The sequence below is a fragment of the Haliotis asinina genome, chromosome 3 (genome assembly GCF_037392515.1).
Source record: "Haliotis asinina isolate JCU_RB_2024 chromosome 3, JCU_Hal_asi_v2, whole genome shotgun sequence".
Classification (NCBI taxonomy): Eukaryota; Metazoa; Mollusca; class Gastropoda; order Lepetellida; family Haliotidae; genus Haliotis; species Haliotis asinina.
Window position 1 is genome coordinate 22,299,423 of NC_090282.1, and position 72,089 is coordinate 22,371,511.

At 40.5% G+C, this 72,089-nt stretch overlaps 3 protein-coding genes across 4 annotated transcripts in view; all 3 read left to right on the forward strand.

Annotated features, from left to right (window-relative positions):
* Positions 1 to 3,880, forward strand: part of LOC137276663 (probable E3 ubiquitin-protein ligase MID2) — a 10,923-nt gene extending 7,043 nt beyond the window's left edge. The window contains exons 3-5 of the mRNA XM_067808278.1: positions 194 to 565; positions 1,398 to 1,478; positions 1,995 to 3,880. Coding sequence (XP_067664379.1) covers positions 194 to 565; positions 1,398 to 1,478; positions 1,995 to 2,000 — 459 coding nt within the window. The 3' untranslated portion in view covers positions 2,001 to 3,880. The remainder of the gene's footprint in view (positions 1 to 193; positions 566 to 1,397; positions 1,479 to 1,994) is intronic.
* A 17,536-nt stretch (positions 3,881 to 21,416) lies between these two features.
* Positions 21,417 to 46,525, forward strand: LOC137276664 (MFS-type transporter SLC18B1-like). Its single transcript, XM_067808279.1, has 15 exons — positions 21,417 to 21,613; positions 26,419 to 26,511; positions 27,368 to 27,559; positions 32,449 to 32,544; positions 32,717 to 32,790; positions 33,295 to 33,451; positions 34,787 to 34,855; positions 37,633 to 37,723; positions 38,469 to 38,644; positions 39,193 to 39,291; positions 39,798 to 39,898; positions 40,279 to 40,374; positions 42,716 to 42,790; positions 43,623 to 43,716; positions 44,047 to 46,525. The coding sequence occupies exons 2-15, from the start codon at positions 26,455 to 26,457 to the stop codon at positions 44,215 to 44,217; spliced, it is 1,548 nt and encodes a 515-aa protein (XP_067664380.1). The 5' UTR covers positions 21,417 to 21,613; positions 26,419 to 26,454; the 3' UTR covers positions 44,218 to 46,525.
* A 1,487-nt stretch (positions 46,526 to 48,012) lies between these two features.
* Positions 48,013 to 52,953, forward strand: LOC137276665 (uncharacterized). Of its 2 annotated transcripts, none has more exons than XM_067808280.1 (4): positions 48,013 to 48,262; positions 49,089 to 49,265; positions 49,695 to 49,840; positions 51,180 to 52,953. In XM_067808280.1, the coding sequence occupies exons 1-4, from the start codon at positions 48,140 to 48,142 to the stop codon at positions 51,976 to 51,978; spliced, it is 1,245 nt and encodes a 414-aa protein (XP_067664381.1). In that variant the 5' UTR covers positions 48,013 to 48,139; the 3' UTR covers positions 51,979 to 52,953. The 2 variants fall into 2 exon arrangements, with proteins under 2 accessions (XP_067664381.1, XP_067664383.1); XM_067808282.1 differs by having other exon boundaries at positions 48,024 to 48,211.
* The last annotated feature ends 19,136 nt before the right edge of the window (positions 52,954 to 72,089 follow it).

Here is a 72,089-nt window from a genome sequence, read left to right on the forward strand (position 1 = left end):
CTGGGGTCGTCACACATGGCACTATTCACCTTTTTATCTATGACATTACATGTCAATGCGTGCACAGGACCATGCAACGTAGGGGATATTTGAATGAAGTATTACATAAGGGTCTGTCTGTATTTTAAACTAACGGTATTATCCAGTCCTTTAAACACGGTGATGGTTCTCAACGTGTCTATTCTGTTCACAGACTACTAACTGCGCCATCTGCAGCTCTTCCTCAGTCACCACATGTATTGAGTGTGAGATGTCTTTCTGCATGTCATGTCTAGAGGACTACCACCCAACAACAAGTTCAGCTCCTGGCCACACCCTTCGATCAACTGATACTCAAACCACAAGCCGCCACAGTGGCAGTGTTTTTCTTACCGGAGGCCTTGAAGGACGCCAGCTGTCTCAACCATGCCCACCACAAGCACAGACACGAGATGCCATTGGGCCATCGGCTCCTCCGATGTCCTCCCTTGCACAAAGTTACCATAGTATCAGATCACGTGGGATGCAGGAAAGAGGCCAAGCGACCTTGTCTGTAGGGGCAGTTACAAATGACAGACACATTCAGGTACATATATGAAGGCATGAGCGATTTACTGACTTTTAGCATATTTTGGCATCACGTGTAATATTTTTATATACTATTCCACCCGGATTGGTAGCACTGTAGCATTGTTATATAATTAATACAACAGTATTACATATATCCCCCAAATCATTAGCACGCAGGTGAGTGTGTCACATGGAAAGGCGAATTATAGAACAGATGGGTGTTGCAAGAGAGTAACGGCGTACATGGCGAACTCACATATCGTTTCTGTAACCCTAATCATCACTCCGACGCAGTGTTGTCACGATTTACACCGAGACCGTCAGAACGTAATTGCCACAGGCCAATCTGTATACCACGTGACCGGACCTTTCTTCTGTTTGTAGACGAACGCGCATATTCGTAAATAAGAATAGACTGACATAACGCAAGACGTTCGATGGGCTTTTCATAATTTGTTACATAAATATCCTTCTATATCTGCGACAGTAAGGGTTATGACAATACATATCTATGTATCACACACGCTGCATCGGTTGTTCCCCGTCGGCTTCGATGACAGGACGTAGAGTCTTACAACCTATGTAAAAATAGGATCGCTACACAAATCGAAATGATGGTACAATGTTTTTTTTCAGTGAAACTAAACCAGTCTATCAAAGATGTTGGATTAAATGTTGGATTAACTTGTCAAAAAGAGTTAAAGTATATGTATATTACACTGACTGAACTGTGTAAGATGCGCCGAATCGTCACACATCTTTCTGGCTTGTGGCAGACGTACTATGCTGGTTGCATGGAACTCTGGGTAGTAAGAGTGCCTGATCATATCAATATATTGCTCTTCCAGGAAGAACTGCTGCAAGTACACACTTTTCAACAACGCGTTATTCTGGAACTGTTGGAGGCGTTTGAGAAGATCCGTCATGAGGTGAGAGAACAATAACGATTGCTGGTACTAACCCTCTTCCAATATGGCGGTGCAACAGGGGACGTTGATTTTTTTCCATCTAACACTGCCTGTGAAAATCCGGGTTAGACTGCAGTAACCCATGCTTGTAGTAAAGGGCGACTAACGGGATCGGGTGCTAAGGACTGCTGCCTTTTTTAACACGTGGCATCGAATCCTAATTGCGAAGACCGATGCTCATACTATTGATCACTGGATTGTCTGTTCCAGGTTCGATTATTAAACGACAGTTATCATATGCCTGGAATATTGCTTAGTGCGGCGTTAACTAATAAACAACAAACCAATTCATGCAAAACATTAAACATTTGTTTGTATTTAGAATACCGTTTATAAAATTACCTAGGTGTAAAACGAGCATGCCTTTGATGAAATCACTTACCATGATAGTATAACAAACGGCAGCGCAGCGCGTAACTGGGCGAAGCGTCATAAAATCATACTCAAGCAAACTGAAATTTGCTCCTTGAATTTCAGACTTGAAGCGAAGAACACCTTGAAAGACTGATCACATCTCAGCAGAGTTGGGATTCATTTCTTAGACAAAGATGTGACATTATATATATATATATGTCGTAACAAAACCTTAATGCAGTAACCAACACAAACGTTCAAACTGACAAACATAGCTTTTTACAGTTAATCACTGTCAGTCAGTCAAATATACATTCACCAAATAACGATGGTTTCACTATCTAGCCCTAGGCCAAAGTGTGTATTTAGTGTGACATTTCACTCCCTTCAACATTTTTGTTGACATGGAACTAGCCACAGGTTGCTATAAACAAACAAGGTCTACCCCTATGTTGAAACAGTGTGCACATGTACATAGATCATCTGTATGCGTATTAGCCACATGGTCTAATGGACATTAACACGCACTGGTGTTCACAATGGTCAGGATATACAGAATGGGTGATAAGGTCTGGTGTATAACATTGCCTGATTTTGGCGTTATCTCTGCTTTTGGCCAAGGAGTATATTTATCCAGTCGATATTTCACGTTATGTTTCTAGTAGTGATTCTTATCATATTGCACATAATCACAGTATACACAGTTGATTTACAGCAGTTTGGTTTTCGTTATGTTCCTAGTATTCACTGCTTATACAGTCGACTATAACGGAGTGAGTCTTGTAATGTTCCTAGTATTTACAGCTTATACAGTCGACTATAGCGGAGTGGGTCTTGTAATGTTCCCAGTATTCACTGCTTATACAGTCGACTATAACGGAGTGAGTCTTGTAATGTTCATAGTATTTACAGCTTATACAGTCGACTATAACGGGGTGAGTCTTGTAATGTTCCCAGTATTCACTGCTTATACAGTCGACTATAACGTAGTGGGTCTTGTAATGTTCCCAGTATTCACTGCTTATACAGTCGACTATAACGGAGTGAGTCTTGTAATGTTCCTAGTATTCACAGCTTATACAGTCGACTATAACGTAGTGGGTCTTGTAATGTTCCTAGTATTTACAGCTTATACAGTCGACTATAGCGGAGTGGGTCTTGTAATGTTCCCAGTATTCACAGCTTATACAGTCGACTATAGCGGAGTGGGTCTTGTAATGTTCCCAGTATTCACAGCTTATACAGTCGACTATAACGGGGTGAGTCTTGTAATGTTCCCAGTATTCACTGCTTATACAGTCGACTATAACGGAGTGAGTCTTGTAATGTTCCTAGTATTCACAGCTTATACAGTCGACTATAACGTAGTGGGTCTTGTAATGTTCCTAGTATTTACAGCTTATACAGTCGACTATAGCGGAGTGGGTCTTGTAATGTTCCCAGTATTCACAGCTTATACAGTCGACTATAACGGAGTGGGTCTTGTAATGTTCCTAGTATTTACAGCTTATACAGTCGACTATAACGGAGTGGGTCTTGTAATGTTCCTAGTATTTACAGCTTATACAGTCGACTATAACGGAGTGAGTCTTGTAATGTTCCTAGTATTCACAGCTTATACAGTCGACTATAACGGGGTGAGTCTTGTAATGTTCCTAGTATTCACAGCTTATACAGTCGACTATAACGGGGTGAGTCTTGTAATGTTCCTAGTATTTACAGCTTATACAGTCGACTATAACGGAGTGAGTCTTGTAATGTTCCTAGTATTTACCGTTATGCAGTCGATTATAGCGGAAGGGTTCTCGTCATGTTCCTAGTATTCACAGTTGACACAATTGATCAACTGTATGATATCGTCCGTCATATCTTTCATTGATGTAGACACATAATACTCAGCTGCTAGATGGTTCTGTTACTGACACACGTTACTTGATTCACAATGCAAGTTGATTATATTCGTTTAATTTGTGTACAAAGTGATTTGGAAATAAAATAGTATCACCATTGTCTTACGTAGTTCCTTGAAGACCATATGATGAACAAGACGTTTTATATTTTCGGTCTCTGATTACGATATATTACAGATACATATTACAACCTATATATAACTTGAAATTCCTAATATTATTTATTTCATGAACTTGGCAAATGCTTGCTTTTATTTCACTTCTTGTAGAATACGTTGTGTGTCAACTTCAGCGCATGAAGAATACACGTCTGATTATTATTCCATTATTGACATGATTAGAACATTTAGATTGAAATAGAAACATCTATCCTTTGGATATCTGTGGACTTGCAAAACTATTTCTACAATTAAGTGAGGCATCCAAAAATCTACCGTATCTCACACATTCAAGTACTAGACGACCCGTGAAGGTCCGGGGTAGAATACTCAACCCATGCTTGCCATAAAAGGTGACTATACTTGTCGCAAAAGGCGACTAACGGGATCGGGTGGTCAGGCTCGCTGACTTGGTTGACACTTTTCATCGTTTCCCAATTGCGCAGATCGCCGCTCGTGCTCTTGGTCATTGGAATGTCTGGTCCAGACTCGATTATTTACAGATTGCTGGAATACTGCTGAGTGCGGCGTAAACTAAACTCACTCACTCAAGTACTACCCGGGATGATCCGGATGAAAACTGGTCTTCGGTAACGAATACTTGTCGTATAAGGCGACTAATGGGATCGGGTGATCACGCTCACTGACTAGGTTGACACATGCCATCGTATCCCTTTTGCTTAAGATGACGCTAATGTGTTAGTCACGATCACCACTCTCTGTATTTTGTACCCACTCGCCATATGTGTACAGTTATAATCTTATTCTATATATGCAAAAAATAAAATAAAACAGACGATAATGTATTGTTAACAAGTACTGTAACTGTTTAGCAGGGAATACGTATTCTTACTTTATGACCAAGAATATTGTTCTAGAAGCGAAACCCCCAAAATGGTGAAAATGTGGTCCAGTTCTGGCGACCGCATGGGATGTGATTCTTCACAACCAGTGAAGGATTAAGCTTTGATATAAAGGCGGTTGTCATCGGCTACCGTTAGTGACTACCCGTTCAAGGTGAAACATATCGTGCCAGTTTTGATAATATTTTAACCGACAGCTGGATGTTTTAATTTAATAACTCTAACTTAGATTGGCCGAATTTCATCCAGATAGTAGGCTTGGAATGTTGGGATCATGATTTAAAATTGTAGACAATAATGTTACATATACGCTCGTGGTAAAAATATTCTGATGACATTGGGTCCAACATGGGTTGCTGAAACTCAATTTTGTGAACCTATGGGAAGAGACAGTGAACAAATGCTTACTCAGTCTCGTGATAGGGATTGCAGAACATTTGAAATGATTATATTGACAACACAATCAATGTCGCCAATATCAACTGTTCTCTGCATAATACATACCTCAGAGAGCTATTTGTCAAGTTGCTTTTAATTACTATCAGCTATTCAATACAAGCACGAGTTTGGATATACTTTGACAGACACTTTAGAATTAGATTTGCGCAGAAAACCTTGAAATCGCAAATGCATATTGACAGTATTGGGTGACCTCGTCTAAGTGGACACTGAAGACCATCATTTCCCGATTTCAGTATGTCGCATGGCTACATGGGCATTGAAGCAGAGTTAATGAATTCACATCATGACACTATCCTCGTCAGTTGATGAACAATACAAGGCCATCACCAAATATTGACAGACCTCACCTTGATGAACACTACCCAGTCGGGTGTAGTAAACTGTATAGTTTCAGGTTATATTTTGAAGCCACCAGCTGTGATCAGCAGAGCGTGTTTCAAATGAAGGGCATCTTCTGCTTACCCAGATCTATATTTATTTAGACACACATTAGAATGTATGTATATCTGTTATATACTTCCACACCTCGACTAGTGTTGCCACATATGGGACAACTGTACGAAAGAACAATTCTTTGATTCTGGAAAATTTATAATAAGACGCTATAAGAACGGTTTGTGGAGCCGTGAGAGGAACTAGTAATTAAAAACTTTACAATGAGACCGATTAGTTAAGCGAAGATTAACGAAGAAACTTACTTTGTTCTACAAAATGAATAATGACCTTATCTTAATAACCTTACTTCTTTCAAATAGACTCATATTATTTTAAATTCTTATGTATATAGTTGGTATGAACCATTTCATCTAATTTGCGCAGACTTTTTTTTCGATTATTACAGATCTCATGCCTTTGTGGAAGTAACTGTTTCTGAAATTCTTTGCTTCTGTACTGCATTAATTATTAATTGTATTCTATAATATTTAATGGGGCTGCACTTACATAACCTTTTGGTTTGTTGTGCCAATCCATATTAATGTCATGTTTACATTTCATGCATAACATTATGTTTACAAAACACAAATATATAGTATATTTTCCGAAACACGGGTGCTAATATTGCCAGGAGATTAGGTTTCTTAAATGCGTTTCCTTCCTTGTAAGAACAACATTCGCTCTCTCTATATCGCTTGGACCTTACACATGCAGGTTGTCTGTCTCAAACCGGCTCTGAATCCCCGAGCTCAATGAGGCTAATTCAGTATAATACGGAGCTATGTATTTCTATCAAAAGTTGACGCTTTCTGTAACGTGCAAGGACCCCGTAATTATGGACCAAGCATGCCGCGGATATGCTTATTATTTCTTCAATAGCATATCTATATTTCTGAATTTCTCCCACATTATACAACTGTTGTGAGATACAGTATTAACCTTGCGCGTTGTGTAGTCTTTTTGTGGCACTGGATTTTATGCGTGAGTGTGTTGAAAGATGAAATCCATCTAAGCAAGATTAATTGATTATTTTGTGACCAACACAGAGGTAGTGAATTAAGTGACATACGTATTGATTGTACCATAAGCTCCAGGTTTGTCCTCTCAGAGTGTGTGTGCGCGCGTGCGTGCGTGCGTGCGTGCGTGCGTGCGTGAATAACGGACACGAAAGGTAGGGCTAATTGTGCTAATCTTTCCCGCAAACACACTTGAAAAAACATGAAAATCTTCTTGATCTTGTTCTCGTTGGTGAAATCACACACAGTATACTTTGATCATCGGTAACTTTTCATTATATTTGCACTGTAAACTGGAAAGTGACATAACATCGCATGGTATAGATTTATAACTTTCTGAGCCTCTTCTTGTTCTGTCACCTGATGAATGGGCAGGAACTAGCCCAGGAAGGCCGTGTAGTTATGATATTGAATATCTGCTGGATTTTATGGAACATGGGGCTTGAAGTAACTCAAACGATATTGAAACATACCTCCTTCTGACATCAGCTGAATTGTTTTTTCTGCCAGAATGTCAATAAATGTGTGTAATAGTTCAACAATATCTCTCAGAGATGGTATTGTTGATACTTTGTAAAACATGGAGCAGAAATTATCTTATATACTCTTCCAAAAAAGTATGGGAACCTGAACTTTCAATTTGGACAGGAAGTGTAAACGCTGACAAACGTTTCACATACAGACAGACATCTTATGAACGCACTACCGATTCCCTCTATTACGACCCCCAAACACAACGCATGATATGCACGTGCACAACGCAGTTGCCCCATACACGTGCATGGGGTTCCATTCTTGATTTTGACGATTTTCAAGAAGGTGGAGAAATCACTTTCGAACATTAATTTTGACACTCATCTTGCATCGCACATTTGTTAGTGTTTGTATCTAGTCGTTTGTTTAAGATGAAAATCGCACATGTGCAAATTACATGCGATACACCAATCATCTTTCAAAAGCGACTACATTCCAAATAGCTATGGTTGTAAGGAAGTGCAAATGGTGATGCACTCTCAAAACATTCAATAAAATCATATCAACATTGACTGACTCTGATAAATCTCCTAAATATTTTTAATCGTAAATAAAAAAACAACAAAGTTCTCCTACTTTTTTAAAGAGTATGTATAGCTGATCAAAATACAAAGTACCAAACTGAATGTTCGTTTACTTGTAATGGTTTTTAATGCTGAATTGGAAAAGCATTATTTTGGTAAAATTACCCTAAATTTGTAAAATTGATAAAGTTGCAAAATTGTTAAGACTAAATCGTTTCCGTGGACCTTCATTAACTTCATATCGGTGCAAGTAAAAGTGGATGGGTTTCCTATTCTCGCGGTAAACACATTTTCTGCCGAGATCTCCGAAGCATGATACTTAGCGGTTGTTTACATCATTGACCAGTAACTAGGAAGTGGCCCAAGTCTGTGAATTATCAAAATTGTGCAATGTAACGAATATTCGTGAGTTTTAACCAACTTGGAAAAATCGTAACTTTCCCCCTCCCTTCCCGATAAGATTCCCCTTTCTTACACCTAATACCGTTACTTTCTCGTAGCGCGAGAATAGGAGACGCCTCGAAAAGTCAACGGCGGACTACCGTGTTTTCCTTCAAACTCAAGTGAGATAATTCACTTGATGGATCAAGCAGTTGATGAATGCAGATGTTAGAGTGGGAATCTCTTCATTTAAAAATAACAAGCATACATACGAAAAGAACTGTTTATATTATTTTTTAGCTGATATTCGTAAGCACGGCGAGAGTAGCAGACGCCAGTATACAGGAAGGTGTAGCTGTAATGTGTTGAACCCATTCTGTACCTCATTATGTGGATGTGGACTTAAAATATGTTCCCAGGACTAGTGTGTCAACTGGGAACAGACTATAAGTATTAGACATAGGAACATACATACAAATGATATCCAGGAAAAGGCGTAATGATGACATGACTCACTAATCATTTTTGATGAGCAAAGAAAGACACTTGGAATAACAGAACAATACATTTAAGAGCTTTCTGTGATGTTGTGTGACTTTAATGATAGTTCAGCTGCAGCGTCGACATATTTGGTATCTTTGATACTGTGAAAATCATGGACCTGTTACTGTTGAGCAGACATTAAAGACCCCCCCCCACCTGCCCCATAAATAAATAAATAAATAAATAAATAAATAAATAAATAAATAAATAAATAAATAAATAAATAAATAAATAAATAAATTTTTTTACAATTGACTTTTGACCTCACCAAAATATATTTGCGATGTCCACAATTTTTCAGTCACTCATGAAAAATCCCATCCCATGCGGTCGCTAGAACTGCATCACATTTTCACCATTTTAGGGTCTGGCTTCTTGACCATGTCAGTTCCTTTGGGCCAGCCAACAAACCTAATATCAGCAAGTTATGTAAGTTCACCAACCTCAACAACACCATATAGCAGTGTCCGACTCAAACCTTCAGCTGATTTTGATATTTCAGTTCTAAACGCCAGATGATGGAACTGTATTCGTTGGAGTCGCAAAGTGGAAATCGTGTCTACCCGTGAAGCTCCCGGGGTAGAATAGCCCTTCAGCAACCAGTGCTTGCCGCAGAAGGCGTCTATGTTGTAGGAGGCTACTAACGGGATCGGGTGGTCATACTCGCTGACTTGGCTGACATATGTCATCGGTTCCCATTTGGACGCTCATGCTGTTGATCACTGGATTGTCTGGTCCAATCTCGATTATTATGTACAGACCGTCGCCATATAGGTGGCGTAAAACTAATATCATTCACGGCTACGAATGTATACATACTAACCTTGCGCTGCTTTTACATCTGTTTACATTTACTTAAATCTATTTACCTAAATAATTTCAATGATCAGCACATTCTAACGGTCTCCGGACTTAAACAGTATATTCTGATCCATGTTAATATCATTATATTGCTAAAAGCGGCGTACAATCTTACTCACTCATTCATCCATGTTGATATTCCAGACCAACAGTGGTTATTATGTAAAATATCTTCGATTTCTTTTAATAAAATTTAAACCTATTCACGCATATGCCTCCATGATGATGAAGGAGCAAGCATATGCTTCGAACCCAATGATGACGGAGAAAGCACACGCTAAACCGATATGGTGAAGGAGCAAGTATACTCTCCGAAACGTCGTGAAATTCACATTTAAGAAAGTTTACATCCATAAATGGTAACTATTGATTTCAGTGGTGGGCAATGTTGAGCACTGAACCTTAAGTTTACGATATTTCGAGGACTATCTATTTTTAATAAAGTGTGTAATTTGGGGGGTCCATTCCAGTTTTCAATATACAATTGAAATTAAGAACACAAAACATCAGTTCAAAATTTCAAAAGAACGCCAATGACTTAAAAAAACGGAAGCTCCTAGAAGCCATTGCAATCAAACGGAACAGGGCCTCAATCAACAGAGACGGAGGTGTTTACTTACCCAATGCATGGAACCACCTTACCCTCAGTGACTAATCTTTATCCAAACATCGAAGCCTGCCCACCAATGAGTTGAAGCCTGTACATAAGTTGAAACCTGTATATCAATCAGTCGAAGCCTGTACATCGATTAGTAGAAACCTGTATATCTTTTTTGCCCATTGTTATCGGTCTACTGGTATGTGTATATATACTACAACCCTTTAGTTTTACCCTCACTTCACCTGAAGAAGAGACTAGGATCTGTTTCGAAACGTTGTGATCTTGTATAATAAAGAAGTTGAACCATAAAGCATTTTAGTTTGATTCCTCCAACTTCTAAATGCCTTTGAAACCACTTGTTTTATCCAGGTTTACTTGTGTCTCATTAACCGTGTTTTCTTCTGATTTTGATAACAACGTTATCCCATTCATGTCCCACAGCCATTCTGTGCACTAGATCAAATGTCACTGCTTCCTGTCTTAATGCAATCACCTAGAAAGTAGATCGCCTTTACAGAACAAAGCTCATAAACGGGGTAAATTGGAAATTTTCACCCGCGATCAGCTTATCCCTACAACAAAGTGACGTAACTCTACAGCGAGTCCCAGACCATTGGCGTTATCTGTAGAGCACGCTAATGTACTTGTGACGTAGATACAGTAGTTGTAAATAGTGATATCAGGTGTTCATATATTGACATAAAGATAAAATTTATGATGTGGTATCTTTTGATCTCTTTTTAAATGTCATATGTATGCGTGACTATATTCTGTGAGGGGCGGTGAGGTAGCCCAGAGGTAAGATCGTCCCGTCGTCGCTCCAGACAATGGATTCTGTTCCACAACTTGGTTTCAATGTGTGAATCCCACGTCAGATGTCCTCCGCCGTCATATGGCTAAACGGGACCGACTAAACCGGCGTTTCACACTGTTTGTGGAGGCTGATTGGATGGCGTCCTCTCGTTAAGCAGACTGACTCACTGAGGAAATATGGTTTTATGCCGCTATTAGCACTATTCCAGCAATACCGCGGAGGGGCGAGGACATTATAACTGGCCTTCACACATCGTACCCATGGGAATCGAACCTGGGTTTGAGTCGTTGCAAGCGAACGTTTTATCACTTGGATACCCCCACTACCCCTCGTTAAACATAGTACCCGTCTTTGTTTTATGTACAGATGAAGACAATATCACAGCAATGGTACGTTTATTGAATTCTCATTGTCAGTGAGTCGTGAAAATATGAACGCTGTATTGGTACAATTTACAACAGCCATAAAAGGCGACTATGCTTGCCATAAATGGCGACTAAAGGCATCTTACTGTACGCAAGAAATTACGGGGAAAAGAAATACCCCGAAAACATGGTTCCCCCGAAAACACTGCACGGCACGATAAGCATAATTTTAAAAACATTTCTATGTACCAAACTGATAACCCCACTAGAACATGTGTACAAACTTTAGGACCCATCCTCTACCTCACCAGAACAAAATGGGTAACCCCCACCCCTTAGAATCCACGGTATTTCAAGGATCTGATCATTTAATTTTCAGACATGATTTTTTTTATACCACAGCCGTCACTTTCTCTTTAGACATCTGGAGTGAGTTGAATTTTATGCCCCTTTTTGCAGTGTTCCCCCAATACCACAGCAGGGAAACACCAGATGTGGACATCATATATTGTGTTCATTCGGGGAATCAAACCTGTGAAGATCCGTGTTAGAAATGGTCTTGAGTAATCCATGCTTGTAAGACTAAGAGACAAGTAGCAGGATCAGCTGGTCAGGCTAACTGACTTGGTTGACACATGTCATCAGTTCCCAGTTGCGCAGATCGATACTCATGCTCTTGATCACTTGAATGTCTGGTCCAGATTCGGTTATTTACAGACCGCCGCCATATAGGTGGAATTTGCTGCGTGAAACTAAACACACTCCCTCACTCACTCAGTGGTCATCACATGCAATATACAACACGTGGAGAAAACCAGTTCGTCATAAGCTTGTTCGGTATAAACATACCCGGTAATTTCTTGTATCAGATTTTATATTTCTGAGAGGACACATTCGTCCTAATTAATTTACATTTGGTCATGCATATATATATTCTTTATTCCTCCAGAGGAGAGTTACAAGGGAAGTAAGTTATAACAGCTTTACATTATATCGGCATCTGAAATTTTAGTAACTTGTAGATTTAAAAACGGTGATTATAATACTCCTTTTCGAGGACAGTTATTTTTTTAAACTCGAGTAAGCCTTTCATTACTACTTCAGAGAATGTGTGTTCAATGTCCGGATTTGGCACAGGAGAATGGCAGGATAGTAAACAGCATACTAATTCCACATCAGGCTTCTGTTGTAGAGCTGCACTGACCTCCACAGAACACCTGTCCACTATGTTGCACCAGATGCTGTCTTTCTGTTTTTCTGTTTCATGACACATGCACACAATGTGTACCAGTAAGTCTGTGTGACTGTTCCTGCATAGCCTGCACACACCCTGGAGGTTTCCTGGCCTCCACATGGCGCACATCTGGATCACAAAGACTGCAGCTTCCTTCATACCTGGAACTCTCTTCTCCGTTACCAACGCTTTGTGGGGGGAGATAACTGGATGAATCTGTAGGAGGTGTCTCAGGTCTGGGTTGGTTTCTATTCGTTTTTTTCCATGTATCGAGCTCTCTCCCTTTAATAGCATCTTTTACAATCCTCTACCAAGTAAGTCTATTAGGGAATGTTCCATGGCTACTGAAGGCGTTAAGGAAACTTGTGAGGTTGTATTTCTCTGCAATCCGTTTGATGTCCGGGACAAGCCAAGAGGATTGTTTGAATACTTGTACTTAGACAGAACCAGTCTTGTTGACAAGATACGCCTGGGGAGGAAGTCTGTTTTGCCTTTACACAGGTTTCCAAGGAACAGCAGCTTTCGCTTGTCTATTTCAGACTCCAGTGATGTCCAGCCGAGCAGTGCGTTGCAGATATCTGTTCTCGTAGAACGAGGTAGGCCTTGTGCTATCTTGAGGGCTGCTCTCTGGGAGCGTTCCAGCGCCAACACTTGTGCTTTGCTTAAGTTGTTCCACAGTTCACACCCAAAAAGGGATCTTGGGACACAGATAGATTTAATGATTTTAGAGCTGACTAAAGGATTTAATCTTCTGACGTGTAGCCCTGTTTTTAACAGTGACATTGTTGTTGATATCATCTTCGAGCAGGCATCGATGGTTCTATTCCAGGAGTTGTATTCTGCTGAAAGAGTTATTCCAACGTGTTTTATTTCTCTGGTAATTGGGATGTTTTGACCATATAACTTAATGTCCAGGTTCGAATGGCTGACTGGTCCAAAAGTTAGAACTCTGCTTTTTGATGGAGAAAATGTAAATCGCCACTGTCTACTGTATGATTCGCACATAGATACCATGTCTTGTAGATGGGATTTGATTGGTGATATCAGGGTTATATCATCTGCCTGGGTTGGAGCTGTTACGCTGATGTCCATTATGATTGATCCTTTTCCGCTCTTGTGGAGGTTTCTCAGAAGTTCATCTATATACAGTAGATACAATTTGGCAGATAAAACGCTTCCTTGGCGGACTCCTCTATGAAGCTGAAACCAGTCAGATGTCTCGTTGTTTGCTAGGACACAACTCTTCATGTTCTGGTAGATGTGATCTAAAACTGACCATAAGTGATGAGGTACGTTCATCCGATGGAGCTTCAGCAGGAGACCAGGCTGGTACACAGTGTCAAAAGCCTTAGAACTATCCAGAAAGACTACATGTCCGAGCGCTCTGAATAGTGGTGTGCAGTTTCCTGTACTACAAACGATGTGTGAATAGATGACATGCCTTTCTGGAATCCAAACTGTTGATTGGAAAGAAAGCTGTCTGATTCAGTTATTTGTGGAAGTCTTCTAGAGATGACGAGTTCAAAAAGCTTAAGTATCGCTGGTAGCAGAGTGATACCCCTCTAAGAGTCTGGGTTCATTCTAGATTTATCTCCTCCTTTGTAAATTGGTACTATTACTCCATTCTTCCAAGCCGTCGGTATATAGCCTGTTTGCAAGAGAAGGTTAAAAAGTACCGAGAGACATTTGGATAAGTATTTACCGCCATACTTTAAGTGTTCATATGTAACTCCATCTTCTCCAGCAGCCTTGTTGTTTTTAAGGGATCGGGATAGTTGAGTTATCTCCTCTTGAGTGGTGAGAACAATGTCTGACAGATTCTTTTCTGTCTCTATTTTCTGACGTATAGCTTCGACTTCTTTTACAATGTTTAGTTTGAAGGTTTCACAGAAATGTGGTTCTGACTTGTCCATGAAGACGTTTTTAAGGTGATCTGCAAGGACGTTGCATATCTCTTTTGGATTACGAACATGCTTATCCTTGGACTTTAAACATGTTATTTGGTGTCTTGTGCTACCTCGCCGCAGCAGGGACCAGAAGAGTTTAGGGTCGACATCGCTAAGCTTGTCCAGCTTGCTGTACTCATCAGTCTCAAACTGCTGGGCCGCCGTCTTGAGAGCAGTTCTAAAAGCATCCTTGTTCCTCTTATACTGACGAAACACTTCGAGGTGCATTCCCCGAGGACGCCCACTCTTGATCCACGTGTCTCTTGCCCTCATCATAGTGCGATGATGATCTTTAACCACGCCTTTCCAATATGGCTTTAAATGTTTTGAGAAGTGGGATTGTGGGATGAATTCGTCGGACGATCTCTTTAAGCAGCTAACAATTTCAGTGTAGAACATTTCGATGTCTTCGAGTAGATTGGAACACTGCAGGTGTAGTCAGTCAGTGTGCCATCACGTATGGCCTTGTCCCAGGATGGTCTGGAGAAGTTGTACTCTGGAGGAACATCTCCATTGATGACGTTGGGTACTGAACATATAACTGGGTGGTGGTCTGATATGTTGTATGGGTTGTCGTCCTTTACCTGAATACTTTGGGTAACACTGGCTATGTCTTCTGGGACTAGAATATAGTCTAAAACTGTTCTAGGACCACCTTCATAAGCTTGGAAAGTAGATGTTGGTCCTCTGCAATTGTTCAGCATGTTAACCGGGATTAGTCTGTTCTTCTGAATGAATGCAGTGAGAGCAACTCCTCTACTGTCTAGTGTTCTGCTGTGTCTGGGTCCACAGAGACCTGTGTTGAAATCCCCAAGGAACTAAACTCGTCCTCTGAGTGAGTAGGCATCATGTGTATCTTGTAACTGTTGGAGATAATATATGAACACATCACGTGATCGGTTGGACGGAGGTAAGTAAACACAAATGAAGTATGTATAAGTGTTGTCTTGATTGTCGATTTCTATTACTGATATACGGCCACTTTCACAGTCCAGTTTTAAATCAGAGACATACCGCTGCAGCTTTCTGTGGATCAGTAATGCTGTCCCTCCACTTGCACATGCACTAAGTATGTTGTGAGCTGGTTCTGGGGCAGGGCTAGCAGTGGCGTGGTAGTTTTCATTCAGGACATCAATAAAAGTCAGGTTATACCCTCTGAGTTGGTGATCTGCTCTAGCGCATATGTCAATGCAGTGTTCTTCTAAGCACCTGTTCAGGTATGGTGCACTAGACATGATGCCTCTTGCATTCCAACACATCAGATTTAACATGTTACTTTTGTTCATGAGCAGAGTTTGGTGATGTCTTTCCTCTACTGTGGATCTTCTGCCAGAACTGATCTCTGGACAGCCAGTTCGTCATAAGCTTGTTCGGTATAAACATACCCGGTAATTACTTGTATCAGATTTTACATTTCTGAGAGGGCACATTCGTCCTAATTAATTTACATTTGGTCATGCATAGTTCAACCTCGATATATTTGCATTACCTACTTTGAGCAGGATACCCTGAGACTATCTCCCATCCCAGACTTATAAATATACTCCTCCTTGGGCTTAAATAAACAACACCAGTCACGGGATAGTCAACTTAACTATATCAGTCTGAAATAAGCCCATTGAGGATTACCTAATCTTAAACCAGTAGATCGTATACCCCGCGTCCCAGATTTTAACCTCTTCCTCTCACAACCACGCGCTCTGGTATCGTTTACCGTTTGTACAAGGCGATTGGGGTATTTGTATTGCCCATTGTGCGGGTTTCCTTTAACTTGTCATGTGCCCCAACTATGGCCAAGCCGCTTTATCAGCAAGTACTACAGTCCGACCGACAAACACATGGAACAGCAGTGAGGGTTGTTTTGAGTAGGGTCAATTCATACGGAACGTAGGTACGTCGCGTGTATGGAATACACCCGGTTGTGTTTTAGCAAATGTTTTAGTCGTGACTGCAAAACCACTCGTAAACTCGCGCGTTGAGGACCAGGTTTCTTGCCGGTTGTTCGGAGTTAAATGCGAAGTAAACATATTTAGTACGATGTGTACAAAATCTAAACAAACAATCCAATGTTTGTATGAGGGAGAGAAAATTCAAAACCACAATCACCGGTGTGAAACAAATAGTGAATGAGGTTTATTTTAAGCCGCACTCAGCAATTGTGAAAGAAATATAAACATAATCAGAACGAATAAAGAAATTGAAAGAAAAGGTTCCTTTCAGGATTAAGGGGCGCAACACTTCACTGGAAATTGCCGAGATTTTCCCCCGAAGATTTCTGTTGTCGATGCACAATGTGGTTTGAAATTGCCATATGTCACACAGGTGCTGGGACCATTTGCTTTGAACGTGTCTTATGTCACATAAACACCTGCACCATTCAGTTTGGAGCTGTCATATATATCGCATTGACCGGTACCACTTCGTGAAAAGATGTAACATATACACCGCCACCAACTGGTAGAACTGCCCCATCGTCCAATAATATTGGCATCAGCTGGTATGACCTATATAGTGTAATCATACCGGCACTTATTGGTATCACATCAACAAATATCCATTTAGTGGGAAATAATCAAACAACGTGTGTTATAAGATATCACTCGATATAATACAAGATGAGAGTGCGGCATGAAGTCTTCAGAAATGAACAGTCTAATATTTATAAAAGAAAACTTAATTTAATAAGGAACTGTTCCAAATTGTTTTAGATCATTGGTCAGTGACACGTCTTTGGTCATGGTCGCCCAAATACAGCCGGAGTTATTTACGCCTGGCTTCCCATACCTGTGTACATATGACAGATTGTGACAGCCTTAACCCGGAGGTCGGCCCGTTTACTCCAGCATGTAAGTCCACACTGGACGCACACTTGGACCTTGACCACTAAGGCAACATACTGACCACGATGATTCAGATGACTAGGCAAGTACCGTTTAGTGTTCTTTGTACTCAATGTAGCAAGTTCATAATATTTTTTGGCTAATCGATCACGCGAACGCTTGAAATGAATGAAGACATATCCAGTTGTACATGTGTCATAGCAGTAAACGTCCAACTGATCGGTTAAACCCGGTTTGCATGTCTCATGCACGCTCAAGCAGTGGACAGCTGTTTGTATATTTTCCACCATCTGATGTAGATGTTTAGTAAAAGGAACCGCAGACAACCACTGTTATGTTGATACTGTAACTGATATGAGCATCTGGTTTATTGCATCACCACCTCCCATCGCCTTCTAGGATTGTATAATTTTCTGTACTCTTGATTCAGTTGAAACGTCAATTAAAATCAGCAAGTTTGAATGACGAGTCCGGCGATTGCTATTTGTATAATGAATTCTTTATAACTGAAGATGCCAGTATGGCCGAGGTAGGGTTAGCACGGAAATGCTTCCAACCGAACTAAAGGCTACCGATTTTTTCAAGTTTCAATGATGTGTGGTGCTGTGCATAGAGCCCAGGTCACAAAATCAGTTAAGGAACGTTGAGAGTCATTGAATGGTTGACCGTGTTCTGCAGCTCAGCTCCCGAGAGTTTCCAACACTTCAGTCCTGCCCCCACCAACAACGAAGTACACGTGATACATAAGGTTTCAAATTTCGGAGAAAAATTGGTACCCTGTGGCGCAGGTTATGTGACTTTTTCCTTTTAGTGCCTCACAAGCAGTTTGGGTTGTCCGGGGCAATAATAATGGGCGTTTTGAGCACTTCAGGCGTTTTGGAGAAGTGTGCATAATAAATGGACTGCTATTATTATTATTAATTGACGTGGAAGATTTAGATGAAGACGGAGATTCAATGAAAAGTAAGTTAAGTTTAATTACTGAGTGAGAAACTGTGTAGCATTACATCAGATAATGACAAATCAGGCAAAGTCTGCTGCCCAGATGACGCAATTACATGTACACGATAAATGCTGAGTCAAGAAGTACCGGGGCTGCTGCTGGTTATGGAGAGTTACGTCCCTCATGGACTTAACAAGTGTAAGCGGTGTGCTAAACCAGCCTGGTAACCCTGTTAGCGAGTAATGCCTTGTCATTGTGGGTGATCAGCTACAAGTGTGGATACTGGGGTATGTGCGAGTGATGACAAGCATGTTCCTGTGTATACGAGTCCAAATGTACCGGGGTTTCGCTTTAAATTTGTGCGTGTGCGTGTTTTTTTAAAATTAGGTATGGATGTTTTGTGTGTGCGTGCGCGTGCGTGGGCGGGTGCGTTATAGCATCATCGCTTTAGGGCAGGAGGACATGGTTGGAAGGCTTACCAGAGGCCGCAGTCCATTACCAAGCTAAATCATATACATTCTGTACTTTAAAGTGAGTAAAAGATCAATGTGAATTTGATATACTTATATATAAGACCTGTAGAACCTAACTACACATTTCTTGAAGGTTACACAGTACTACCAAAGCACTGGTGCGGCTTAAAACAACATATATTCATTCTGTTACCTTTCCTTTTCGCAATAAATACAGGCAGAAGCTTATCAGCGAAAACAGTGGTTTGCACTGGTACGTATTCCAGCACCGTTATTGAATATATATGTTCAGATATATAGTATGGCCCAGTTGAACCTGAGCTGGCCTTCCCAGTGAATGCGTCTACATTTACAGTTGTCCGGGTAAACAAGGATACGATGTAATGTAAATGCGAATTATAACTGCATTTCAACGATTCACTCAAGTGGTTTCCAAAGCTGTGTGGACTTTTATGCCAAATGGAATGTTTCGCAAGGAAACTGAGACTAGCCTAGAAGTTTCATATTTCACTGTATAATCCGCCCGTCAGGCACGAGTGACCTTCGCCAGGTATATAGTTTGCTTAAAAGAGCACATGTAGTGGAGACAGACAGAGAGTGACAGGCGGGTAATCCGTGTGTAATCTGAGTTACGTAATCCTGCGCAGCCTGATATTGTGTTGAGTGACGTGCTGTGTGTTCTCTCTCAAGGGATGCTTCCCACGGTGTCTGCCCGCCCGCACAATAATAGTTGGTGAAGTCCATCGTGTCGACACTGATTTGGGGTGATACATCTTTGTTAGTCGACTTGCCGGGCTATAGAAAGCACGGCTGTAGTTGTGTAATGGCAACCTACCTTTGGTGTCACTCACCTCAGTAGAGCGCCCTCTGCCCTGTCCACTGTTTGATGTGAACAGCATACACCTGCAACAAGAGTCGTCCCCCCTCCCCACCCTCGAAAATACGATAAACCAAGCAGATTGCTCGTATGACGTCAAGTGATTTAGTCGCATAATGTAATAATGTTTGATTTTATGTCCGCATGTTTTTATAATACACTCTGGATTCAGTCAACTGTTTCTAATGATGCTGTATATCAACTTACGTATGATTTGTTTTAAGCAGCATTTACGTAGTGTATGATATCTATAAATGTACGTGAACAATTCATTGCGCACAAGTTGATAATGGTTTTAACTACAACAGCGCTGAGACTGAACCAAGTCGCAGGGCAAAGAGCGCCTGAGTGAGTGAATGTGGTTTTACGCCGCTTTTAGCAATATTCCAGCAATATCGCGGCGGGGGACACCAGAAATAGGCTTCACGCGTTGTACCCATGGGGGCTCGGCAAAAAGTTCTCGGAAAAATACCGGTAAGAAGTACTAAGTTTGACTAGGAAAAAACTCCTATTTTACAATTTACTCGTGTGGGCTATCGAACCCGTCCCTTCTGCGAAACGAACGAACGCTTTAACCACTAGGCTACCCCACAACCCCTGCATGACAACGGTGGGACGCGAGTCTGTGTTCGGCTTGTCCCTGTTGAGTTGGTCACCAATGACAACTGCAGCCAGCAGTGTTGATCGAACGCAGTCGATCCAATCCAATCCAATCTTAGGACTGTTTACGGAATTCACAACAGAAGATGAAGTGAAACAAATGTCGAAATTATTGAATTCCATCTCTGCTTTTGTTATGATGCCAACTACTGTTATCATTTATGATACAGATGCGAGAGCTAATGCACACATGTAAATCGCGACATTTAAATCATGGTGGTTAGTAGCACCAAAAATTTTTATTTTAATTAGGTGGTAAATGTCTGAGATCTACATACCTTCCCTGCCTCATTAAGCTGCTACATCGTGATTAACAGGAGTGTTCCTCAAACGTCGTCAAGCTTCCTATGGTGTACCAATTCTACTCCGGATCTTCACGGCTTGTCACAGTATGAAGCACAAGGATGTTTCAAACGTGCTGCTATGGAACCAGATCTATACTTATGTCAGGACAGGAACAGTCCTGGCAGCTTAACTGTGGATACGAGAGACATTGTTTGGAGTTTATTTCACAGAACACTGCGTAGCAACGTTCGTTTGATGGCACATTACATCAGACAGATATCAGTCGGGTCGTTGTTGTCACTTCAGGACTAGATTCAATGGAAATGTTGATCATGGAACTAAATGCAACAGTGCCTTGACTTCGTGCTGTGACGTCACTGACGGTGTTCCTGAGTGTGGAGGTCCAGCCTTGACTCCTCACCATTCTGCTGATAATGGTATCCCAGTTGCTTTTTTTAAAAAAAAAACACACGAACATCGTTATTGTAAACATTGGACCTTAGCGGGTGAGATCTGATATTGATCAGGGGCATTGGCCAGGTTGACCTACCTCGACACTTGTATTGTTGTCCTAACAAATTGCTGTTCTAACAAATTACAAACGTCTTTTCTGTAACTGCACTCTGTATTTTTCTGTATCATAATTCCCTTAAACCTATCTCCTTTCAGTCGGTACAGGTACGTTGTGTCATGTTTGTGGAAGTGTCATTACTATTAAACGTCCACTCACATCGCTAGTCCCATTTGCCACGATATCATTACTGACACGTGCAACAGGTCATCCGTTGATATACCCTCAGAGTCACTCTCCCCAAAACGGTCTCATTGGGAGCCACGAGTAGCGTCTGAACCTGTTGGAAGTGATTGTGTTATCAGCTATCACGCCAGCTCGCTTGTATAACACGTGTGCGTGACGCATTGTTATTTAACATAGGAGGTCAACTTCTCTCAACTTGAAGCGTACAACCAATGGTATATCTGACATGAGACACATACAACTCAAGAGTTAGCGAACTGGTGAGTACTTCCCATGACGGTTGATCCGTCATATTAACAAAATAACGTTACTATATTCATGTGAAATGGGACGTGCCTTAATTCATTCCAAGCAGTATATAGCCGATCTAGTTTCACTATTCCAGTATACATGTGCTGGCAGTCATATGAAGCGAGTTGGGGCCTCGGCCCCCATTCACAAAACGTTTGCAGTATTACGATAATCGTAAGCCTACGATAGACCATAGAGTTACGATAGACTATAGAGTTACGATAGACTATGGAGTTACGATAGACTTTAGATTTACGATAGACTATAGAGTTACGATAGACCGTAACGTTACGAACGCTTTGCTAATCGGGAAACTGTCAAAGTAACTCGGTATACACAGTCATGATATCCAGAAGCCTCAACTAAACCTTAAAAATATAACTAACTGCCCGACTTGTATAATGGATAAATGCCCAGAATGCTGCACAGACGTGAGACACAGGTGCTGGTACTACGTTAGAGATACAAGAAGCACATATGTAATGGTTATAGATTTGATGAAGGTCTCTAGACCAGGCATAGGGAACGTGAGATTTTTTTCACACGAGAAGCCAGATGGTCCCGCAAACCTGCAGGAAAGTAGACAAATGACCTCTGCCCAAACCTTGTTAGTTCTGATGATGATGTTTCTCAGAAATAAGACGGCTAAATGGCGGACAGGTATTAGCAGTGGTAGGTTAAAGCCAGTATCGTGCACTGAATCGATCCTGTATATTCTAGTGAATGATTTATATACTAGCCACCAAAAGAACCTGTATATTGTTAGCATTCATTATTAAATTTGGAAGTATGGCAACAGTGAAAAGTTTCCATGTTACCATATCCTGAAGGGCCAAGGTGAGCAGTGAGCAGAATAGTGTATCGTCAACACATAGTCACTCAAATGATCGTGGAAGTATTATCGAATTCTTTGCCACATTCTCTCCAATATCTGACGGATTGAGCACATGGGGTAGACGTCACTAGATGTCATCCCAGAAATGCTCTTTAGGGGAGAGATACGGGTAAGACCAGACAGAGGCTGTACTTGAATATTGTGCTGTTGAAGAAAAACCACAAGCACCTAAGTTGTCTGAGGCATTGTGTTAGAATTCCGAAAGTGCGACAATCCGATGCCATAGCCCACACTTGTCATATTGCTCTGTACAACAATTTCAGAAGTTCCCTGACGGGTACCATTCTCTTCCCACAGAGGTTACTTGTCATATCTTCGGTCAAACCTCTGTTCTAATACGGCCGTATGTGCTGGTTCTCATAAAATCCCCTAGCGGCAAATAATCGCAACTCGAAGTATCCCTGTTCTTTCTATCCAATCAGAATGCGTGATACATCGACTTACATCCAGCTTGACTAACCTAAGCAAGTTGGAGACTTGTGTTGATGTGACACACACGTTTAATAGCTAGCTTGTCTGTTGTCGACGAGGGCGATGGACACACCATTGAATCGCAATTTCATGGATCTGCTCTGTCTGGAAGAAACGTTTGCGCCTCGTGTTGGGAAAGATGTTCTAGTTTTCCCGATGCTTAAGGGAATTACGGAGGCCTTACGAATGATTACTTTTGAAAGAAAGCCACTGATTGCACAACTAATCCAGATGGCAGCCAATAACGAATCTTAAACACTCGCGCCATGAGAGAACCGTATTAGAACAGAGGTTCGTAGAAAGAAATGACAAGTAACCTCTGTGGAAAGAGAATTGACGGATACGTGTCCCATCCCAAATCATCACCGTACCACCAAGTACGTACTCTCCGCAGACATGAACATAGCGCTTCTAATGTAGAAAAATCAACTGGATTCTTCTGTGTAACCAACTTTCCTCCCTCACAAACGCGTTTGATGGACATGGTTTCGGCAACGTCTTTGACGTTTTTTGTTCGATGACGTCGTGCCAGAATAGGCCTTACTGTAGGACGATATAATCGTATCCCGCACTGGCGCAAGCGGCTCCTAGTCTTGGAACCACCTTTAGCAGTGGTCAGTACAAGACCCCCACCCCATCCACACCCAACTGACTACCTCATTATTCTTATGACGTTGTCAGTTCATCAGCCGTTTTAACTTTTGAACCATCAAAGGTCAAACAATTAGCTTCCCAGTTCGACAGTAGTTGTTGACATTCATGCGTTCCATGCAGTTCATCAAAATTCGCGCGCATAACGTGTTGTATGAACCAGGCCGGAACCACTTCAGTCCACGTGCGTGCATATATTTTCAATTCGGTTTACATCTTAATTTGTGTACGCCTATAGTCCAGATGTATGGTCTTTATTATTTCCTATGTGTACAGTTTCCTTTTCTGATCAGTATACATTTGATAAATCAGGTAGCTACTTGAGGAATGTTATCTGGTACCAGTATAACAATAGCCTACATAAGATTATACCGACAGGTAAATAACACGGCTATGTTATCAGGGGCTATCACGTGACCACAGGGCGACTTATGCATCTTCAAGGTGGTGCTCGCTTGACATTTTTCTAAACATCATGATGTGTGAGTATGCTTGATCTTGTCAATTTTAGCAATACAACTTGTCATTTGTCGTCGTAGTACTAGCGTCCTCGACCTGAAACATGACGTAGACGAACGTAGATTTGCTCTGACGATTCAAACGTCGTGTTTGTATCGTAGTTAATGGGGTATACATTCAGATATATTTCCTGTAATTTAAGTTATGCACTCCAAGGTAAGATCTACAGTAAACTATCAACGACCAATTGACACTGTATGCATGAGATTGTCATAGATCATTTAACAATGAAAGCACAAAAATATCAAAGATAAAAATATCAAAGATAAAAAAAACAAATGTGCGACATTGTCGTGGATCATTTGACAATGTATGCTCGAAATTGTCATAGATCATTTAGTAAATATATGGACAGAAATGTCAAGATCATTTCACGATGTATGCACGACACTGGCAAAGATCTCTCAACAATGTAAATATATGCACAAAAATGTTATCGATCATTTAACAATGTATACGCAAATATCTCATAGATAATGATAATGATAATAGCTTTGTATAAAGCGCCTGTTTCCACGCACTTGTGGACGCTCAAAGCGCTAACGCATCATTTAACATGTATGCACGAAAACGCCATGGACTATTTAGCAATATATGCACGAATTGTCGTAGAATGGAATTCAAAAGCAGACTGCTCGCAAATGTTGTGACAACAATCTGTAATCACAGTGACTAGAAAAGGTGGCGAGCGTCAGCTCACATTTTTTTTAATGTCAGTCCATTTTGAGTCCGAGTCTGCACCATACATCGTTTGTAGGATCAGTCCAACCCAAGATCGTCCGAGAAGTGATTAACCAAGAGTCATTGCCCATGCACAAATTGTCACGTCCAGGTCTTTCATCGACATGCAACTGCCACCGTGACTTCAGGCTACTGATTTGAGAAGGGTACCAAGAGTCACCATATTTCGTTTGTGGTATCTGTATACCAGCCTCAATCCAAGCCAAGGTCGACTGAGAAGTGACAAACCATGGACACCATATCTCGTTTGTGGGATTTGCATAGCAACCTAAATCCATGCCAAGGTAGTCTGAGAAGTGATAGACCAAGTCCCCAATATCTCAAACGTCAAAGCTTAACCATGGACTTCCTGACTTGAACCCGTTAGATCATCTTTTGGGATGAAGTCGAGAGACGAGTACATCAACTGCAACATGCTCCAAAAACACAATTGACAGACGCGTTGCCGAAAGACATAGACGAGAATTCCACAGGATGGCACCTGTAAACTGGAGACTCTTCAGACTGTGCATATGGCCTCACCATGTGCTGATCGGATTCCACCAGATACCACCCGTAAACTGTAGATCTTTTTTGCCTGAGGTACTGGTACTGGTCGGATTCCACAGAATGGCATCTGCAAACTGCAGACTTTTCAGACTGTATATATGGTCTCAAAATGTGCTGATCGGACTGCACACGATGGCACCGGTAGACTGTAGACTTTTAAGCCTCTGCATGTGGTTTCAACGGATACTGATCGGATTCCACAGGATGGCATCTGTAGACTGTAGATTTTTAAGAATGTGCATGTGGTCTCACCATGTACTGATCGGATTCCACAGGATGACACTCAGCTATATGTCGGCGGTGTGTAAATAATCGAGTCTGGAACAGAACATCCAGTGATTATCAGCATGAACACCGATCTACGCAATTAGGATAGGATTACATACATCAACCAAGACAGCAACCTTGACCTCCTAATTCCGTTAGTCGCCTTTAACGACAAGCATGGATTAGTGATGATCAATTCTAACCCGGATCTTCACCGATACCATTGCAGAATTAAAACATTAAAACGACGTTCATGGCATGACAACTATAATATTTGGTTTCCGTGTAACTTCTCTTTTTCCGCTATGGCTGTATACATGATGGTAACAAGTACGAAACACCGCTGTGTGTGTGTGTGTGTGTGTGTGTGTGTGTGTGTGTGTGTGTGTGTGTGTGTGTGTGTGTGTGTGTGTGTGTGTGTGTGTGTGTGTGTGTGTGTGTGTGTGTGTGTGTGTGTGTGTGTGTGTGTGTGTGTGTGTGTGTGTGTGTGTGTGTGTGTGTGTGTGTGTGTAACGCGTGTGTCAGGGTTGATTAACACCTCATATTCCATGAATATTACAGCGTGTCTGATAAATATCATTGTAGCACGACCCTGGCTATGAACGCTGTTTTATTGATGAGTACTTGTACGAGATATATGTTCTGAAAGAAACTACTATTCACAGAAATGCTTTCTTCCAGGAGGAAGTGATGTGATACCCAAATGGCTGCTCGGAAATGGAGACCAAACAAGAGGCCGCTTCCCGTCAGAACAGTTATGGCGGCAGTAGTGAGGTACGTACATGCTGGAGGATGGTGTGGAGGCTGTTTACTGTTTACTGTTTACTGATGATTCTATGTGAACTGGTCATGTGGAATACATGCATGTTTTGTAATCGCGCAAACAGCGTGCATGTGGTGTATGTATAACGGAGTGCAAACTGCGTACGTAGGTAGTACAAATTAGACGGTAATCACACTGTATGTAATGAGAACAAACGATGAGCACATTGTGTACGTACGTATTTCGGAGTACATACCATCTACATGAAGAGTACAAAACGGTGAGCACATTGTGTACGTGTTACGGAGTACAAACCAGGAGGTATACATCTGTAATATCCTTGAGGACAACGAGTCCTGGTGTCGATTTCTCGAAACAAACATACGTCTGAGTTTTGACTTAAGTTCGAGCTTTGGCCCAAATTTGAGAAAATGCAAAAAAATTCATTTCACACAGTGAACTGAATTATTTAACTGAAACTGCAGCAGACAATTTGACATTGGTGGATAGATTAGAAAGTTGTTTGAGCGTTCATCTTTTTTTTTGAAAAAAAGACAGTTGAGTTAAAATTCGGCTGTTTCGAATTGTGAAACTCAGTTTGAGATTTGAGTAAAGATTTAATTGTTTTCTAGAAATCGGGGCCTGTACATGTAGCTGTACTATGTATTCACCTTGCACTGAGGGGCGGTGGGGTAGACTAGCGGTTAAAGCGTTTGCTCGTCACGCCGAAACCCCGGGTTCGATTCCCTACAAGTGCACAGTGTGTGAAGCCTGTTTCTGTTGTCCCCCCGTGCTATTGCTGGAATATTGCTAAAAGTGACGTAAAGCCATACACACTCAGCGTGCACTGTACACTTTTTCCAACAGATCATGTCGTGCAGTGAAAGTTTGGACACCGATGAAACCGATGAACATTCCTCGGAGGAGGTCGAAAATGAGGGCAGCTTTTCTTTTCGACGGTTGTCAAGGCACCAAAAGTGCGTCCTCGTCAGCATCTGCTCCACGAGCTTCATCATCATGATGAGCGAGTCCATTATGAGTCCCCTCTACCCCGAGGAGGTAGGAGTCCATACTCTTATAAACAAACCATGGATACTGGTTCAGAAGCAGTTCTGGCGACCGAATGTGATGTATGATGTCACACCTAGGAAGGATTTAGCATTTTTACGGACAGCTCAAAGATATTGTGTATGAAAACATTTTACTTCTAGGTAGCACAGTATGGTGATCTACCTTCACATGTACATACATATGTATGTATGTGTGTGCGCGTGTGCGTGTGCGTGCGTGTGTGTGAGCGTGCGTGAGTGCGTGCTTGTGTGTAACCGCTTTCCTTTGCTGACATTTTATACAATGAAATATATAGCATAAACTACTTTAGGCACGGTCTGGTTGAAATATTGCCAAAGAGACTTTAAATTCTAACTGACTGACTCACTCATTCATTTCGCTTCTACTATGACCTTAATAAAAATGTGCAGGCCTTTGTTAGGTTTAGTAATATCAAGTGACACACACACATAACATGGTCGTGACACTAGGAGCATTGATTTTCGCAAGTGTGATACGACGGCAAACTAGTACATGAGAACGAGCCCCCGATCACACTAGTTCCCTCTTACCACACTTTGAAGATCAATTTTGACTCAGATTGTTTTACAGATCAAACATATTTGAGAAGAATAGTTAATGAATATATGCTTTGTCAGTCACATGAATCATATTGGATGCTATACCAAATGCTATGATATACAACACAGTGTATCAACTGGTCTCTGCCATACCTCACAGAGGGAATTGTCAAGTTATATTTAATCACTATCAGCCATTCAATACACTCACAGAAGATGGTATAAACATTTGCAAACAAGTTAAAAGCTTCAAAATTAGATTTCTCTGAAAACGTGGAAATCGTATATACATATTGAGAGTAGTGGGTGACCTCGCCTTTTAGGGTACTAAAAGACCATCTGTCGTATATTTTCCTATTACATTTTGTCGCATGGCTAAGTTGTCAGCCAAGCAGGGAGTTTATCAACTGACAATAGCGTGCGCATAATGATATTTGCTCATCTTAATCACTATCTCCATCAGCTAATTAACGTCAGCAATACTACGTCAGTCCTAAGATATTGGCATACCTCAGCGACATGGACACTACCAAGTCACTGTAGTCAGCTACGTGGTCCCAGCATTGTGAAGCCAACAGCTCTGGTCAGCAGAGCATGTTTTAAATGAAGGAAATCTCCTGATTTCATAAATCAAAATGTATTTTCGGAAAAAAACCGAACGCTAATATTACTAGGAGATAAGGGTTTTCAAAATGCTTTTCACTCCTTGTAAGAACCACATTCGCTCTGTATCTCTGTGTGTTCTTTGTTTGTTTGTTTGTTGTATATCTATGGTCTGGGGCTATTCAAGAAGAAATCCGTCTAAGCAGAATAACGTTTCTCACGAACTCAGACGTTGCAAATGAAGTGACCTATTTTCTGTTTGTACCACAATCTCATAATTTGTTTCTGGTGGCATGATTGTGCGTGGTGTTTGTAGCGGGTACTAAATGTGCTAACGTTTTACGCAAACTCATTTTGAATGAGGATGGGTGTCTTCTTGATATCTCTCCATATTGATGAAATGGTACACAACTGCATTCTAATCACCACATTTAATCATAGTTAAATTTTTATGTCGGCACTGTCGACTGATCAACATGTATTTATGATATTAAATATTTGCTTTGTTCTATGGAATATGAAAGGCGCATCCAAGTACTGTGTATGTATCATGTTCTTTCTCTGTTTGTTAATTAGCATGGTTATATCCTCCAAGAACTTTGAAAAGTCTCAAACACACGCGAGTAAAGCAGCTATAAGCAGATTTTCGTCACAAGTATTTTCACAGATATTTTGTTATTGATTGAATGCAGGAATCATGAAAGAAGAATTTCATTGTATAATGCACGGATGCGAAACCGATTAACCAGAGGAAAGTAATTACATAGTGCAAATTCTAAACAACTGAATGACAACTTATCTCTACCTCAATCGGAATGACAATATATACATATGGAAATTAATTAAGCAACACCAAATTCAAAGACACATAAAAACTTAACAAAGTTTAACGAAGTAATTTTGATGATTGATTATTCAATTTTGATGTATTGACATACAGCATGAGCTTTTCATGGGTTGATATGACGCGCGTGAAGCTTGCACAGCGCACGTGCATTGCTTTAACCTCCACTTTCGAAAAATGCACTTTTTCCCTGGGGTGTTTACAAGCGCAGGTTGTCGATTGCATTCGGTTTTTCATTCATTTCAATGTCATGGCACGTAGGAAATTATCAGAGGCCACTCGTTGGCAAATAATCGGCATGAGGAATGCTGGTATGTCTCTAAGACAAATCGGGACTCAAATCGGACGACATCATTCCATAATTTCAAAACTTTTGAAAAAATACCGGGCCACTAATGAAGTTAAAGACCTGCCTAGACCAGGAAGACCCAGGAAGACCCAGGAAGACCACAGTCCGGGAGGACAGAGCTTTACTGAGACTTGTACGGCGCAGGTCCTTCGACTCGAGCTCTCGGTTGAGACAGGAGTGGCTTCCAGGGAGACCCATCTCGAACAGGACTGTTCGGAATCGTCTGAAAGCTGCAGGATACCGGGCAAGGAGGCCAATCAAGCGACCCAGACTGTCTCCAGCCCATAAGGCAGCCCGACTGGCCTGGTGTAATGACCGTTTGCACTGGAACATTGCCTCTTGGAGGAAGGTCCATTTCTCAGATGAGAGCCGGTTCTTGCTGCACATGGTGGACGGTCGTACTCGGGTCTGGAGGCAGAGGAACACAGCAATGGCTCCACGGAACATCCAGGAGACTGTGGCCTTTGGGGGAGGTTCCGTTATGGTATGGGGGTGCATTTCCATGAACTGCAAGTTGGATATCATTACCATCCGTGGCAACCTTAACGGTGTTCGTTACCAACAGGAGGTTCTTGACAGGGCTGTGGTACCTCATTTTGAGAACCATCCTCTGGCAACGAGACCCATATTTATGGACGACAATGCTAGACCTCACAGGGCGCATGCTGTAAATGATTTTTTGCGGCAAAATGCAATTGACAGAATTCCATGGCCTGCCATGAGCCCTGACCTCAACCCCATTGAACATTTGTGGGACTTTATTGGCCGTCGTGTGAGGCAGAGAGACCCACCAGTCCATAATCTCAACGAATTGACGGCTGCCCTGCATGAGGAGTGGAACAGGATCCCCCAGAATCAGATCCGGAGACTCATCCAAGGAATGAGGAGGCGTCTGGAATCGGTGGTGCGTGCGCAGGGAGGACACACTAGATATTGATGAAAGTCGGTGTGCAGACTCTCAGATGACTGTTCTTTCTTTCCATGTGACATTTGTGTTAATACACCTGACAACAACGTCTGTGGATGAATAGTAAATTGTGTCCATTTTTTCATGAATTTAAGACAGTTTTAAGAATTTGGATTTCGTTGCAATAAAGCAAAGTCTTGATACTTTTTCCCTTTAAGTTGTTTGTCAGAGATCGTCTGTTGAATAAAAAAGTGTCAAACTATATCAACCCGGCATATTTTGATTGTCAGAACACTTCAAAGTTGCTCCAATAGAAAAAATTGGGGTGTTGCTTGATTAATTTCCAGGTGTATATAAGGTTTTAACAGCTGTATCCCTATTCTCCCACTCACATTTGCCAAAAGAACTGGCAATTGGTTGAAGCGAAGTGACTGGTGATCTGATGGAAACATTTCCGCTTGCAAAACAAAGGTTTGCACAGCCAGGCCATCATCGGTTGGAGCCTTGATTTTAAAGGCTTCGGCAAATGTAAATAAGGGAACATATAAAAGCACAAATGTTTCATTATCTATTTACAAGCCTTCCAATTTTTTCATCAGCTTTAAGGGTTTTACACCATGTCGGTGTAGTGCAGTGCACATTTAAGAGCTATCTGTTATGTTGTGTGATATACACAATATGTGTGATATCTAAATACCAAGTACTAACTTTTGTTTACTTGTAATGTTATTTTATTTCAATGCCAACCAAATGTATGTGCGATTTTCAAATGATATAGCTGAATTAGAAAAACATATTTTTGGTTAAACTATCTTTAATTTGTAAAGTTTAACTCATGTTTTTCTCATCAGATACACCTTCTTTTAAAATGGAATTGATTGTTGACATTACTAAAGTATCTTGGGGATGAACATTTTATGGAATTATTATATCTTTGACTTAGTTGCAGATCCTGACCTGAGCACTCCTAAACCACTAATTTGCTGAAAATCGGTCCGTCCAAAACAGAGTTATTAAATTAAACCATCCAGTTATCGGTTAACATATTATTATTATAACCCGAAATGATATGTTTCACTTTATAGGATTTGATGACGATAGTCACGCACGGTATCTGATGACAACCGTGTTTAAATCAAAGTTAAATCATTCCTGATTGTGAAAAATCATGTCCCACTGCGTCGCCAGAACTGCCCCGCATTTTCGCCATTTTGGGGGTCTGTGTCATACAGGTAGTATACTCCCCCAAAATACAACAACCAGCTGATTAACAACTCGTGATGAATTTGAGTCAAATAAAGAAACTGAACGGAAATAAATGTGAATATCGAACTGATATGACTTTTCCTTGAATTCTCGAGGAGTGGGGAGCCAAGACGTTAGAGCGCCGATTCCCCACATAGGTGCATTGTGTCTGATGCGCATTTCTGGTGTCCGCCTCCTTGAAGTTGAATATTGCTAAAAACGGCGTAAAAGCATTACTCACTACACGTTGTAATTATTCTTCTTAAACACGTGATTTATAAGTTTACGTACTTCCCTGAAGCAAGACTGCATCCTGTGTTCCGTTCCTATGGTAGTTACACGCTACATGTTACATGTTACATGTTACAGACTGAGGTACGTGGAATCAGTTCCTTGGTGTCGGGGTGGGTGTTTGCGGCTTACGCTCTTGGACAGGTTGTCTTCTCTCCACTTATTGGTAAATATGTAAGTACTGGTGATTTGTTAGTTTGTCTGTCTGTGTGCAGGTGAATGTATCATTGTATTAACAAGAGTAACCTTCAGTTTGTATCTCTGTTCCAGTAGATTATTTGAAGCTTTTACTTTGCTATATTTGTATTATCTATATTCTTTTTCTTTTTCTAACGGTTTACCACAGATCCCAACTATTGGATCCAGATTCGTTTACCTGTCCGGAGTATTTTTCGCTGGCGGGTGTACGTTACTCTTTGGGTAAGTTCACAAACATATCTGTCTGTATACAAGAAACACGGTTGTATGGTGTTTGGTGTAAACACATGGCTCCAACCTATGCTTACTGCGAAATAGCCAATCGCCCGCTAGTCCCTGGCTAGTAAAAATCCAGTCGGGCCAGTAAATCTCCAGTTATTGGCCTGATTGGCCAGTGAATGTTCATGGGGTGATTTTTTAAATATATCACTCTCTCCGACTCGTTAAGTTATAATACATTTATAAAACTTGCAAGGATAAGGCCTGATCATCATATTAGCAGCTTAATAATGAAATATGTTTCAGGCATAGCTAACCCGGCTGGCTTTCACACTTTTCGTACACTGATTGTTTCGAACCTCGGTTAATTCGAGTGTAGGAATGCGTTAAGTTATAAGACGCTCTCAGCAACATTCCACCTATATGGCCGTGGTCTAAATAATCGAGTCTAGTTAAATCAATCCGTATTTTAATGTTCACTGTTTTGCCTTTAATCCTGTATTACAGTATACTGGAGTACATCCCAGTAGCTGACGGTCAGACAGTGTTCGTCGTCTACTGCTTCCTAATGCAGATCGTCCTGTCTTTAGGCGTCACTGCTCAACAAACTGCCACATTCACTATGGCCTCAAAAACATTTGGGTCTCACTTCACAACCGTGTTTGTAAGTATGTCATCATATGCCGTTGAACGTTAATACATATTCAGCCGTTGTACTCTCTTGCATGACGTTCCTTATTATCTAATGAGCATTATTTAAGCACCCCCCGAATCCCGAGGCATTAATTTTGGTCCATTCAGGCGAATATACCCTAGCGTACAGGAATGTACATACAAAATGCCCCATGCGATAGCAATGGATATTTGGGACCCGAAACTCCAACATACAAAGGAGGCTGTGGGCAGCTGGATTGGATGTCGTCCGATACCCTCTTCCTTGCAAATGGCACCGACAGGAGCGTCTTGCGTGGAGCAAGCTCCGAGAAATCCCCTATTTGACGACAAGGTGTTTATTGGTCTGATGGTGGAAGTCACTTTCACTCTACACATTACCGACGGCGGTTGTGGGTGTGGAGGCGTTTTAACGAGGTTGGCTTAAAAAAACAATCTTAGCGCTACAACAGCCAGTTATAGGAGTTGGATCAATTTACCCCTAAGGTAGCTTTGTACAACTGCACCCAAGCGATGGTCCATGCAGCTCAACCCTGTAGTGGTGGGTCAGTGGTGGTGACTGCATGTAGATCTCATTAGAGTGCCTTGGACACGCAATGGGCAACGTGATCCACAGGAAGTATTGGATGCTGAGTCGTCCGATATCCATGACAAAGCTAGATCTAACCGTTTTCGAGCCGCCATCGCATATTGCAGTATACCGCATCTGAAGCGTGTCCGTGGCCAGCAATGAGCCCTGAGCCCTAACATCGACGCCATCGAACATCTGTGGCACTATTCGGGAGGGAGACCCCCTGTTCAAAAGCCGTTGACATTGGCGATTCTTAGAATTCTGCTCTTGATTGCCAATCATGTACAACACAGGGTACTCGTGGGTCGCCAGTGGCGATTCATACAATCCCAGCTAGCATTACTTGAGAACAGTCAGATTGACGGTGTACTCTTGGTGATCAGACATTGTTAACACATGGTTTGTTTTCTTTTCGGTTTGCAAGTAAATTATCAAATTTCAATAAGTGTAAGTTCTAATGCCAAGTGTGTTACAGCTACGGTTTTAATATGCGGAATTTGAATTTCAAATTAAACACAACAATGTGTGTTTTCTTACTTGTGAAAGGTGTGTGTTGTTTGATTAATGGTCATATGAGAACACTTTCCGTGTGTTTTGCATAGTGTGTTCTACTTTATATATATTTGTCCTGTAAATCTCAAATTATGTGCACAGCGGCCAAGGTGGAGTTCATAGGCCAGACTTCACCTGAAACAAACATATGTCTGCGTATCATTTATACATGTTACTTCGCTAACACTCCAGTCAATGTTGCAGGGATTGACAGAGGTGTTTGTAGGGCTAGGGATGACGGTTGGACCTGCAATAGGCGGATTTCTGTACACGGTGAGGATTTTATGGAGTTATGGGTGTCTACCCTCTTTTAACCCTTTAAATTATACTTTCTCAGTCCTAACCCTCCGACTCTCTCTTAGCCCTTACCTCCTCTTAATTCCGACCCTGCCAGCCCCACCCCTTTTTTAACCCCGACCGTCTCTTAACCCTTACCTTCAGTCCAAACCCTCCGTTAACCCCGCCCCTGTCTTAACCCTTACCCTATCTTAGTCTCAGTCCTAACCCTCTGTTAATCCCGATCCTCTCTTAAACCTGACCCTCCATCAACCATGATCCCCTCTGAATCCTGTCATTTTAATTTGACACATATCTTAGATCGACTTGAGATCTGACAGGTTTACGCTGAGGTGTAACATCTTTACGTCAGATACTCTCCAGCTGTGACTTGTGACGATTTGCTTATCCCATATTCACTTAGAACACGAATATCGACATATTATGCTTTCAAGTATGAATATATATTTTCCACTGCCTTTAAACGGTACCGTCTTACTTTCCAGTTCACCATGTGAGTGTGTCTTACGTGTGAGTTTAATTTTACACCGCTTTTAGCAACATTTCAGCAATATCACTGAGGGGGACACCAGAAATGGGTTTCACACATTGTACCCATGTGGGGAATCGACCCCGGGTCTTCGGCGTGACGATCGAACGCTTTGACTACTTGGCTACTACTTGTATGTCATAAGGACTCATAGTGTTTCATCATATCAGTCGATACGGTGTGTACAATGTAGCCCTGTCTGGTAGCAGTGACTATATACGTCATTGATGTCGGATGTATTGTACAAATATGCGATAGTGCTTCTACGTCATGTGCAGGGTCACGTGGAGGCGTTATCGGGTTGTTATCATAAGATACAAGTGACCTGTAACAGTCGTGCCTGTATTGTCCGATTACAAAATGATACCTTACTACCTGAAATCGCTTCCGACTGCGAGGTGGCCCTGGCGAAATACTGCTCCCGGGAAAATAATGGCCAGGCGTCTAAGGCACCGCAAGAAGCTGTGCAGAGTTGCATCCCCTGGGCATAATGCAACTACCAAAACAACAACAACAACAAAAACCACACACACACAGTAAAAAACAACAACCCCCCCCCCAAACAAACAAACAAAAAACAAACAACCCCCCCCCCCAAAAAAAAACCCCAAACAAAACAAAAACTACAACAACAACAAAAACAGACTGTAGAACTGTGTGTTCGAATTCCGAGATTATGTTTCTTTTTTGACTGCACCTTACCAGGGTTCGTTGGTTTCATAGCGGTAGACGTCAGAGACCCGCATCGCCTTTTTCGCATATCAAACAAACTGATAGTTATGGTGGAATTGGGTGTTTCTCAAAGATGTCTTACACCAAATTCACGTTGATTAAATTATTGAACTTAGAATAGACGTATATGAGATTCAATTTAAACACCATCGGGGCTCTCTGGACTGTAGTACTGTCTCTGAATCATACTAACCCTTCCGCCCAGCTCATACTCTAACGCTGTAGCTCTGAAAGGAGCCGTAATTCCCACACCTTAATTGAGCTCCTCTTTACAGTAAATGTTTAGTACTATCAAAATGTTACATTTTCAGAGAATAATCGTTAGGCTCACGTGTCGTAACAAATATGTTCTAGGTGTGTTATTAGAGTGAAAAATAAGGTATCTTGCAATTTATCATATGTTGAAGGTTTCTGCTCTCATCCATGTGTTGAGTGGTAACTGCACTGCTGGGTTCAAATTATTTCGGAGAGCAGTTCACCTTGAGATCAATGCCGACTGTTGTCAAACAAAGTCATATACACGAAAAGAAGTCGTTATCCATGAAGAATGTATATAGAGATGTTGGGTTAGGAAAATACATGTTCTCTGAATTTGCGCCCGATCCAATAAAAAATCATGTCAGTAGAGATGGTAAACTACTGCGTGGTTGGAATCTGTCATTCGTCCAAGTACAAAGCAGGACTTGAAACTGATAAGAGTTTGCACAAGTTTCCGTCAGATCCAGTCATCCGAAAAAAATGAATGTAGTTTGTTTGCAACCCACAGACATAAAAACATGTCATGTGTATCACACGTGCCTAGTTACATAATGTGGCAGACACGGGACTCGGGTGCACGAGTCATAAATCAACTTATTTTCTTTATGTCGTATAGTCTGAAAGGTGTTAGGTTCAAATTGCACGTGGTCAATGATTGAAGCTGTGTATTGCATGTTGTCTTTAGCAGACAGGCAGACAGACATATAGGTGTGAATAAACCCAGACACTGAGCTTTCTCTGTGACAGAGACAGTCACTGCTTACCACAATCAACAAGTTATTTTACGTAACGAGTAGATTATTTACTTGATTGTGTACACAACCGAGATTAGACTACTGCTCACGACCTCAGACTCCGAGCATGCATACTGTTTCAAGCTCTGCGAACCTATTCACTGCGCATGCGTTATGAACGCAGCACAGCTGTTGAAACCAGTTTTTCCCCCAGCGCTGGGGGGAATTTAGTGAAACGTTTGAACTCCGATTTCACGGGCTTTTTTTTCATCGCGTTTTTTTTCAACTTTATAGGTTGAATTGGCATTGTTTATGATTTGTTTCGGTAAGTGCATACCGAAAGGTACCAGAATCTGCAAAGTTGTGTTTTACGTTGCATGTGACCTTTAACTGTAGCATTTTACATATATACGCATGCACGTCTTCATATGAGCAGAACATCCTATTGCACCCCACCTCTATTCAGTTCAGAACGGTGACCAGTATGTTCTCTGCTGCAGTTGGGTGGCTTTCACCTGCCGTTCGTGGTTGTCGGGTGTCTCATTGTCCTTAGTCTTCCCTTCAACTACTTCCTCATTCCAGCTGTGCGAGGTACGATCTCTGTTGATTAGTTAATCACCACTGTATGTTGGATATATACTGAACAATAAAAGGAACGCTTTTTTTGCTTTTGTCAAGTTTTTCAAATAGAAGACATAAACATGAACACTTCCTTTATGAGATTTCACTGTTTCGAAACTTGTGATTCTTTTGCAGTTCAGTATTAGTGTCATTATATTGAGTTAATTGCTTTGTTGTCTGAACGCGTGGTCAAACAATCAATAAATTTATGACCGTGAATAGGCCTTCCAAACCATGCTTCCCATAAAAGGCAACTATCCTTGCCTTAAGAGACTTCAAATGGGATCGGATGCTCAGGCTCGCTGACCTGAGTGCCACATATCATCAGTTCATTCTTGTGCAAATGCTCATGCTGTTGATCACCAGAATGTCTGGTCCAGATTTGATTATTTACAGACCGCCGCCATATAGCTGGAATATTGCTGAATGGGGCGTAAAACTAAACTCACTTACTCACTCTATAGACTTATATTACTGTGATATTATATCAGAACCTTATTCACATTTGTATACATATATTATAATTATTTTCATAATTTTCTTAAATATATATTTGTAGCATTCCCGAATATTTTATTTGGGAAGGAAACTTAACGTAGGAAGGTTTCCAGAATTAACAAGTATTATCATGATTTGACAAAGTTTCTCAGGCGGTGCGATTGCAGAATACCCTCTTCTTTTGTGAACATTTTTTATGATGCATGATACTTTGTAGATACCCCGCGCTTTGTGTCCACCAATGACGACCGGGAACTTTCAAAACCAAAAGGAATCTCTGCCACCCGAACAATACTGAAGGACCCAACGTCTCTGGTCACTCTACTGTCAGTGATGCTGGGGGCAGGGGTATGGGCGGTGCTGGACCCCATACTCGAACCACGGCTCACAGACGTAAGTTGGCCTGAAGTGATCGTATAGGCACTGATACGTAAGTGATAATTAATAACCGCCATAAGTTCTGCTTCATTGATGTTAAAACGAGATGTTCTACAGCTATTTTGGTGGCCTTAACCAAGGTCTTATAGAGATTGAAGTGTTGGCTCATTGAAGACTGGGTTTGTTTTTCTTCGTAGTTGCAATTTGTAAGAAACGCGGTTGTATTTCTGGATACAGTGAAACGTAGCGTATAATTCAATCCATATAAAAACCGTACCACAAAACAACTCTTTGTTAACATATAAACAGCTTTAATGTGTCACTGGGTGAATGGATGAGGTATTACGCCGCCCCCTGCAATACTGCAGATTCTACGGACACCAAACATGAGTTTCCTTATACCCATGTGAGGAACGACACTTAGGCGTGACAGGCAAATGGCTTGACCACCAGGCCACCCTACAATCCCCCACCTTGTGTATTTCAGTACGTGTATGAATCAACAATAATGTGTTAAGACGTGTTTCAAGTTATTAAGGTTGACACCATGTTTTCACTTTCAGTTCGGCTTAACTCCTGAAATGAGTGGAGTTGTCTTCCTCATACTCTCTGCATCCTATGCCCTGGGTTCTCCCATCAGCAGCTGGGTTGCAGACAGACTGGTCAGTTCTAGTCCCACCATGAGGACAATATCAGGAGTACAAAGTGAACTTCAGCCGGGACAGACGTTTTGTTCCAATCCAAAGTAGCATTAATGAGAAACTAGCAATGGGTTGTGTACCTCCTTATGTCATGCTAAATACTTAATTGCTTGCAAACCGACATTTTATGATTCCAAGAGATATGTTGCTTAAATATGGCGAGTTGAAGACGCGGGGATATATAAATAACAGTGTGAAACCTCTTTGAAGTTGCGGAGAAACAGTTTGTGTTACTCTGCTACCGGAATGTGTAGTTATGTAATAATATGCATGTATCTTCACGGTCAAGTCTGTCCTCTTTGTTATTGCTGATGACCAGGGGCTTCTTTCACGAAGCAACCTTGACTAAGGTTAACTATAACTCCCCTTATAAAATACTGCTCTGAAGTTATCTTAGTGACTTACGATCACATTAGTGCTTTCTAAAATGAGACCCAGTACTGACCGGAGACTGTGTATACTTGCAGCCAGACAACCGTATTCTGATGATTCCTGGTTTCTTGGTATGTGCAATATCTCACTTACTGCTCGGCGGTTCTCCGCTGCTTGGCTTTGATCCAGATTACAGGTAGGTGATCAAGCGAGCGTGCGTGCGTGCGTGCGTGCGTGCGTGCGTGTTTGCGAGTGTGTGTACGCGCTTGCATGAGTGAGTGGGACATTATTTTAAGCAAACCCATAACCAAGGTTATGGCGCTCACAGACCTTGTAAAAGAAGCTCATAATAGGCTCAGAATCCTCAACCACAATAAAAAAAGTGATATAACCGAAATACGTCGCTTTGCGCTGTGTCAGGTTTGCCCCGGTAGAGTAAAAATCCATCAACAAACCAATATATGCATAGAAATCTATAAGACCATGATGAGACCTTTAAACGTCAGCCAGAAGTTTGCTTTAACCCATGGTTGTGGGTATAATTTATTACCTGTATTGATTGTGATTTATCAACAGGGAAATCTGGTTGACGATCTTGTCGTTGATAACACTGGGATTTGCCATCAGCATGGCCGTCATTCCCTCCTACCAGATAGTGTTGGACGTCGCAACGTAAGTCATGTTTACTCTCGTGTGCACTATCTACAGGGGTTCGAATCTCTCTTTGGACAATAATTTCAAAAATATAAATCTAGACTTTTGCAGTTGTTGTAATGAGTGTAGCGGTAGAATTTCCTAGAAAATTCATTTCTTCACCGATTTCGTTAAAATGTGAAATGTATGTAAATTATAGCATCTACAAACATTATACGATTGCAAAAGTCTAGATTTATACTTTTGAAAATTATTGTCCAAACAGAGATTCGAACCCCTGTGGTAGTATCTGTACATGTTGTACACGGATACAAGTATCACACAACGTATTTAAACAACAACCTGTGTCATGTCACGCAAAACTATACGACTTATAAATTTCTCGATTTATGTCGAATATGCTTGCTGTCGTCGACATGAAAAGAATAATATAACAGTTGTTAGTATAATTATGTCAGTCAGTACATAAACCTGTCTTTGTCGGATTCTTGGGATGTAGCCTTGTGGTTAAAGCATTCACTCTTCAAACTTAATCCCATTACTGGTGTCTCCACCTGTGGTGTCTTCCGCCCATTTACAGGGCAGTTCTGTTGCCCAGTGGGTAAGGCGTTCGCTGGTGCATACGAACCGGGTTCGATTCCCCACATGAGTGCAATGTGTGAAGACCAATTAAGGTGTACTCTGTAGTGATATTGCTGGAATGTTGCTAAAGGCGGCTTAAAACTAAACTCACTCACTCACAGTGTTTCATCACGTGCAACTGTGTAAATAATATGTTGTAAAGGGGCGTTGCTACCATTACTAAAAAGACACGGACTTAATTACTCATTACTTTTGCTAAGGGCATTTTTTGTTCTACTTTTTTGCCTACAAATACATTATCAGTGCAATCTAAAATGTGGAGAACCCTCGTTGAACCATATTGACTACAATATTCTTTGTTAACAAAGAATTACCAATACAGTCACCATGCATAGTATACAATCGTCATGTTATTCTCCATATTCTAAATTTGAACGATGTCTTTCTTTCAGTAATGATTGTTTTTCTACCGATACGAATGTGAATGTTTTGTTACATTCATGATTTTTTGTGAATCATAACTGAAATGCAGGTATTTATAATGATCCTTTTTTTGTTTATTCTTCATGATCGTTTGTTTATCATTTGATTTTAAAGAAAACCCTAATACTCGGTGCATGACATTGTATTAATGGAGTAAACATACGTTAAACACAAGTAACATTTTAATCAAATGATCATTCTGTCTGAATTAATGGTAGGCTACACTACGTTCTGCTTATGATTTCAAATGTTGCTGAGAAAACAACATTTTGAAGTTACTGAAATCATAAAACGTGAAACTTCAGGTCTCAGAAAAAATGAAAGTTGGGCAAACCCAGAATACTACCAAAATATAAAGCTTTGAAACCGATCGGGCTTACACGAAACAACTGACATGCTACGCGCATGCTGTATAATATGCTTTTATACCACATAGATATACTTTCACGCTTGAATATACGATGTTCTGGCCTCACCAGTGCCCGACAAAACAATCCAGAGGTGTATCCAACAAGTGAGTGAGTGAGTGAGTTTTACGCAGCACTCAGCAATATTCCAGCTATATGGCTGAGGTTTGGATGAAATCGAGCCATGAAAAAACAGTAATCAACACTCATACTCATATACATGTTCTGGCCTCACCAGTGAACGACAAAACATTCCAGAGGTGTATCCAACAAGTGAGTGAGTGAGTGAGTGAGTTTTACGCAGCACTCAGCAATATTCCAGCTATATGGCTGAGGTTTGGATAAAATCGAGCCATAAAAAAACAGTAATCAACACTCATACTCATATACATGTTCTGGCCTCACCAGTGCCCGACAAAACAATCCAGAGGTGTATCCAACAAGTGAGTGAGTGAGTGAGTTTTACGCAGCACTCAACAATATTCCAGCTATATGGCTGAGGTTTGGATGAAATCGAGCCATGAAAAAGCAGTAATCAACACTCATACTCATATACATGTTCTGGCCTCACCAGTGCCCGACAAAACAATCCAGAGGTGTATCCAACAGGTGAGTGAGTGAGTGAGTTTTACGCAGCACTCAGCAATATTCCAGCTATATGGCTGAGGTTTGGATAAAATCGAGCCATGAAAAAAACAGTAATCAACACTCATACTCATACGCGATACTCATTATCGATCTGCGCAATTGGAAACCGATCACATGTGTCAACCAAGTCAGCGAGTCTGACCACCCGATCCCGTTAGTCGCCTCTTACGACAAGCATTGGTTACTGAAGATCAATATTCTACCCCGGATCTTCACGGGTCTGCGCTTCTGTGTTTCAGGGACAGCGGTCTGGATGACAACATGGAGACAAACGGGGCTGTTGCCGGCATCTGGTGCTCTATGTATGCTATGGGGTACGTCTTTCCAGGATTTCTAATGCAATCATGTTCAATTGTCAGTACACCAAGGGAAATTGCATCGACTGACTGAAGATGCAGGGCCGTAGTTAATGTCTTTTTACGTAAAGGGACCATCCACGTTAGAACAGTGTTATACCAATGGTTTGATATACAAATTAAACTGCAAAAGGATTCTAGGGAGGGGTGCTGCCCCCTGTCCCCTAGGCTCCTTACGGACCTGGGGCCCCTTTCACGAAGCTCTCGTAAGCCTAAGATCTCGTAACTTTTCTCGTAGCATTCGTACCTGCTATACTGTAACATAGGAAGTAGGAATGCTACGAGAAAAGTTACGAGACCTTAGGCTTACGAGAGTTTTGTGAAAGGGGCTCCTGGGGTGTCTATATTAACTTGATGATTGGAATGACTAAACTTGTAAGGCTGGTCACCGCTTACTACTCCGTTGAATAGCGTAGACTTAAACAACATAAGGGTTGTTTTTTTTTTTAAAAAATCAGCGTTTCAGTCAAAATTAGAGGGCAACTGAATTACATCCTCCCACTAAAGAATAAGACAAGATAAAGAGGAACTGATATATGAATTGCATAAAAAAATCATTTTTAAATGAAGCGGAATAATTAGTTTCTTCTACTCATACTCGTGTCTCGCATTCACGAAGGACTGTACACGGTGACACCCCAGGGGCGAATCCCGGATTTGGGTGGGAGAAGGGGGTGGGAATGGGTATAAGGTTTTGGATCTAGGGTGCACCTCAGGGAAAGTTCCTCATCGGTTACGGTTCGTTTTACGGAAAATTAAATTATCTATACGAATGTTTTCTTCAATTCAGAGACTTCATAGGTCCCATCTTTGGCGGCTGGATGGTTGGTGTTGGTGGTTTTGGATGGACCGTCACGTATACGGGACTGGCGTGTGTTTTAGTCGTGAGTACTTGAACACAGTTCTATAACCTCTGATGTCACGGTCCCCATGCACATTTGTAAACACGCAATCAGAATTACTCCCGTGTTGTAACGTCACATACGCTTATTTACTGATCTGGCAGGCATATGGCGACGGTATGTGAATACTCGATTCTGGACCACATAATCCAGTGATCAACATCATGGGCATCCATGATGATGGGGCACAAGGACGTGTGTTAAGCAAGCCAGCAAGCCTGACCACCCGATAGTTTAGTGGCGTCTTAATTACGACAAGCATGGAATACTTAAGGCCAAATCTATTCCTAATTCTTTGTGTTTGTCTTTCAGAGTATTTTGCTGGTAGTTTCAGCTGTCTATGACAAGCAGTGCCGAACACCCAGTAAAAGACTCCCAGACGATGAACAATCGGCTTGGTTACTTAAGTATTCTCCCGAGGATTACCTGACTTTTACAGATGTGTATATGAAGATGCTACTACCTCCTTACCAACTGCCGTAAAGTGGTTGGCTGTGTGTGATAGATGAAATGTGGTTCATGAATCAGTCACGCTACATGACGATCTCAACCGACGGTCTTCACGAGTGAATTATTGTAAGTCTGAGCTGGACAGTGATTGACTGGTGACGAAACAGACTGTCACACGAAATATACATTTTTACTAAATATATCATCCTCACATCTGTCATATCATGTGTACATACTACATTATCACCGACCCTGTGGCTGTTCCAGAGAAGGGAGAAATGGTGTGATTATCATGCTTTGGGAGCATTGGTTAGATTTACTGTTAAGTGCAGTAAATGTCAAAGGATTACCTGTGGATTACCTGTGGTTTACCTGTGGTGAACTTTACTCATCATTAACCTGGAAAGTGCTTTGTTTATCTGTATGTGTGTGGTTTCCTGTGGATTCAGAGTTTGCGAGATGAAGACAGCGGACATCAGAAATATCTCCGCGTGGCTGCGAATTGTTTGCAAGAGATAATAAGGGACATATGCGTTGTACTACTACTATGGTTACTTCCCGCCGGTTGGTTCAGATATCACCAGTCTTCATTTAGAACGACGAATACATGTTTAGATTGTGTCGATAATCAGTGCTGCTGCTACAATGCCATCTTGCTTCTGTAGTTCAGGCAATCTGTGAAGCCCATTTCTTATGTCCCTAGCCGTGATATTGCTGGAATATTCCTAAAAGCGGCGTAAAAACATACTCACTCACTGTCTTTCAGGACTCTTAAGATCCGGGCTGGAAGTGATCTTCAGTACCCCATGCTTGTCGTTAGAGGCGACTAACGGGATCAGGTGGAATCAGAGATCGCCAGTCTTACTGTAACATCTTCGTTCAGCCCTACGAATACATGTTGACATTGTTTAAGTGATCAGTGCTTTTGCTACAATGCCATCTTGCGACTGTATTTTAGGCCTGTGAAAATCCGGGTGGGAATTGATCTTGAGCAGCCCATGCTTGTCGTAAGAGGCGTCTAAAGCGACCAGCTTGTCAAGCTCGCTGAGTGGGTTGACATATCATCGAGTCCCATTTGTGTAGATTGATGGCCCTGCTTTTGATGCCTTGATTGTCTGGTCCAGATTCGATTATTTAAAGACAATATAGATGGAATATTGCTGAGTGCGGCGTAAAACGTAACTCACTCACTCACTCCTGTGTTTTAGGAATATGATACTGAGAATTAGCAGCCTTGGGTAATTCTGGTCAGCTTATAAGACAAGCGTCTATTAATACAGATAACGAATACAAATCGAAAGAAGATTAAGAACACCGAGTCGTTCAAATTACTATACCTTCTCTGTTGGACCATGACAAAGTCACGATAGTATTATCCAAGTAGGCTTTTTCTAAAATTTCTTTTGAGAAGTATAATTGTATTGACAATAACACTGTTTACTTCTATAGCGGTAAATCCATATACCCAGTGCATGCTCGAAGCGCATACAAACAATTCAGTATTACCCCGGACAACCCAAGCTGCCTGTATTGAGATGGAAGGTTATTGTCATTTGCTTATCCCACCGGGTACCCATTTTCTGCTGAGTGACGCATAGATATAACATTCATCATTCCTCTGTAGGGAGGCAGTCTCTTCGTCATTTACCTAAGTGGGGCAGATGCCGTGCACGACAATGAGACGTTATAAATCTAGAGTTAGCATGTGTTTCTTGATCTACATAATGAGCAAAGCATTGGTGGTATGATCTAGTCGTAACTGTTGCAAATTCATCCGCGTACACTTTCATTTAATCACATATAATTTCATGTTTATCCTTTTCGTATCAAAGCTTGTTAACATTACAGTGAAATAAGGGGAGACTAAAACATCTGATTGCGGGGACCATTAGTGCTGAAGTTTATCTAAAATAGAAATCGTGCAAATATAGTGAAGATAATTAAGTTTGGATTCTGTCTTGTTCATTCCGTAAAAGATGAAGAAGACGGTCATAGAGGATAGGGGTGGGGGAGGGGGTGGGGAAGACAGAATAATGGCATTGTTTCCAAATGACACAGCCCATTACACGAGCTCGTCATGATAACGCCCCATTCTCTGACTCCGTAAAAGGTGAAGAAGACGGTCATAGAGGATAGGGGTGGGGGAGGGGGTGGGGAAGACAGAATGATGGCATTGTTTCCAAATGACACAGCCCATTACACGAGCTCGTCATGATAACGCCCCATTCTCTGACTCGTGTAGTTATTAAAGATGTGTGTAGTGGAAGAATCGACCTGACTCTCATCGATCTTTCTTTTATGAACACCCAATGTCTGTGATTGTTCTGAAGTAAAAATGTAACAAGACGTTTGTTTTTGTCGTATGTCATTGTACAGATACTTCGAGGTCGGTGGCGTTTTCATATGGCTATAAAACATAAACATACTCCACCTACCAAAACAACATTCGTCCGTCTGTGCATTTTATCCGTGATAGCCTCTTCAGCAAAAGGATACTTTACTGCGCTTTGGCAGACAGAAGCTCACGATTCAGCCAGCCATTGTTTGTTCGGTCAGTTTAACATATCTTTGAATGATGTCTCATTGGTCACCCAAGATAGCACACCTGGCATCTAATTGCATAATGTGCGTCATTCTTTTAAAAAAGTAATTAGTTAGCCAATAGTCAATCAATGTATTGGCGGTTAATCCTTTGAAAGAAGGGTGTTGTTTTTACACAGACACAGATACAGTGGAGTGTATTCAGTATAGATTAGTAAATGTACATACATAAACACTACCTTTTGACAATTCCCCCATTTAAATCCGCATAAAACGAATTAATCAATCAGCGGGTTATCGGTTAATCCTTTGATCGATCCAGACACAAGAAATGCCAAATGGGGACCTTTGTCGGGTAATCTAAGTGGCGTTACCACTAATTACCACCTGTTATAAATTCATTAACTGAGCATCAAGTGAATGATGACAAATAGCATGTAGGTTTATACCACCTAACACGGATTACAACCTAGCGACACCAAGTGATTTTGACAGAATCGTCTATGAAAACAAGAGTTGTAACTCGAAAACTAGGCAAAGCAGGAGACAAAACTAAGTCATAGTAGATTTTTTACAACAGCTTTCGCGATTTCAGGTTTGCACAAACCTGTAAACGAAATAATTTACTTCCTGAAATGTAGATGAATTCTGCACAGACCCTCATTTCACGGAGACGCGCCGCTCAGATTGGTTGAAATTTCGTTTGCGGCTGAGAAATGTGCACTGTTGTCAAAAAAGGTCGATTTAAGGTAATTAAAGATCGAAATGATCAGTTTTGATGACGGGTTTTCATTTATAATGATGTCAGCAAGTGATTTTGCGTTTGTGCCCTATTAGAGTATATGTGACCTTTAACTGCAACACCTTTTAAAGCGTATTGAACATTTATACATTTTGGAGGAACACGTGAAATTGCAAACGCATTACCCAAATTAATCATTCTGTGGTACATTCTAACAACAAATTATTCAATCACCACAGTTAACATGCTGTCCATGCCAAACCTCTCAGAAATTTACAATGTTATATTTCAGTATAATTTCTTGTTAATGTTTGAAATCGGTATAAAATATTTTAGCAATTATTCTAATATAAGATGGTACCAGAAACCATACATATTGTACACATTCGGAATGTACAGCTTGACTTTTAAAGTTTTAAATTACATACATTTTAAGAAAAGAAAGTAGAAAGTTATACATGACTAATAAAAATAATTCCTAGAATTATGGCCTCGATCCTGTAATGTTAGAATCAATGGAGGTCGAATTTTCAAGAAACATTGTGACATTAGAGTTACGCCCCCTTCACTGGACGCGCCATATTCAATTGGCTACAGGCTTCGGAAGGTCTGATCATTTGGCAACGTACTGCACAGCATCCTTGTAAATACTGGCTATTCTCAAGTGTGACGATGCCAGGCCAGGTGTTTCAGGTGGTCCAATGCTACAGCTGCCACACCTTCCAAGTGCAACAGAGGAAGAAGGTGAACAAGTGGGTTTGCAAGATGTGCGGAGAGAAACAGTCTATCAAAAAAGTAATTTCTGAAACTATCATAAACAATCTGTTTCACCGTACGAAGGAGTTTTGAACCTTAAAACAAACGTTACTTTGGTTTATTTGAACCTGTTCCCAAAGCTGTTTCTGTTTATATTTAGTGTAAAAAGCTCGGTTGGGACATTAACGGGATCATTTGGTGGGATGATGCATACAAAGGATAATCATGTAGAATGTGAAAGACATAGATGTTCAGCATCAACCTACATGTACCATGGTAAAAGTTACTATGTTGTATTTTGGGCTCGCGTGAGTTTGGTCATCTCATGGCATGTTTGTTGCCTGTCATAGGTATATTTAAAATTGTACGGATGTGGCTTGTATTAAGGGTACTGTAGATGACAGCTCATAGATACATCATTTTTAGAGTGGCTTTCATACCAGGCAATAACTGTCCTACAGTCCTGTGCTCTGTATAAAGTATATACTGTTAATAACAAAAATGTGTTAAATTGATGGATGTTCTCAAACTGTGTTAAATGATATTTTTAAACTGACAAGCCACCAATTTAACTATCTTCTCAGAGGGCAATATTCATGTCACAACTGTGTAGCAATGTAAGATAAATTTCCAAAGCTGAAATATATATTTTCCCAAGCCACTATTTACAATAATAACCAATGTTATTGCTTTGAAGAGATAACTGATACATAACAGGAAATAAAGAAGGAAAGAGAAGGATTTTGAGGTTTTACAATTGTGCACGTACGTTTTGGATTAAATGTACCCATCAGTGTCTGGAAATATGGACTAGGAAACCATTTGAAGAGACTTTGTGTTGTACAATGATATTCCTGTGCTGTAGGTGTATGGAGAAGGCAGTGGTGCTGACTGCAGAGTTCACGTACAGAAACTGAACACCTTTAGAGGGGAGTTGGACCACAGTCAGCAGTTGGTCATGCATTACACTTCCCAAAGGGAGCATGAACTGGGTCACCTTGACCTAGGTCACCCTGACCCGCAGCCCAGGGAAGAAAACCGGGTTTGTTGTACTCAAAAATTGTGACCAGACTGCAAGTTGCCAAGTTCATATACTGAGATTGAAGCTCTCAATATGCCTCAGTTACTTTATCTGTTTGAGTGTATGCTTGTATTATCAAATTTATTGACTTTTTACGAAAGTTCAAGAGTACCTGTTTGCAATAGACTTGATAGGAATTTAGTTTCCAAGTAAATATTTGTGTGATTTACTCATTCAGGCAGGTTATTTTTACCTGTGTTATAATCTACTTTTAGCCTCATACAAGCTTTTATGATAGTACAAACAGACTGTCAGGTGTGATAATTTGTTTGCTCATGTACGTAAATTTAGTGAACGGTTGTGAATGAAATTAAGTTCACTGGTGACTCTGTAGGTCATACTTATAATGAAGAAAGCACTCATTATATGTTCTGTGCATTATCTGTTCAGCTGACATCAAGGTGGGGTCAGTTCATTGATGATAATGATCCACACACTGAGGACGGGGGTGATGATGATGATGATAACAATGATCATCGCTGGACAACAGACTCAAAGATGTACAGAGAATCAATGAAGAGAAGCATGAAGAGGAAGTAAGTCAACAGCATGTATCAATAAAATGCAGCTCATCTTATTTGAGCTTTATTACTGTCTTCCATCCCAGTCAGATTTACTTTCAAACATGATTTCTGTTGCTTGCTAAAATCCTTCATACTCACACAATCACTTTCCATGCTAGGCTATGAAAATTGTTGCACATTGTTATTTTATCCTATATATGCATCTAGTTATCTCTCGATCACATCAATTTTGTAATTACAGGGTTCTTTCAAGCTCTAATGAATAAACATTCAGTTAACACTGAAGTGAGGTAAAGTCCTCTCACTATTCATGGAATAACTAAGTTAAAGGTCACATGCAACGTAAAACACAACTTTGCAGATTCTGATACCTTTCGATATGCTCTTACCGAAACAAATAATTAAAAATGCCAATTCAACCTATAAATTTGAAAAAAAAAAACGCGCTGAAAAAAGAGCCCACGAAATCGGAGTTAAAACGATTCACTAAATTTCTGCCAGCGCTAGGGGGAAAAGTGGTTTCAACAGCGGTGCTGCGCTGCGCCCATAACGTATGCGGAGTGAATAGGTTCACGGAGCTTGAACCAGTATGCATACCCGGAGTATTAGGTCGTGAGCAGTAGTCTAATCTTGGTTGTATACACAAGTAAATAATCTACTCGTTACATAAAAAAACCCCAACTTGTTGATTGTGGTAAGCAACCTCTGTCACAGAAAAAGTTGAATGTCTGATTTATTGACACCTATATGTCTTCCTGCCTGTCTGCTAAAGGCAGTATGCAATACACAACTTCAGTCATTGACCACATGCAATTTGAACTTGACACCTATCAGGCCATACGCCATAAACTAAATACATTGATTTATGACTCGTGCACAGAATCCTGTCTCTGCAATTAGGCAGGCGTGATACTTATATGCATGACATGTTTTTATGTCTGTGGTTTGCAAACAAACAACATCCATTTTTCTCGGATGACTGGATCTGACGGAAACTGGTGCAAACTCTTGTCAGTTTCAAGTCCTGCTTTGTACTTGGACGAATGACAGTTTAGAGGTCACTCAGTAGTTCACCTTCTCTACTGAGATGATTTTTGATTGGATTGAATGCAAATTCAGAGAACATGTGTGGACAAAACCCAACATCTCTATGTACAGTCTTTATGGATAACAGCTTCTTCTAGTGTATATGATTTTGTTTGACAATGGTATATGAATCCATACTGAAACGACTCATCAAGTATAATAAAAAAAGTTTTTCATAAAGAATCTTACTTTATTGTTAGGCGATTTTGCATTTGTAGCACGTTACACGTGAGCATCTACTTAACATTTTGTTTTTTTATTTTAGAAAACAACAGACTGGTACCTTCAGCAGTCAGCACAGTTTAAAGGGAGATAATCCATTCCCTTCTACCTACACAAACCACAGCTGGGATGCCTACAACTCGCATATGGAGCACAGAGAGAGAGAAAATGTCACAGGTGATGAACTGTATCACAAGTTCAAGTCACCTGATGGCAACAACTGTCAGAGACTTCAGAACAGCAGCTGTAAAACTGCTCGATTATGTTCTGAATCAGTTAAAGTGGTGATGCCTTCCGTTTCAAAAAAACAAAAAACATCAGATCAAGCTGATGCAGTAAATAGCAAATGGTCATGTTTTATTGACAATGAAGAAAGTGAAGATTCTGATTCCTCAGAAAGTACAATGAGGTTAGAAAAGTCAGATTTAAATACTGAATATGACAGTTTAAGTTCACTGGCAGATGGTCAGGGAGCATCAGTGTTTTTGGATGGTCTTCCTGCAGAGCCATCCTCATCACAAGAGGACTCCTGTAATACAGAGGCTTCTAATTCAACATTAAGAAGTTATGGTAACGTTACTGGTGCCAGTATGACCTGTTACCATGGTGATGATGTGATTGGTCAGTCACGCCACAGGAAGTTGTCACCAGGAGACAGTAATGGACAACGATTAGCAAAATCCTGGGACAACAACCAATCAGGCCCAGAACATCAAAGGGCAAACACTGACAGACGTGGCCATGTACATGTTGAAGGAAAGCAAAACCAACCCCACAAACAAACTTCTTCAATATTTTCGGTAGGAGATGTGGATGATGCTGATTTAGAATTAGACTTTTGACGATTTAAAGATTTAAAATATGATCCTGACAGGTATATGAAAATGTAGTGATATTGAATGTGAATAATTCATGTTTAGGTACAAGGATACCTGAATTGCAAAGCAATTGCATTACATACTTCCTTTCAAAAGTTCAGACTTACTAAGGTAAATACAGCCACTTCCTTCAGACAACTGTTCTAAACTAAATTTAAAAACCCATTCCATTCTTTATAAAGGTACTGTTTGCACATGAACTGATCTGTTGTAAAACAAATTCGTAATGTTGAAAACATTGTCATGAATTCAATACCAGGGATTGGGAAAGAGAACTTTGACAATGGGACATTTTGAGGATTACTGGCCAATATCTGAATTAGAATGGGCCATGGCCCTAGCATCAATAGTAAACTTCAAAATTTTAATGGGCCATTTTTTTATTCTAATGTGCAAAATGGCCCATGGCCCCTGCCTTTCCCAATCCCTGCAATGCATGGTAAATATCAGGGGATATTTGTCAACTCTTTGCAAAACTTTACACCAAAATGCAGCTCTTCACGTGCACCAGATTTGCTCTTGCTTCTCAGCAATGTGAATCATGTGATGCATGATCCTCGTACATTCATCTGCATAAGGTGGCTGTTAGCTTCCTCCAAATCGTGGAGAAATTAATCTTCTAGGTAACCCTACCTACATCCATAACATACAGTGAGCGTTTAAGTGATCCTAAACTATTGAAAGGAAGTACGTTTTGTTGTGCTTCATTATTGTCACAGTATTTAATCCCTTCATTGATTAGGGTAGAAGAAGGATCAGGTGATTGCAGTCACCGTGACATATTGTCTCCTCAACCCATGTAATTTATAAATTATATAGATGTTTGTACGAGCAAGCAATGTTTTGCCTGGTGTGATGCAGAATGTGTAGACATTCCCGTTACTGTTACGTTTGTTGGAATGTTTTTGTAACTTAAAAATTAAAGTGACTCAGTTCTCAGATTTATTGTTGTTATTTTGCTTGTTTGGGAATACGTTTGTGTTTGTCCTTTACCCACATATGGTCAGTAATAAATGATGCAGATAGGTCAATAAAACTCAATATCAGTATCACTACTTGGTAGAGTTTAATCGTTTGATGACGCTATTGATACACTCATTAGCAAAGAACACTTCTCGTGATTCACTTCGTATCCAGTGCACATTTTGAATGTTCCACCATGTTTTCAATCTGTACACAGGATCAGATGTATACAATGTACAGTCGTGTAAAACAGGCCACTAGAGTTGACTGGCATTTGGCTGACAAACGTTTGTAGTCAAGGCTAATGTTTATGGTTGATAAAAACAGGTGAGATCTTCTGATTGTGTATGTAGAATCTTTTTGTAGTTTTATCTCACAGAACATTATGCCTGATATCTGTCGAGAATCAAACTACTAGTTTTCTACCCAAAGAATAATACAAGCACGCAAAATATAATGCGTGTTTTGGACGCATTGATTCTGATCTACTTAGTTGTAAAAATACCTTAAATCAGCAGCATTAAAAACAAGAAATTTGAAAATTATTCTGGATTGTGATTAAAATAATACGCGCTAAAGATCAGGACTTCATAGATGTATTTATAATTATATTTCTGCACGCACTCTCACAAAACTTACCGCGAACACTGTTACTGGGGATCCTCTAGTGATTTCTGCTTTTGGCATACATTCCGTAAGATTATAATATGTAGGACATGGAAAGGGTTTTGTTGCTTTTATTTATATAGAATACATAATAAACTGAAATTAAAACCTAGTGATGCCAAAGGATGGTGAAGCCGTGTCATCGTGTCCCATCATATACACTATTTGCTAAAAAACACTATTCCTTTAGCTTAGAACTTAAGTGTTCCACTTGAAGACACAACAGGTACTTTAAACTGCTTGATCATGGTAAATCGCAAAATGACGACCATTTCCAGGAGTTACAAATTCCCATTAAATGATCGAATAAGTGCACATATACTTAGATGAAGTATTATCATCATTAAAGAAATACCAGCAAAAAAATACACGAATCCATTTGGTCCAGCAGCATCCATTATCGAGCCACATACAAACTGAGCCATTAATCCACAAGATATGGCCACCACAAAAAAGGATGTGATTTTTGGTGTAATTGCAATGACTTGACCTGACCACGCAAGCCCAGCAGACACCACAGGGCCAGTGAAGAAACCAAACAACGCGCACGCCGTCCAAAGAGCGGCTGTTCCTAACCACTCAGCCATCGCCAGAGTAAGTATTCCGAAGAGATTACCCACGAGGCAGGTGCATAGTATGTACAACTGTCTTGTTCCTCTTGGGAGTAGTACTGTTAACATACGACCAATGAAATGAATAAACCAAAAGAAAGATGTCATCACTGACATTGTGCCAAGGCTGATGTTGAGGGAACTAATCACACCAAATGTTGTGAGGAGAGACGAAAATGCAACAGAAATGCCTTGGCTGCAGAGAAGGAAAAGGAACACCAATACGAAGTACAAATTTCCAGGCTTTGTAATTCTAGTGTTTGAATCTGCAACAGTCTCGTAGGATGTGCTTGGGCAGTGTGTTAATGGTCTGATATAGAAATATAGCCCCAGGATGATCGCCGGTACGCCTATTACCCCCATGATAAAGTATGGATATTTTATAAGTGTCCTGAAGTCCGAGCATGACATGGAACTAACATTCCCATTGAGTGAATTGTCAGCAGATACATTCAAAGAGTGAGAGGTGTTCTCGGGCAGAATTTCCGGAAGGTCCATGTTGTATTTGTCGATTGCTGTTACTTGATCTGTGTCAGACAGGTTTTGATATGTATGAAATATATCCCCGAGAGTTGTGTTGTGATTTTGAAAGTATGCCATTGTGAGGACACCGTCGTGAAGAAAAGGGTTCAGCAGTAGAGGCCCCAACACTGCCCCTGAAGCACTTACAGTCATCACCAGGTGAACTATTCTTTCGTTCCCCTCCCATACCAGGTCCGAAAGATGCAACAAACCTGAAAGAAATGAACACGTTTTAGATACATTGGTATTCTTCAATAGATCAGAATAATTCTATTATCTTTTTATCGTTATCACTGTCTTGTGGGTGGGTGGATAATCTGATATAGCCGTCCCGCAAAATTTCTCTCAGATTTTCAAAGAAAAAAACGTCTTTTTTATTAAATGTGTGGATTTAGAAAATGTTTCAGTAATACCGTGTCTTCGTGTACTGCAGAAACATCTGTCTCCGACAAAACGTCCAGGAACGCTACCCTTGAAAGTCCGGGCTAGAGGCCGACTAACGGGATCGGGTGGCCAGACTCGCTGTCATCAGTCCCGGGTTGTGGAGACCGATGCTCACGCTGATGATCACTGGATTGTTTGGTCCAGATTATTTACCATATAGCTGGATTATTGCTGAGTGTGGTGTGAAACTAAACTCTGAAGTTCATAGGTATGGCCTATACATGACTATGAATCATCAGGTGGGGGTCTTTGAGAACTATCAATGAGATAAATTATACAAAAACTACTCACTGCATAACCCAACCTCCGTCGTGGCTCCCATCACAAACATGGCGGCTGCAGCAATGTAGAAGTTTCCACTGACTGGGAGAATGAAGAAGCTCAGACAATCAAAGATCAGGCAGCAGCAGATGACCAAATATGGAGATATATGTGTGAAGAAAAGCGACGACATAAACTGACAAGTACAACATCCGACACCTTGAGAAAGCAAGAGAAAATTCGGAACTCTCGGATCTGTTCCCAGCAAACACTGCAAGTCCGGGAGGCTCGGTCCGATCACTCCCATCGGGAGGCCCTGAATCAAGAACGACTTTCATTAAGATATTAAGATCATATATCATTACAGCGGCACATATCGTCACGAAACATAATTCTTCAGGAAAATATTCAGCTAGAACAAATCTTATTCAAAAGAAACCTCAACAATTAGCCATTTACGAATCTGTGTACGTCATAGGTTGATGTGTATGTGAATGACTCGGTACCAGATAGTGATGACACCAGGTATTTCTCGAAACAAACTTAAGTCTGTTTTCAGACTTAAGTCTGAGTTTTTACTCAATTTTGAGAAAACTCAGCTGAGTAAAAATCTCAAACTCAGTTTGAAATTTTTAGTAAAAACCTAAGTTTGTTTCGAGAAAGAAACACAAGAATATAGTAACAGTCAACATCGGAGTTTTTGTCAATGCCGTCAAATTTGGAAGTGCCTCCATAACGCTGTGGTAAACAATAAGCTCTACCGATGTCTAATCCAGGGAGGAGAAAGAATGTTATTGATGTCTAATCCATAGTGCTTCAGAGTGAAGAAGAATATTGTCGATGTCTAATACATTGTGCTTCAGAGTGGAGAAGAATATTGTGTAGGTCTAATCCATTGCGCTTCAGAGTGGAGAAGAATATAAATCGATGTCTAATCCATTATGTTTAAGAGTGAAGAAAGAATATTGTCGATGTCTAAACCATTGTGTTTCAGAGTGAGGAACGAATATTGTCTATGTCTAACCCATTGTGTTTCAGAGTGAGGAACGAATATTGTCTATGTCTTATTCATTGTGTAGAGTGAGGAACGAATATTGTCTATGTCTAATTCATTGTACAGAATGGGGAGCGAATATTGCCTATGTCTAAACCATTATGTTTCAGAGTGAGGAGTGAATATTGCCTATGTCTAAACCATTATGTTTCAGAGTGAGGAGTGAATATTGCCTATGTCTAAACCATTGTGTTTCAGAGTGAGGAGTGAATATTGCCTATGTCTAAACCATTATGTTTCAGAGTGAGGAGTGAATATTGCCTATGTCTAAACCATTATGTTTCAGAGTGAGGAGTGAATATTGCCTATGTCTAAACCATTGTGTATCAGAGTGAGGAGCGAATATTGCCTATGTCTAAACCATTATGTTTCAGAGTGAGGAGTGAATATTGTCTATGTCTAAACCATTATGTTTCAGAGTGAGGAGTGAATATTGTCGATGTCTAATCCATTGTGTATCAGAGTGAGGAGCGAATATTGCCTATGTCTAAACCATTGTGTTTCAGAGTGAGGAGTGAATATTGTCGATGTCTAATCCATTGTGTTTCAGAGTGAGGAACGAATATTGTCGATGTCTAATCCATTGTGTATCAGAGTGAGGAGCGAATATTGTCTATGTCTAAACCATTGTGTTTCAGAGTGAGGAGTGAATATTGTCGATGTCTAATCCATTGTGTTTCAGAGTGAGGAACGAATATTGTCGATGTCTAATCCATTGTGTATCAGAGTGAGGAACGAATATTGTCGATGTCTAATCCAAAGGCTTCGTATCCGAAATTTTGTCAGAGTGAGGAAGGAACAATGAATCGACTGTTGTTATAGCTGCTTTAAAAATATATACAATGTATAAGGTAATTAAGCAGTAATATCGCCTTCCCCACATACTCAAACCAGGTTGAAGTCATAATCACTTTCACTCTTCTTTCCTCCATCAATATTAACCAGTGTTGAAACTATGAAGTGAAGTATAACTGCTACAGGTTCCAAGTTGGGGTACACACAGAGCTATTTTTGACACTTGCATTTACTTTATTTGTACTTCAACCGTCGAGCTAATGTTTAACCCATGCCGTCATGCAAGAGTGCGGAGATCGCCCTGTAGCTATGCAAATGGGATCGTTTAGTTGATCGTGAAACTAGTTTTAACGGTGTGAGCAACACCCCATACTGTTATGGCAAAATATAGCTTAACAAATACATCCGATGCTGAATAGGTGGCCCTAAATATATATCGGGATCAGACAAAGTGGCGGTTGACGTGACAGGCAACGTGCCATGCTGTCGTAGAACGGTGACTCCAATCAACCAAGTTACCTAGCTTCACCCAAAACATTCTTACGAATTTCATAGATTGGTTTCTGTCTGTTCTAGCCTGGAATCCCACAGAATGAAGGGGTAATGCCAGACAGAGATGATATGTTCATGATCTATGTTCCAATTCCAGCACATTGCGCTGAAATGGCATTGTGACCGTTCTACATCACACTGGAAAGCAGTCTATTCTAAATATGTACTTACAATTACAAATCCGTGGAAGAGAATAATTGCATAATGCATATACATCCATAGTTCCATTGATAATTATGTTCTGCACAGTGAAGGAAATGATCCTGTTTATTCTACGACACTCCTGTTCCAAACCACGGTACCAGTACCATCTACTATTTACGAGCTGAACAACGTCGATTCGTTCTCTATTAGTTACCAGAAGATTAATACAATGTTTTTAAAGAGACCACGCAACAGCTGATGTATGATTATTTGAATGCATAAACTAACCATATTTAGAACACAATCTTCTGGTAACTGAGAAGTCCATTCACCGATTGATGGTAATCAATTCAGTACAAAACGTCGTTGTCATTAGTTTTAGGATAGTATTCATATCACGGTGGTATACTTACTTTGGTCCGATCGATGTGGTTTTAGACATCCCGGCTTCGTATGTTGTTCCGCCTGCAAGACTCAGCAGACAGATGCTGCATTGTTCCAACCTCAGCTCACGCATACAAAGGATGTCGGTTGTGGTTGTCACAATACATGTGCAATAATCTTGAAATGTATTCTCATCCATGTTAGCAATCTTCTCACGCTTGTTTCCGATGTTCTCATCCATGTTTCCAGTGTTCTCACGCTTGTTTCCGATCTTCTCGTCCATGTTTCCAGTGTTCTCACATTTGTTTCCTTTGTTCTCACGCTTGTTCCAATGTTCTCGCGCTTGTTTCCAATGTTCTCACCCATGTCTGCAATGTTCTCACGCTTGTTTCCAATGTTCTCATCCATGTTTCCAATGTTTTTACGCTTATTTCCAATGTTCTCACGCTTGTTCCAGAGTTCTCATCCATGTTTCCAATGTTTTTACGCTTATTTCCAATGTTCTCACGCTTGTTCCAGAGTTCTCATCCATGTTTCCAATGTTTTTACGCTTGTTTCCAATGTTCTCACGCTTGTTCCAGAGTTCTCATCCATGTTTCCAATGTTCTCACGTTTGTTTCCAATATTCTCATCAATGTCTCCAATGTTCTCATCCATGTTTGCAATGTTCTCACGTTTGTTTCTAATGTTTTCACGCTTGTTTCCAATGTTCTCACGTTTCTTTGAGATGTTTTTGGGCTTGGTTGCAGTACATTCTCATGTATGGAGAGTGTTGTCGTGTAATCATCGTAATCATCTTACCAAAACGTGGAAATGGAGCCAACTGAATTTCAAACTTAACTTTATTTCATGAACCTAGTACAGAATATAGTATGTTATGTTATTGTGGGCACCGCGATAACAACGTTCAGAAAAAATCTACTGTTTACTACTTCAGACACGTCCTGCCATGAGAGGGATGTTTAAGTTAATATTTTCCACCCATTTAATATGATTTAAACTTATGTATCTATTAATATTTATATAATTTCTGTGTTTGTATGTTTAGTTTGACGCTTTGGGCGTACCATACGTTGACTTTAGATAAGCTTCGATCAAGGCGAGTAGCAAGTGCGAAAAGTGTAAACCTTATCAAGACAGTTACGTTTCAATAAACTATTATTACAGATGGATAAATCAACTGATTGTGTTATTCGTTAGTAATTGTTTGGGCATCCTCAACCGACACGTACTAAATGATAACACGCTATTAACATGTGGAATGATGGCATGTCACTGGGAGCAGCTGCGAAATATTTTGGTTGTCATCCATTGACTTTCATTCAACTGGCCAGAACACTCCAACGGACTAACGTCGTTAAGGACCGACAGCGTTGGAGTCATCTACGAGTGACCAGTCGTATGAAAGATAGAACCCTTCTCAGATTAACAACAGTTAATCCGTTCATGTCATCATGAAGTGACGTGTTCGAATGCCTACACATCGTCATTTGTCCAACAGAACACCGCAAATTGTCCGTGTATAGAGCCAGACGACCTGTCTAAGAACAGGGCTTAAGACAAACCTGACGTTTATGAAATTTGACGTTATAATGAAGGGTTAAATGGTCGGAAGAAAGTCGGTTTCGTTTGTTTATGACAGATGGCTGAGTATCGTGCGCAAGCCGTTTGCCATAATTTCTTACGTCAAGAGGCAGGAGCAACTGTACCTTGGCCCACCAGAAGGCCAGATCGCTTTCCTATGGAACGTGTTTGGGACATGACGCCAGGGAGATCATCCAGTACAAAGTCTTTGGTGTATTGGAGCAAGCATGCCATAACGAACAGAAGGCAATACCTCAACCCGTGACACAGTCAGTGAGGGTCAGGGATGTTGTTGCAGTTGTCGGATGTTATACCTGAAAATGAGCGCGGTTATTGATACCTATGTGATTTCTTGAGGACTGGATGCCAGACACTTGAAAACGACTACACTTGAGATTAATTAACACACGACCATAGTTTTCGGCACAGCATAGGCAATTTCAACCATGTTTACTTCTACAGTTTTTCGTCATTTTTCCGTTTGCCATTAAATATTCCTTGGTAGGCAATTTATCAGGAGGGAAGGTTAAACTGAGGTTTGGATAAGTATCTATGGATAAAGGTAAACATACGGGGTGTTCCGATTTCATGGAGGTACATGCCAATCATACTCACCCTGCCCAACAAAGAATCTGCCTGTGTTTCTATAACCTGGAATGCACGTTAGTTATGATAAGGAGAGGCATTCCCATTCTGTATTGACTTAGTTTAAATTTGTAAGCACACTTTAACAACAATCACTCCACTTTCTGTTAACAATGAATGTATATGAATTTATAAATTGAAGCAATATTGAATGTGTGCATTGGGGCAATAACATGGTTACTGAAAATTGATACAACAATACCAGTATATCAGTGAATACTTATGTGCCCATATAAAGGTAGTGGTACTGGTAGTGGTAGTAGAAATTGTCAACAGTATCTTGTATTCATCTGTGATTGAAGTGTCTTTGAAGGGTATATTCACATAACAATGTAAGGTTTCAATTCAGATTATAGTGATTGTAATACTGAATGGTGTTGCTATTTGGTCTCTTCCAAAGACACGTTAACAACCATGTACATAACGCCTCGCATAGCATAACCTTATACGCCCCACCCACGAGCCTCCTAGTCGGGCAAGCTCCGCTGATCAAACATTCAACCTCGAAATTCCTCTCTGATTATATATAATATTTTCGTCAGTATGATATTTGTGGGTTTGAGTGAAAGCTGCGGCCACGCTCAACCTTTCGGATTTTTTAACTCGTTGATCTTATATGGAAACTATTTAACGTGTGAGACAGTCTGATTGATCGTTGCCAGGGGAGACAATGGTATGTAAAGGGTGGTTCCAACCGATGTTGTTGTAGAGTTGTGATCACTTTTATCGCTCCCATATGTAGCGTCCCACAACTTACACATTTGTGAAAACGTGTATTTGGTGCATAGAACCAGGTTATTGCAAAGTGAAATTCAAGCTTCATTTTGCGTTGAACATACATTATATACGCTTTAGTAGTGATAATAAATACGATAGCACGATTACATATGGATATGAATAAAATTGTATGGAATGTTTGCATATGTACTGGATACGTGTCGAGGAGAGTTTCGAGAGCAAACTATATACAGTTAAAACAGGCGTTTTAGTCTGTGAAAGGTAGTCTCAGGGCCCTAATATCAAATCAAGGTGGTTTTACCTTATGGAAAGTAGTCTTAATGCCCTAATATCAATTCAAAACGTTTTGCCCCGTGAGTGAAAAATACTGGAAACATAGTCGAATTATGAAGGACAAACCTTTCTCTGATATTCCTGTTGGACACTAAAAGAAGAATTAGAATAATTATTATTAAATCTTTAATACACTAGTCTGTCTTTGAAACAGCTGCAGAGTACATTCCGCGTCGTACATCAAACATGATTGTACACAAAGCATTACATGCATAGTCAGGGGCTAATTATTAGGAGAGGACTGGAAGTAAAACAATATCGCTTTGTAATATCCAGCTGTCGCTAGGTTAGGCAATGACTAAACCACATGGTATGGTGGCATTTATCGATTGTGAGAGTGTGTGCGATAGTGAGTGTATGTAAGTATATACCTTACGCTTCACATTTGATGCAACCTATTATCATGACTATTGTTCTGACAAAACATGAACAAAGCGAATCGGGATCACCAGGTACTCAACGAATTGTAGTGCAACATGTTATATTTGGGGTTGCACTTTCTTAGTAAGCACAGATTCCACTTGTGGAAGTCGCAGTGGCTGAACGGGCGAGGTTGCTGACTTTGTCTGCTGGCGATTAGGTGCATGACGGTGTGGGTTCGAATCCCGAGTGGGGCAAAACCCAACATAAGTACTAGAATCTGTGCCTTTTAAGAAAGTGTGCCCCCAAACATAACATAAGCCACCTTTGACAACTTTCTAAATGACATTGGGTAATCAGAATTGGAGTGCCAATCAGTGAATTCCAGAGCCTCGCACCTGGATGAATAATTACTGATGGGAAACATAAGCACTGTTGATCGTTAAACATGCTTTTTCGTTTGATGAATTGATGAAATACAGGAATACGCATTGTTAGCTTATATTTATATGTGCTATACCTATTTTAGTCCCTAGAGTACCAGACAGCTGGCAATACATATCTCCAGCAGCAGCCACAATATAGTTATCGGTCGTCTCTACACGGAAGTGATGTGTTCATGTATTTGCCCTGTCATGACCATTGGATTTTATTATAAATGAACCCTTTTGGCTGTGATTTGCCAACTGATTATATACTTAACAAAGGGCACATCTGATGACGATGAATATATCTGAGCTGATGATTCTAAGTTCGAAACTGATAAGTTCGATTACGCTTTCATTTCAAACTATTTCTGTGTAGGGGTATTGCAGATGTGTTGTTTGAATGTTCCTATGAGTTCTGAACTAAGCTGTGTATACGTGCAAACGCATCAGTGCTAGTCTGTCCACAGCCACCGTACCTTTAAGTCTGCAGCCTTCACTAGACTGTGAGTTTTTGTGCAACTATAGGCCAGTGTCCTACTTTTGTCCTCCCATTTATGTTCAGTCGACTTGACAAAGTAGTGAAGAAACAAATTGTGGCCCATCTGAAGCAATTCCAGTTGCTGCATGATTATCAGTCAACGTATGGGCCAGCATACAGTAGGGAGGGAAAATGCCTTGACCTCTGTAATGAAGAGTATCATATGTGCTGTGGATAAAGGTGACTTCGCCTTGTTGGTGCTCCTAGATCATACAATATTAACTGATCCTATTATATTAGAGTTTAGATGGTACTGTTCTTCAGTGGGGTGACTCTTACCTATGTGATAGATTTCGAGCGGTGAAAATTCGGTTTCTCAGAAGGCACCTTTGTCTTGTGGTGTCCCTCAGGGGTCTGTTTTGGGCCTCTTCCTTTCACCATGTATACAAAGATTGATATCTGACCATCAACTCACAGATGGCGCTCAACCCACTAAAACTTCTATAATTTGTATTTTTCTGAGAACGTGTAATCACAGATATATCATGCGTTATATCTGACCACTTTCTCAATGGTTTTGTGCATTCAGAGCACTCGGTCGTGGGAGCCGTGCCATTTTACGCTTGGGAAACGGGAACCCAGAATCTGTACCTTACAGAGAAAATATAACATCCATTACATTGAGAATATGTATGCATTTCGCAAACAATTATATTTTTATATACAGGTGCACAAATACATAAATGAAGCAATTACAAACGGAAAATGCAATGAAAAAATATATGAAAGAATAAGGTCCAAATGTGTCCATGAGAAATCCGCAGATGTATGGCATCATTAATCCACTAGACATTGACACCATGTAAGACGCCTCGATGTTTGGTGTGACTTGGATGACATACCTTGACCAGCCTATACCTGCAGGTAATATCGGTGCGGAACACAATCCATAAATAACACAGGTACTCCACAGCGATATTCTACCCCAGTAAAAGCTTCCGCACAGCACTACTGTGCCAGTGACGTTTCCTATCATGCACACATTGAGAATATTTGTCTGTGTTATTCTTCCCGAAACGAATGCTGACAGAAAGCGGCCTGCGGTGAATACCAGCCAGAAGAATGAGGTCATTAGAGACACTTCGCTTAGACTTAGATGTGAACTTTGGACACCAAAAGTTGATAAAAGTGCAGAAAACCCCGAAGGGAATCCTTGACTTTGAAGGAAGAATAGGAACATAAGAACTAAATATGGTGCTTTTTGTTTATTTAGATTTGTTGTCTCATTATTGATAGTAGAGTATTCACCAACAACCTCTTCCACCTCTAGTCTCATGAAGAACGTAAGCTGACCAATGATGGAAGGAGCTCCAAATAAACCAAGCAGCAAATATGCGAACTGTATCATTGTGAAGAAACCGTGACAGCTTGTACGTCCACAGATGCTTCCATCTAGATAGGTTTGGTTATCCATGTCGAGACAAGAGTTGACGTGTGGTAGCGAATGACCGATGTTGGTATGATTCTTCCAGTCGAAGTATGAGGTGATTGTGCCATCGCTGAGGAAAGGGTTTAACAGGAGGGGTCCAAGCACGCACCCTGCAGAAGAAACGCTGAACAGAAGATGGATGATGCGAACATTGCCAGGCCACACGAGGTTCGTCATGTGTAAGATAACTGCAACAGATGGACACGGATCAGACGATCGCAATATTCTGTCATTGTTAGAAACTAAAGATCACGCGATCGCATATGTATACACATCTATTTTATATTTAATATTTACACACATACGAATTATATACTCATTGAAATGACTAAGGAAACAAGTATAAGTGTTCCTTGGCTCTTTTCCAGGTTTCTTCACAAGGTATGAATTGTACTGTGAGTGGAAGTCTGGAAATAGATAAGGAACACAATTGTACATTCATGCGTTCCCTTATTCATTTCCACGAGTATATCTCCGTACAGCGGCTGCTAATATTTGTGTAAATGTAGATAATAAATGTTCTTTCGTATTTTCTGTTACAGTTTGAGTAAGGCATAACATGTTTATCTGAGATATGAAACGTACTTAGAAATATGCTTTAGACAAACAACCATCAGCACAATTATTTTAAACACATGGTTGAGTGCACTTTGTGATCGTGGAACAGCGGGATTACAGGCACCAGTGTAGTAGTTTGGGGTTTAGGATATCTTTTAAAAGGCGTTGCGAAATCCAGCAAAACTTGGATATTTTTTGTAATCGATCGATTTTGGCACACCACGGTGACCCCGGTACACCCCCAAATGACGGTCAACGTCTCACCACACATGCCCAGTCCAGAAAATATTCCAATCATAGTTACAACCGCAATTGCTGCATAGACGTCCGGGGATAGAGGCAGCAGTATGTAACTTCCACTTTGTAGAATAACGGCAATAAGCATGAGCAGATAGGGGGAGCACATCTTGATCAGACATCCAGAGATACTTTGTCCAAAGACTAAACCGAGAGACAGTAAGACAAACAGAAGACTCAAGGTTTTGAGACTTGTAGAGAACAAACACTGCAGGTCAGGCAGGCTCGGACCGAATACGCTGAATAAAAATCCCTGAAATGAAAAGGAAATCGATTAGATAACGTTGGTGAGTGGGTGAAGTACAATTCTTCATTGAGTAAGCAGTATCTAGGTGACATTACGGAAATAATTAACATTTTATTCATTGAAAGTTGACAATCTAATCAGCGTAATGGGAAAATATCACACATTAGGTAGAAATACGTAACGGCATGCACATTTCGTGAAAGGAAGGTACGGATGTCATAATGTTTGGAAAGTGCCTCCTAGAATTCTGACGTAGTTTCCAGAAACTTTCCACACACTGGTCTTATGTGGGGAATCGAATCCGGGTCTTCGGCGTGACGAGCCTTACCCACTGGGCACCCCACCGCCGCCCAAATGATTCAAATGTCTTCTTGAAATGTTGAGGTTCACAGATACGGTCACAGTTACACACATATATTTTCTTTAAAGCACTACGTTGTTGTAGGGATTTTCTCTCTCTAATATCTCTTGAAAAAAGTAAATGTACTTACAACGGATGCTGCCTGCAAGCTGAATATAATACCTTGGATGAGACTCCGTGAAGGCATAGCGGTAAAGCACAGTTGTCGCTGGAATGTAAACTAATGCCTGTTTTTAAGTTTGAATTGCCTGGCACAGACGCTATCGGAACACAAACACGTGTCTTTGCATAAATTAACTCTGGTTGGTCAACTTTATGTAAATCGGTTTCACTTTGCAGTTTTGGAAACACAATGAACGGAACATGAATTATGCACGTAATATATAACATCTTCTCCTTTGAATAAACACATAGTCGTTGAAGGGTAAACAATGACTCCACTCCAGTCTCCGCTTCGTTATAATATTCATACATGCTGATTCATTTAGCATGATAAATTAAGAGACCCGAGCTCTATTCACTCAATTACCATTCATATACAATATGTAATAAGCTGAAGCATGTGGCAGAAGTATTTATTGAGAAAGAGTGAAGAAGTGAGTGAGTGTGTATGGTTTTACGCCCTTTTTAGTAATATCCCAGCACTCCAGGACGGGAGACAACAGAAACGAGCTTCACACATTGTACTCCTTTGGGAAATGAATGAATGAATGAATGAATGAATGAATGAGACATATTCCTTTGCACTAATGTTTGCTGATGATATGTTTACTATTTCTGACACTTGTAATTAACTACTAACGAGGCTGGACCTCCTGGTAAACTTCTATAATGAATATAAATTCAAATAAAACAAAACAAAAATCTTTTTATAAATGGTGCCCCTGGAACTAATTTCTAAACTATAGATGTACCTGCTACTAGGACATGTGTAGGGCAAGTCCACAAGTCCACGCACGCCAAGCACCCGAGGCGAATGAAGCTATTGTATCTCTGTATGATTTTCAAAACTATATTTGTAACATCACATGATCTGATTTATTGAAAATACATTAGACGATACTGCCTCTACTCTGCTGTGGTTTCGAAATATTGAAAAGTATGGCCGTCCATCTTAAAGGTAAGAGAGCAGCATGTATCGTTGTTGGTGTGTATGGCAGGCACTGCCTAGCATATGTTTATATGCCACAGGTAACTGTATAGTGGTATGAACATACGGACGTTCAAACAGTTTTCCGCACAAGTATTACTTAATGTTAAAATCTTTGGTGACATACATGTCTATGTTTATACGATAGATGTCAAAAGTTAGGCAGATACTCTGTACGTATGGTTTTGGTTCTGTTTGCTAAGTCAATCAATTGGGAATGTAAAATATATTCAAGGAGAATTCAGGTCACAGTTCATCCAAGGAGTTCACCAGTTAATGAATCTCAAGGAAGTGTATTATTTAAAGAATATGAGACTACGTGAAATGCTGAAAGATATTCCGACACACTAAAGTATTGCTATGTCTAAGTTCAGATGTGCTAATAATAACACTGCTTTTGAAATCATACATACTGAAATTGAAAAAATAAGGTTATTTCCATATTGCAAATCAAGGCGCCATTCCTATTCCTATTCATGAGTTAATTGTTTGCGGTATTTATAACAAAAATAGAAGAACTACTACAGCTGTATTGCTAAATATATTCATTAATCTTACCAAGTCTAAAAAGGAAAACACTGATGCCAGCTACTACACTGGTTTATTTCTGTACTATCTGTATAAAGTTGACAATGTTTGAAATTAATAAAACTTTCATCTGAGATCGGGCTGCATAAAACCTGCGAAAATATGTACGCATAAATATTAGATTTGTCTCTATTTAGGATCTAATGCCTTACACAGAATAATCATTTCTGACAGGAAACAGTAGGCTTTGGCTACACTGTTGACTAAGGATAATGAGGATTTCATAGATCGTTGTAGGTAGAGTGTGGACCAGACTAGGAAATATATTTCCGAATATGACCCTTATGGAAGAGGTTCAATCATGATTGAAAGAGCATGGTTTTACGCTACGTTTGGCAATATTCCAGCAACATCAGGGCGGGGACATCGAAAATGACCTGCATACATAGTACCCGTGTAGGGAATCGAACCCAGGTCTTCGGCGTGATGAGCGAAGTCAACTACACCAACCTGGCTCAGTCATGATCTGGGGCTGAAGCACTTCTATCCCTGCCTTACAGAACGATAGCAAGCTTGCACTGAAGGAGTGGCGCTCTAGATGACTGTATGCTGGTGGAGAGGCGCTCTAGATATATGCATGCTAGTACAAATGGACCGAATTTCCTGCTCATGGAAGACATCGTACGTCGTCAAGTTAACACCAATTGCAACTCCCCGCATGCAATGGGCATCTCAGTCAAGAAGACTTGAATACTATCGAATGCACCCCGTTCCTTCGCAGGATTTTGTTCGATCCTTGTATAACGCCGCACTCAGGAATATTCCAGTAAAATGGCAGCGGGCTGTAAATTCTTGAGTCTGGACCAGACAGCCCCGTAATCAACAATATCAGCATCGATCTACACAATTAGGATACCATGACATTTGTCAAGCATGACAGCGACCGTGATAACTCGACCCAGTCGGTTGCCTTTATCACAAGCATGGGTAACTGAAGACCATTTCTAACTTGGATATTCACGGGTCTCTCTGCAGGAAGTAGTTATGGCTTTATGGCTCTAGTCAGACTGTTTTTCTGAAGCTTCATGGGTTGTGTACCAGATTACGACTCACGTATATGGTTGTGATCCATTAGGCTTTGCCTGTTAGCTGTCCAAGGTCAGAATGAGTCTGTTCCAATTCCACTTTGTAACTGTTTGCTATAAATGGCACAAAGAGATGTGAATCGTTTGTATTAAAAAGGATAATGATAAATGTGTGTTTTTATTATATGAGTACAAAAGTTGTTTTCTATTTTGTAGCAAGCAGACCAATGCATATTGCAGTACAGTGGTTTTGAAGACGCCTAACCATGCATTGACGTCCTTTGGCAGATGCCAAGAGGCAAATGTATACAATACCATTAAAACACCTTTCATAAACACACATGTACAGCTATGTAAATCTCATATTCTGAATAACGCACAGAAGAGAATTTATTATAAATGAATAATATCTTCAACACATAAATACGTAATACAATTAATTTCTTTATTCCCAAATACAGCGTATTGTTACACAGTCACACACCGACACACACGCACACTCACACACAAACACGCACGTACACAAACATAACTATTGTATAACATGTCTATCATCTGTTGATGATTTGAGACGTGAACTTACGACACTGAGAAATGTCTTCAGGTCAAACATTAACAATAACGTAAAAAGAAATACACTGGAAAATTTGTCAAATTTAAACAATACTAAATGTGATCAAAATATTCCAATAAGGGAAGGACACCTTGTGTAGAATCGAATGCTAACTTCATGCCTAAAACTCTTATCTCCAACTTTCACATATTTGTATCAGGCAGAAAGTTTTAAGACATAATTATATCTCTATCCTTTAAATACAGCATGGAAACCTCAAATAGTCAACTTCTGAAACCATATAGATATATCATAAGTTCATCATTTCGTATATTGTGTACACAGCAAATGCTTGTTCTGCTTACCTCTAAATGGGAAGTAAGCTGAAATTAAGAACACCTGTTTTCAAATATATTTGGATAAAATAATTAGTGATGCTAATACAATGATGTTTAAGGCAACTACACCAACAAGAAAATACACAAACGCATTTGGACCATATTCTCCCATTAGGTAACCACACACAGGAGTTAGAACAAAGCCTGCCAAAGTAAATGCAATATATGCTGTAATTATGTTTGGTGACATGGCAACAGTTTCTCTTGACCACATTAATCCCGCTGATAATGAAGGACCGGTGCTTGAACCAAACGTTTGTTTGTGCAAAGAAAAGACATACATGGCCAGTAAACATAACAACATACACTGCGATGATGAAATGTACATGTTTGAAGCTGTTTGGCAGGAGACTAGGAGAAACCCGACCGGCTGTAAAACTGAACCAAAATGTTGACGTCATCAATGTCATCTGGTTCAAAGACAGCTGTAAAGAGCCATCGAGGCCAAATGTTGTCAGGAGTGAACTGTAAGTGCCCATAATGCCTTGTCCTAGGATGAAATATGGACACATCAAAGCTATGTAGAACCACTCTGTTATTGCTCGTCGTCTGACGTCCTGATTCCGCATGATTTCGTACTCTGGCAACTGTCGTTCTTTGTAGTGGAAAAATATATGCCCAGCCATTGCAGGGAGTCCCATAAAAGCGAACATGAGATACGGGTACTGTATGAGAGTAACAGCATCATGACACGGGTCTGTTGTGTTGATATGTTTTTCTGGCGTGGGTTCATATGATGCCATAACAGCCCACGTAGATGTTTTCATGTAGTCATCAGAAGTATTAAACTTCAAGTGTTCTAAACCTTCGGACTTCTTCACGTCAAACGTTTTTCTAAATGACATGGCGACAGCACCACTACTGAGAAATGGTCCTAAAATCAAAGGCCCAAACGCTGGTCCTAGGGCAGCGGTAGCAAAGAGTAGGTGAACAATCTTTGCATTCTCTGGCCATACCACATTCATCTGGTGGACCAAAACTGCAATGAGAAGTATATAGGATATAACACAAAACCCTACAGTGAGGACGTTCTGTACAGACTTTAACCCTGTTCATGTAATGGAAATAGTTGTGATATTCTGTCCTAAACATTAATCAAAGGAAATGAATGATAACGGCTTACCATATACGTGCCCCGTCAATGAAAGAAAGGTATGAAAATGGTTAGAGATGTTCTTACCAGTTCCTTAGTGAATGTACAGACAGTTGTTGGCTAATGCCCGAAATAACTAAGCTCTGTGATCATAATTGTTTGGAATGTCCTCCAGAACCAGTGGTTCCGTGAAGGCCAGAGGAATATTTCAGGACATACAACTATACCGACCTATGCACTCTTAAAAAAGTAGGGGGACCTGAACTTTGAAGTCTGGTAGAAAGAAAACCCTTTAGGGACTGTTATAATGACATTTATCGTGTGTATGCAGCATAATTTTACTTTATCACCACACGCAAACACAATGCATGGGAAACACGCGCACAACGTAGGAGCCTCCTACATGTGCATGGGGTGTCATTATGAATCTTGACGTTTACCAGGCAGGTCGATAAATCACTGTAGACCATTTTTTCCGATAATTGTCTTGCATCTGTGCATGGTCAGGGTTTTCAGAGTCAAATCACACACTACTGACTGAAAACTGTAAACCTGAAATTTTCATGTCGTGCTCCAGTTACCTACAAGGGGGATAACCGAATGAACAGCTTTGCTTTGAATAAAAAAACATCCAATATTATTGCATTAACACTGATTCAATCCCATAAATCTCACAATTTCGACAATCGTACATTGAAAGTACGGTTCCCTCCTTTTCAAAGAGTATTGTTGTTGGGGTAATCAATAAAACATTGTCTGAAAAGCTCTCTTTGAAGATTTAGGTGTTTATTTTAGGTTTACATAATATCTATGTTTAACTCTTAAATTCATTTTAGGTTTGGCATTTACGTGAGTGCATATATCTTCATTTGCCTGTGTCATGATTGGTTGCACACTCTTGTTTAACACGTCAGTTATGCTTTCAGCACCGGCATCTGACAATTATAAAAACTGTTTTGTCATTTGTGATACTAATCGCGAAACTGATCCTGATTCCAATCGTGGAACTAATCAGTCAACCACATATCTCTTGTCTGGGACTTCACAAACCCTGTAAGATCAGCATCAATGTTGTGGCGCACTTCCTGAAATTCTGTGGCGTTAAACCAACCCAATGATGTCGTCGAGTGCATGAGATGCGTTTGACCTCTTTCTGAACAGGTGTCAAGTTATATCCAAACATGTCATTATAACGAGGGAGAAGAGAATCGAAGTGAACCACGTGAGACGTTTACCAATTTGTGTCACCCCTCGAGCAGGGATAATGTGCGGACAAACCTTGAAACAAAATCAAATCGGGGAGCACTGGGATTCGAACCCATATTCATGATCTTGTCGTGCCTTAGACGACAGG

Coding starts and splice junctions, on each gene's coding strand:
- LOC137276664 (XM_067808279.1), top strand. CDS start 26,455: ATGGAGACCAAACAAGAGGCCGCTTCCCGTCAGAACAGTTATGGCGGC. Junction 26,512..27,367: donor GTTATGGCGGCAGTAGTGAG/GTACGTACATGC, acceptor TTTTTCCAACAG/ATCATGTCGTGCAGTGAAAG. Junction 34,856..37,632: donor TAGGCGGATTTCTGTACACG/GTGAGGATTTTA, acceptor TCTCTGCTGCAG/TTGGGTGGCTTTCACCTGCC.
- LOC137276665 (XM_067808280.1), top strand. CDS start 48,140: ATGCCAGGCCAGGTGTTTCAGGTGGTCCAATGCTACAGCTGCCACACC. Junction 49,266..49,694: donor AGCCCAGGGAAGAAAACCGG/GTTTGTTGTACT, acceptor TTATCTGTTCAG/CTGACATCAAGGTGGGGTCA. Junction 49,841..51,179: donor AAGAGAAGCATGAAGAGGAA/GTAAGTCAACAG, acceptor TTTTTATTTTAG/AAAACAACAGACTGGTACCT.